A 70,854-nucleotide genomic window follows, 5' to 3' on the forward strand; every position below is an offset into this window, starting at 1 on the left:
TGCCCGGGGATTGCTGGTGCAGGAGAAGAGATTTTGAAGAGAAATGTATGAATATAGCCTTCGCCAGCAATACTTCCCTGGGGCAAAGAAACAGAAGAGCAGCACTTACATGATTGATGGCACATGTGCTGGTAGTGGGTTGCCTTATGACTTATGTGAAAAAAATATGTATTTATTAACAATTGTAATGTTTTGGGGAAAACACTGAAAACTCATACAAAGCATGCCAAACTATAAGGTCTTCATTATCATTGATGAAAATGAGGCTAATAAGAGAGAGAATGTTGATTAAAAGCTGAGGTGGGGGTTTGGGAAAAGCTGAGATTTATCTGTCAAACAGAGATCCAAGTTAGAAGTTTATTTTTCTCTTCCTCTTTCTCTCCAGGTTGATAAAACAACTCTGCCCTATGAAGTTATTCAGGGATCTTGGTTCCTCCTAGGTGCTGGTCTTGTCTTTGTGGTCAGATGGCTCATCACGACTACCATACCACACAAGACCATGCCTGGCTGCACGGGAGGATGGGAAATGTAGGTTTTCTATCTGCAGGATCTTATGCCCAATAAGGTACTGTTACTATTGTATTAGTTAGTTACTGCAGTATAACAAATCACTCCCCTACAACACTTATGCGTGCATGCTAAGTCACTTCAGTCGTGTCTGACTCTTTGCAACCCTGTGGACAGTAGCCCACCAGGCTCCTCTGTCCATGGGATTCTCCAGGCAAGAATACTGGAGTGGGTTGCCATGCCCTCCTCCAGGGGATCTTCCCAACCCAAGAATTGAAGCTGAGTCTCTTTTGTCTCCTGCACTGGCAGACGGGTTCTTTACCACTAGTGCCATCTGTGAAGACCCCTAAACACTTAGTGATTTAAAACAATGAACACTTTTTATCTTATGTTTTCTAAGGTCAGCAGTCAGTCCCTCTGGGTCAGAGTCTCTTCCAAAACTACAAGTAAGGTGTTGGCCAAAGTTGGAGTCATTTCAAAGCAACAGGGGTCAGACACTTTTCCAAGCTTTCTGGCATGCTTGTTGGCAGGTCCCAGGTCCTCACTGGTTATTGGTCAGTGACATCAATTCCTTGCCATTCAGGCCTCCCTGCAGGGTGGCTCAGAGTGTGGCTTCCCTCTGAGCAAGAGAGCAAGTGAGAGAGACTTCACTGGTGGCCTGGTGACTAAAAATCTCCCTGCCAATGCAGGAGACACGGGTTTGATCCCTAGTCTGGAAGGATCACTCGTGCCATGAAACAACTAAGCCTCTGTGCCACAATTACTGAGCTCACACAACTACTGAGGCCTGGAAACCTAGAACCCATGCTCTGCAACAAGAGAAACTGCCACGAGAAGCTTGCACACTGCAACTAGAGAGTAGCCTCTGCTCTCTGCAAGCAGAGAAAGCCTGCATGCGCAGCAGTGAAGACCCAGTGAAGCCCAAAATAAAAATTAATTAATTAAAAAAAAAAAGCGAGCAAGCAAGTGAGAGAGGCAGAGAGGGCAAGCAAGAGAGAAGTCACAGCCACAGATCTCAGAAGTGACATCTCACTACTTTGGCCATTTTCTGTTTGTTCAAGGTGAGCCACTTAAATCCAGTGCACATGCCCAGAGGAGGGGACAGTGCCGAGGATAAACACGCGGAGTTGGGGATCACTGGAGGTCATCTCAGAGGCCTCCTGTGGACCAAAGGGAGGTGGGTTGGGGGACAAAGTAGCTGTGTCTTGCACCATTTCTCTAAGTGAAAATTAGTAACTTACACCAGTGAGGGGCCCTGTAGAAGGAAATGGCAACCCACTCCCAGTATTCTTGCCTGGGAAATCCCACAGACAGAGGAGCCTGGTGGGCTGCAGTCCATGGGGTCACAGAGTCAGACACCACTGAGCAACTAAAACAACAATAACAGCCAGTGAGGTGGGGAGGCTTCTTACCAACAGAGGACAGAGGGTCCAGAAGTGTTCTGGTGTCACTGGGAAGACGTCTGTGGATGGAAAAGATGAATGACTTCATGTTTTATGTTAATCTTCAGTACATTAACACTACCAATTAAAAATATACTCCTCTTCAGCTTCAAAATTTACTTCCAAAAATTATGCTATTTAAAAATGCAGTAAATTTTAATTTTTATTGATTTAAACTTTTTTTTGGAGTATAGTTGATTTACAATATTGTGTTAGTTTCAGGTATATGGCAAAGTGAATCTGTTATACATATACACATACCCACTCTTGTTTAGGATTCTTTTCCCACAAGGTATTTACAGAGTATTGAATAGAGGTCCCTGTGCTCCAGAGTAGGTCCTTATTTAAATCCAATCATTTTAACGGGTACTTTCAGGGAGGTCTTTGATTAATGTTCAATCAAGTCCAGTTACAACAGCTTCACATCCTATTTAGAATTTTAATTAAATTTCCTTAAGTGCTCTGCTTTCACACATTTTAACACATCTCAATTTTCTTTGACCACTCAACAGAAGCTTCTAAAAAGCACACCCTCCCCAGGTTCTTAACTCGTATAATAAATTACAAGCATATCAAGATCTTTTAAATATTCTAGTACCATTTACTCACTTTGAAAAATTCCCTTTCACGTTTCAGTGAAAAATTACAAGTCTGAAATAATGAATTACTCAATTATACACGTTACGTAGGAAGACTGACATTTACAGGACACGTTTGTCCCATTTTTATGCCAAATTCTCTTAAACATTTCAAATATATTAAATACTGAATATCCCAGATGATTCTTAAACATAACATGAAAGTATTAATTCTGTGGGTGCCATTGGCTTTCTCTACATAATTGTAAGCCTTCTTACAACTGGGCATTAAAAAACATTCTTAAGGAAAATTTTATTAGCGTGGTGAGATTGATTCGTAGCCAGAAGTTTGGGGAGGAATAAGAACAAGAGCTCTGACGTATTGGTTATGAAAAAATCCACAGGGTCCTTTTTAAGTAGTTACCAAAACAAAGTGGCTTCACAGGCTACCAAGTTCTGGTTCCCTGGCTTGTGTCCCAGGTCAGGGTGTACCGTTCCCTTGCATGAGTACCAGTTCACAGCCAGTGAAATCAGAGGAAGTCTGCAAGGCTACCTGGGGTTGCTCACAGCTGGATTGGCGTCAGCTGGTCTGTCTACTGCCCAGCTGTCTATTCTGCATTCTTTCCTGAGTCTTGCTGTCCGGCCTGGCCTCAGCCCCTGCAGGGAGCTAAATGCTGTCCAGTGTGTTAATGGTATCACTCAGCATCCTTTTGCCTGGCTCTGCTCCTGGCCAGGCTGAAGTCCGGGTTGTGACGCAGAGATGAACAAGGATGTCTTAAGGTCCCCCAGGGATCGGGGATCAGGAATTTGGAGGCTATCCCTGGGATAGATCAACTCTCAGGTCTATAGAATGGGAATGTGGGGAGGGTGCAACTGGCCTGGAATTAACCAGCCTGGGTGTGGAGGGAGCAGCTGGGCTCAAATTCTATGGTTTTTTTTTCTTCTTTTTTTTCTGGCCATGCCACGTGGCTTGCAGAATCTTAACTCTGGGACGGGGGACTGAGTCTGGGCTGTGGCCAGTGAAAGTGCTGAGTCCTAACCACCGGACTGCCAAGGAATTCTCTGGGCTCAAATTGGAGGGGGATGCAAAGGGCCAACAGGGAGGAAGATCAGAGAACAGGCTCTTGCGGGGGGTGATGGTGGAGAGGGACAGTAGAAGGATGCTGGCCAAGCAACCTCACAGCCCAGCCCTGCTCCTCCCACCCTCCCTGAGTAGGGGTGAGGAGGTGGTTCAGTCAGCCCAGACATGAGCACCTACAGCATGCAGCACCTATGTGCGGAGTGCCTTCCTGGATCCTGCTGTCCCCGAACTAGATGAATCATAACCAAGGTAAGAGGCAATCCTGACCAGGACTAGAGCCAGGTGGTGGCAGAGGTGGGGCTGATTCTGCATATATATTTCTTAAAGTTATTCATCTCAAGTGTGTTTATTTTTTTTATTTTTATTTTTTTCAAGTGTGTTTAAATGGTTGTTGTTCAGTTGCTAAGTCATGTCTGACCCTTTGTGACCCAATGCATTGTAGCACACCAGGCTTCTCTGTCCTTCACTATCCCTCAGAATTTGCTCAGACTCATGTCCATTGAGTTGGTGATGCTATCCAACCATCTGATCCTCTGCCGTCCCCTTCTCCTCCTACCCTCAATCTTTTCCAGCATCAGGATCTTTTCTAATGAGTCGGCTCATCACATCAGGTGGCCAAAGTATTGGAGCTTCAGTTTCAGCATTAGTTCTTCCGGTGAATATTCAGGGTTGGGTTTCCTTTAGAATTGACTGGTTTGATCTCCTTGCTGGCCAAAGAACTCTCAAGAGTCTTCTCCAGCACCACAGTTCGAAAACATCAATTTAAATGGTAATAAACAATTAAATGTATGTATTACTATTATTAAAAATTTTATTGGAATATAATTGCTTTGCAAAATAGTAGTAGTTTTTACTGTACTCTACATGTATTTTGAAGGGAAGAAACAGGATTTTCTGTTGGGCTGGGTGGAGAGACAAGAGAGAGAGGAATCCAGAATGAGGCCAGGGTCTCTGATTTGAGCGTCTGGTTAAACAAAAGGAACTTTTCCTGAGGTTGGCCTGAGCAAAAGGTTTAGAGGGGCCTGATATTAATTCTTTCCAGGCATGTGCTGCGGACCTCAAGGCACAATATCCTTCCAAATGTTGTAACCACAATCTGAGTATGAAATACATTTTCCATAGCAATCAGTACACAGAATTTCTTGCAGCTATTTACCCTTACTATATGCCAAGTCAGACATGATTTGGTGACTGAACAACAACAAATATGTCATGTACTCTGGAAAAATCAATTTTTTATTGTATTCCATTTAAAAACAAAGTGCTAATTATGACTTGTCAATAAGTCATGGCCAGAAATTTGTAAACCACTATTCTGGGTTCTGCCTCTTTGAAACTTGTTTTGGGCTTATTACTGCCCTGGAGAAGTCAGGGAGCTCAGGCTGGGCTGACCACGGGGCAGTCAAAAATGGTTTAGGTGACTAGAGGGGGGAGATGCTGACGACTGGGGAGACCACGGGGAGGTGCGACTCCTGCGGATCCCTCCAGGGATGGCTATGCTGGGTTAGGGAAAAGTTCAAGTCTGCTGACCCAGCTTGGAAAACTGGCACGGACAGGCAATGAGGGCAGCAAGGGTATGCGAGCATGGAGCAGGGGTGAATAGGCTGCTGGGTGGCTGCAGGCAGGCACCTCCTCACCCCTACTCCTGCAGACGATGGCCAGGATCTGAGGCACCATGGAAATGACACTTGGTGGAGAACAGCCCCTCCGATCCAGCTTCTGGGACCCGCTCTGCTTCTTGCTGCCAGTGAGTGCCTGCCCCCTGCCCTCACCAGCCCCAGGGTGGGTCAAGTAATTTAATTATGTCCTCAAGGAGCCTGGCTGTCTCTCCTTCCCCTTCACCATCCTCAGTACATTGGCTTTTATTCTTCAAGGTGGTGGCCTCAGTTGCAGGTGCTATAACTACACACGGCGGCAAGAAGGAATGGGAACGGAAGGCCTCCCCTGCAGAGAACGGGGCCACATGACCACCTTCCTGCAGGAGCCAGCATCCAACAAAGAGAAATATGTCTGCCTCCTGAGACTGGCCCATGGCTGCATCTAAAAAAATATCACGGGGACTTCCCTGGTGGTCCAGTGGGCTGAGATCCTGCCCTTCCAATGCAGGGCGCTCAGGTTCCATCCGTGATTGGGGAACTAGATCCCACAGCACGCAACTAAGAGTTCTCATGCCCCAACTAAAGATCCTGCATACTGCGACTACGATCAAAGATCCTATGTGCCACAAATGAGGCCAAGCACAGCCAAAGAAATAAAAATAAGTATTTTTTAAAATAGCAGTTCTGGGTTTCCCTGGTGGTCCACTGGTTAAAAGAATCTGCCTTGCAACGCAGGGGACACCGGTTCGATCCCTGAGCTAGGAAAATCCCATGTGCAGAAAAATCCCAGTAAGCCAACGAGCTGCATCTAGTGAAACCTGCACACCACAACAAAAGAAGTCACTGCAATGAGAAGCCCGTGCACCGTGGCTAGAGAGTAGACCCTACTTGCCGCGACTAGAGAAAGCCAGAGCACAGCAACGAAGGTCCAGTGCAGCCAAAAATAAATAAATAATAAAAATTATATATATATAGTGTGTGGTTCTGTTAGCGAGGAAAGGGGATGGCTGGCAAGTAACAGGGCTGCCACAGCAGGACTAAGATGACATCTGCATTTTTTAATAGCACCCCAGTCATTGCTGAGCACTGGGGCGCGGCCTCAGAAGCACCCTGTGTGTCCCTTTGATTACGGGAGGTGGTGAGGAAGTCTTGAGAAGGGCAGAAGAGAGGAGGGGGCTTGGCAGTTGATATTCACCAACCTGGGTGGAATATTTTAATATTTAAACAATCCGTTTGACTAACAGAAGTAGGTTGTGTCCGACTGTATGTGACCCCATGAACTGTAGTCCACCAGGCTCCTCCATCCTTGGGATTCCCCAGGCAAGAATAATGAAGAGAATGGGTGGCCAATCTCTTCTCCAGGGGATCTTTCCAACCCAGGGATCGAACCTGGGTCTCCTGCATTGCAGATGGATTCTTTATCCACTGAGCTATGAGGGAAATCCCTGGGGATGCTCGAGAAAGCAGAACAGAGTCTTGCACATAAGGAAACAGGCTCAGAGACAGGAACTAATTCAAGATGGCTGAGAGGCATTATAGTAGCTTCTAAGCACTAAGGGTGTGCCTCTAATTACATATAATAACAACATAATGATACTAATTACAATCATCTGACAGCTGTCCCTCTATGCCAGGCCTTATATTCCAAGCATAACACACATGTTAACACACAGTTTAACATGCAGGTGTATGCTGTTATATGGGTAGATATGGTACATAGTGAAGATATACCAGGTAAATACTGTTATTGGCAATATTATGTAGAGGAGGAAGCTCTTAGAAGTTAAGCAGTTCACCCAGGACAATGGTTCTCTACTGGGGTGACTTTGCCCTCCCAGGAGACATTTGGCAGTACTTGAAGACACTTTCAGGCTTCCCAGGTGGCGCTAGTGGTAAAGAACCTACCTGCCAATGCAGGAGACATGAGAGATGTGGGTTTGATCCTGGGGCGGGAAGATCCCCTGGAAGAGGTCATGGCAACCCACTCCAGTATTGTTGCCTGGAGAATCCCATGGGCAAAGGAGCCTGGCGGGCTATAGTCCATGGGGTTCAAAAGAGTGAGTCGGGCACAACTGAAGTGACAGCCTACATGCATAGCAAAAATAGTTTATGGAGATACTCAAACAGTTTAAATTTCAGTCCTCCTGCTACTGATTAAAACAAGGGAGTGTCGCACACATTTTGATTTGACTGCACTGGTCTTAACTGTGCGTGGGCGTCTCTAGCTTTTGTGGCCCACGGGGTGGCATGTAGGATCTTAGTTTTGCTACCAGGGATTGAATCCATGTCCTCTGCATTGGAAGGTGAATTCTTAACCACTAGACCATGAGGAAGTCCCCCTCCTCCCCTCTGCCCCCTATACCACCCCCACCACACACACTTGTTTTTGCTGTTTTCCTTGATCTAGAAGGGTTCTTTAGTGTACATTACAAGCCTATGTTATTGTCAGACAAGTGTATGCACCTCGGTTCTGTCTTGTCACAACAAAGATTTGGAGTGACGGACATTAAAGCCCTTGGCACGTCACAGCTCTCTGGTCTTGGACAGACTGTGTTATAGCTCTCAGGTCTCGAACAGACTGTGTTATAGCTCTTAACCAATTCAGTGTTACAGCTCCGTGTTACAGCTCTATTTTATTTAGAAAATAGCAGGAGAATCCATCATTGGGGTGTGAGGGCATGCGGACCCAAAGACATGAAGAGAAGAGAGTGGGGGAGTGCGCCAGTGCACGGGGACGGGGGAGAGAGAGGGAGAGAGAGAGAGGGAAGGAGAGAGAGGGAGGGAGAGAGGGAGGGAGAGAGGGAGGGAGAGAGCACTTTGGCTCCTCTTTTTATTTGTTTTTTCCTCCCCCTGGGCCTGCCCTATGTAAATTGGGCTAGCCAGGAGTGCTGTTTGTTCTACCTGAGGTCCTCACTCCGGTCCTCAGACCTTTCTTTGACCTTCCTTTGTTCTATTTTCATGGCCTTTTCCCTTCCTTGTCTTTCAGCCACTGCCATTTTGGACTCCTGTTTCCTATTCTAACTACCTAACAGTATTTTATTGTTTTGTGTCCTTTCATGAGATGGTCAGTCCGTTGAAGCCACAAGAGGAGACAGAGGAGAGGCTCAGGAAAAGCAAGTTTATTGTACTCACAGGTCCTAGAAACTGGAGGTGTGTCACACAGGGCCACTTGGGAAGGACACAGTGTGGTCAAGGGGTAGGAGATAGGACCAGGGAAAGGCTTAGATCATGACCTTTACTGGGGTTTCCTCAGGAATGATGGGCTTCCCTGATGGCTCAGCAGGTAAAGAATCCGCCTGCAATGCAGGAGACACAAGAAACACGTGTTTGATCCCTGGGTTAGGAAGATACCCTGGAGGAGGAAATGGCAACCCATACTGTTTGTTGTAGGAAGGGGGAGACCCCCCCCTTCAGGGCCTCAGGAGCGGGCTCTTAAATAACACTTGGAAAAGAATTGTCTGAGGAGACACATGCTGACAAAGCAGGAGATTTTCTTGGGAAAGGGCACCCGGGTGGAGAGCCGCAGGGGAAGGGAACCCAGGAGAACAGCTCTGCCATGTGGCTCGTAGTCTCAGGTTTTATGGTGATGGGATTAGTTTCCGGGTGGTCTTTGGCCAATCATTCTAATTCGGAGTCTTTCCTGTGGATCGCTCAGCCAAGAAGGATGCTGGCGAGAGGGATTCTGGGAAGTGGACCGACACACGACCACAGCCTGCTGTGGCCCCCCTTGCCCAGCAAAGCGATAGAGCTATTCTCTTCTGTGTCTGTTGAGCTTAGTTGCTCACTCATGTCCGCCTCTTTGCGACCCCATGACTGTAGTCTGCCAGGGTCCTCTGTCCATGGGATTCTCCAGGCAAGAATACTGGAGTGGGTTGCCATGCCCTCCTTCAGGGGATCTTCCTGACCCAGGGATCGAACGCGGGTCTCCTGCATTGCAAGCGGATTCTTTACTCTCTGAGCCACCAGGGAAGCCCTGACAGTTCTGAGGCTAACCACAAAAGGTCAAAAAGTGAGTGGTAGTCTAGTTCCTGGAAATCTCCACCTCTTCCCGCCAAAAATCTCCCACCCATCAGCCTATGAAATTCCGCAGCCCATAAAACCTAACCACACCATATTTGGGGGCCTCTCCCCTTCTAAGATGACCCATGTTCTGTCTGTGGAATGTGTTTCTCTCTAAATAAATCTACTTCTTACCTATTACTTAGTTTCTGACTGAATTCTTTCTGCAATGAGATATCAAGGACCTGAGCTTCTTTAACTCCTGAGACCAGGCATGATCTGTTAAAAGACCATGGATTCAATCTGGGTTTTGGCTGGGTTCAAGTCTCACTTGCATCATATGTAAGCCAGAATGTCTTCCCTAGATGGAAATATGTGAAATTTCTTTCATTGGAACTCAGGGACAGTCTAAGAGACTGAAGGCTGTTTCCTAAAAACAAGAAATGGGGGTCTTGGAGAGGCTTTTGTACCCAGGAGGATCCTACTCCATTTCAATTCCCCCTTTTCTTTGACACCACTCAATCTTGGGGGGAATAGCTGTGGGACAAGAAAAGAAATCAAGTTTTGGATAGAGAGGTCAATCATAGACTTGTTAGGGGAACTTGGTTTTACGGGGACTCAGATCAAACAGAGCAGCTCAGCTGTTTCAAACCATGAGCAACTCCATGGCCTCTAGGCACGGGGTTTCCCCATCCCACCCGCCCCCTCCCCGGCAGATAGAAAGGCCATAGTTTAGGTAGCCAGGATCTTTCTAGCAATGCCGCCCCTGCCACCACTGTGCGTGTGTTTGTGTCCCTAAGACTACCCCCATGGCTGCATATTTGCCAGAAGGACTTGGGGGCCTCAGCATACAGCTGGACTCACTCCTGAGACACACTCCTTTAGAAGGAGAGGCCAAGCTATGTTAACCCTTTTCTGTTATTTCATCAAACAGTTATTTAATAAATGTGACCTCGTGAGTCTAATGGTTGCAGAAAATACACACTTAAAGGTGGTGATAGAGCATCCAGTTGGAAATGTGCTAAATATTTTGGGTGGAAAAATCCTCTTCTGTAACTACGACTTCTCTTTAAGTTTGAGATTGTGCCAAAAAAAAAAAAAAATGAATTTGGACGTCCCTGATGGTCCAGTGGTTAACATTCACTTTCCAACACAGAGGGTGCAGGGTTGATCCCTGGTCAGGGAACTAAGATCCCATATGCCTCTTGGCCAAAAACCCAAAACACAGAATAAAAACAATATTATAACAAATTCAATAAAGACCTAAAAAATGGTCTGTATACACACACACACACACACACACACATACACAAAATTGAGGCAGTGTTGGTGAAGTGGATGAACCTAGAACCTGTTATACGGAGTGAAGTACGTTAGAAAGAGAAAAGCAAGTATTATATAGTGATGCATATATATATATATATATATTAGTATCTAGAAAAATGGTATTAATGAACCTATTTGCAGAGAAGGAATGGAGATGCAGATAGAACGGAATTGTGCACACAGTAGGGGAAGGAAAGAGTGGGGCGAATGGAAAAAATAGCACTGACATATGTACACAACCATGCGTAACATAGATGGCTGGTGAGAAGTTGCTGTCTAACACAGGGGGCCCAGTCTGCTGCTCTGTGATGACCTAGAGGGGTGGGATGGGTGAGGAGAGGGAGGATCAAGAGGGAGGAGATATATGTATAATTATGGCTGATTTGTATTGTTTATGGCAGAAACCAACACAACATTGTAAAGCAATTTTCTTCTAATTATACAAATAAAATAAAATATTGAAATATACATTAAAAATAAAAAGAGGAGGGTGTGACTTGAGGACTGGCCCTAAGTTGAAACTGTTTCTGGGTAATAGAAAGTGACATGGAAGTAACAATACTCTTCTCTCTACATTTGCTTATATACAGAATTCTCCAAACAAAAGTTTAAAACCCTGTCAGCAAAGATGTCTTGTAAAAGTGGTTATATCTGAAAGTGAAGGGAAATTGCATTGGAGGATGCTTCATATTTGTCTGTAACATAGTATTCCTACACATGCATACAGAAAATGTGAAATTCAGATATGCAAAATGAGTAAATACAGAAGTAACTTCTATCCACTGTTTACCATTACCTGTAATGCTTTGGTTCATATTCTTATTATGAATAGATACATCCAGAAGTGAAGTGAAGTGAAGTTGCTCAGTCGTATCCGACTCTTTTCAACCCCTTGGACTGTAGCCTGTCAGGCTCCTCTGTCCATGGAATTTTCCAGGCAAGAGTACTTGAGTCGGTTGCCATTTCCTTCTTCAGGATATCCAGAAGGTAATCCATAATACAAATACAAGGAAATATATATATATATATTTAAATAAGCATGTGTATAAGTCTAACTGAGGCTTCCCAGATGGCACTAGTGGTAAAGAACCCGCCTGCCAATGCAGGAGACCTAAGAGATGCTAGTTCAGTGTCTGGTTTGGGAAGATCCCCTGGAGGAGGGCATGGTAACCCACTCCAGTATTCTTGCCTGGAGAATCTCATGAAGAGAGGAGCCTGGTGGGCTACAGTTCATGGGGTCACACAGAATCAGACATGACTGAAATGACTTAGCATGCACATACACATATATTAAATTTGGCATATATGTATACACACCTACAAATATGCATACAGGTATAATACAACACATAGGTGTATATATGTGAAAGTTAAGTAATATGTTTGTTTTTCAGCCAATGGTCTCCATCTTTCCCTTCCTGTAAATGCCTGTCTCATATTCCTTCTATCCAAAGTCCTCCGGTTGACCCAAAAATATCCTCGAGTTGAATCTGAACCAGTATCTACTCCAGGACCACACACTGCATGTGGTCATGACTCTTGGGTCTGTTTCAACCTGTCAACTCCTTTGGATGAAACTGACAAAACACCCTCCCCTCAGGGTGTGTCCCATCTTCTACTGCAGGTGGGGGGAGACTTCAGGGTGGACACGTCAAAGGCAGCAGCAGCTTCATCTGCTTTCCATCTGGAGACCTGGAGCTCCTTAGGGATCCTGCAGAAGGGAGAGGACAGCCATGACCCCTGGACTGGGGTGGGGACAGCTGGATCCTGCCATTGCATGGTTCTCTCTCACCCTTGTGACCGGAATGTCACAAATGTGGTGTTACTGTAACACTGTGCCCATGTCCACGGCCTGCCTAAGGCTTCTAACCCTGGTTGATAACCTTTGATTTGAAATGATGATATTTGAAATCATGATAACCCCATGATTTCCTTAGGACTTGGGAAATAGGGTTCTGACTCCTCCATTCTCTCCACTGGAGAACACCTTCACTAGATGTTTCCTTCTGTACAGTTTTTCCTCAACTGAAACAGCTCCTTACTCTGAATCCAGTAGTCACCAAGGCTGTAACATCGTATTGCTATTAAAAACTGCTGAGACACTTTGGCAAGATTATATTACATTTATTACCTATGATTGGCAGATATGTTCCTGATTTATTATCTCCATATTTGAAAAGAATTTCAAAATGTAACAAAATAATTTTATACACTGTAGGATACAGGGTAGGGTTGGGCTCAGGGGACCACATCATTGGTCACAGGGTGGGCAGAACCCTCTGTCTCCAAACAGTTTTTGAGGCAGTTTGACTTCCTGCTCTGAGTCCTGGTCCCAGTCTTGAAACCCCATGAGGTTAAGTTTACCACCAAGGGGGGCTGGGATTTTCTTAGCCATAGGGATGAGCTTCTAGTTCAGACATGAGGAGAGGGCCTTCTGCACAAGACCAATGAAGCCTCTGCAGCAGAACCAGAAGGAAACTGGGGCAGAGGGCACAGGGGCTGAACCAGAGGGCCTGGCGTGGGGGGAGGGTGAGGAGCCCTCTCACCATTTCTCTGTCTTCACCTGTGCGTCTCCACTTACTAGAACAGTGCCTGCCTTAGAGCAGCAGCAACCAGTAGATCTGATGTAAGAACGTTCTTCCTGTAGCTTCCAGAACCTGAAGACAGGGCCCATTAGAAACTTCAACTGGATTCATGAGATTCCCAGAGGCCAGGAGCTACAAGTCCTTAATACTGAGATGGTTCAGTCAATGGTCCCAGAGCCTGAATGAAAGGCATGGTCGGGTAGTGCCTGACGGACCCGCACGGTCACGCTGGGGTGTAATGGATAGTCTCTGTGCTGCTCACGTGAGAACTCAGAGTCGCGGACCCAGTGTTCAAAAGACACAAAGCGAACACCTTTCTTGAGGTTGGAGAACACATGGCTGACCTGTAGCCAGAAAAAGAGATTGAGTCCCACTGTGCCATGGTCTTCCCCTCAAAAGCTGAGTTGGGGGCCTTCTGGCAGGTGGCTGCAACAATGTCTCCACTTCCACATGTCCTTCTAGAATCATGCCACTCCTCACCCAGGGGTGGGGTCTAATTCCCACCCCCATGAATCTGGGGGGGTTTCATTGTAACCAAGAGTGTGGCGGGAGTGATGCTGAGTGACTTTGACCAAGTGACTTCCATGGCGGGGTCACAAAGGCGATGCAGCTTCTTCTGGTTTCTCCAGAAGCTGCATGGTGGAGCTTGAGCCACCAGGAAGCAGCTGCCTGCCTCGAAGCCGCCCTGCTGTGAGGAAGCCCCAACTAGACCATGCAGGGGGATTCCATGGCCAGGCTCTGAGACTAAACCAAGAGCTGCTTAGCCAGCCACCAGCTGCCGTGTACACACTCACAGCCCACCCTGCCCTTCAGCTCCAGCCTGTGTCTGAAGGGAACGACATGAGACCAGAGCCAGAAACTCCCAGAAAAATCGTCCTCATAGAAACTATGAGAGGAGATGAGATGACTATGATGAGTTGCTATTGATATTAAGCAACTAAATTCTGGGGCAATTTGTTAATACAGCCATAGGTCATCATAGTTTCCACTGTCCTTTCCCAGAGCCCTCTCAGAGACTCACCTCAAAGAAGAAACCGTTGCGCAACCGATCGCTGGGAAAAGGCAAAGGAGAGAAGTGATGCAGGACGGCCTGGTTGGCATCTAAAAGTTGGACAATTAGCCGATATAAACAGTCAGCGTCTCGGTCATCGAACCACCTGTGGCAGAAGGGAGACTGTGAAGCCTGAATTGGTCACCCCATCTCTTTGGGGGTCTGCCTGCCTTCACCTGAAAGGCTTTGCCCTGCATACAAGCACCAATGTTGTCATGGGAACTAGCACCGTCGGTGTCATGGGGGAGCTTGACCCCATGGCATATCTAACTGAATCCATCTGCACTAAACATACTCCCCAGCTGGTCTGCACATTCATTTCAGAAGGAATGACCTAGAATCCCAGGCTTAAAGGTGCATGTGTGTGCTAAGTTGCTCAGTTGTGTCCGACTCTTTTGTGACCCTGTAGACGGTAGCCCTCCAGGCTCCTCTGCCCATGGGATTCTGAACCACAAGAACACAGGAGTGGGTTGTCATGCCCTCCTCCAGGGGATCATCCCGACCCAGGGATCAAACCCGTGTCTCATCTCCTGCATTGGCAGACAGGTTCTTTACCACCAGCACCACCTGGGAAGCCTGAGGGTACCTCCTTCCATTGTCTTATTTCTCATCCTATAATATATTTCAGTGGTGGCCAGGATGTCATTTCCAATGTATACAATGGTGATGTTCTAAGGTACAATTTTTTTTATCAGTCATGTAACAGGATCCAGGGGCTCCTAAATAAATTGGTGATGGGCTATCCAGCAACATTCAAAGAAACAGCCTCCAAATAGATAGCTACGTTTTGATGTGAGAAATTAAAATGTAAAGAATTAAGTCATGGGCTGTACAAACACACAAACTATCTTTCACTGAGACTTCATATCACTCCACTTCTTAAAACAGATGTCCATCTTACTTCCCACAGTATTTTGTCCTAATTTTGTATTAATATATTTTTGTGTTCTTCTGACTTACCTTTTATACTGTTCTGCGTCAGTCACACACACACACACAAATGGCCTGTCAATATGAAATGGTTGGGGCTGACCACATCCTCCATTATAGTCACATAATGGAGGCTAGCCACTCCAGAAGATCAACAATATGACTTAGGATGAAGTATGGGATAAGAACTGACCTGGAGGTTAACACATGATGAAGCCCTAGTGAAAACTTGGGTGAGGGCTTCCCTGGTGGCTGTGTGTAAGGAACCAGCCTGCCAATGCAGGAGAGAGGGGATTGCTCCCTGATCCAGGAAGAGCCCACATGCCACAGAGGAGCTAAGCCTGGGCACCACTGCTGAGCCTCTGCCCTAGACCCCGTGCTCTGCACCAAGAGAAAGCCACCACAATGGGCAGCCTGTGCGCTGCAACTAGAGAGTAGCCCCTGCTGGCCACAGCTAGATAAACCTCTTACAGTGTTAAGGACCCAGCACACCCTATAAATAAGTAGATAATACAATCAAATAAAGACTCAGGGACTTCCCTGGTGGTCCATTGGCTAAGACTCTGGATTCTTAAGGCAGGGGCGGGGGGTGGGGGGTGGGGGGGGTGGGCGGGGTGGAGGAGTGGGGGGGTGGGGGGGCGGGCTTGATCCCTGGTCAGGGAACTAGATCCTACATGCCAGCCCCTCATGCTGGAATTAAGACCCAGCACAGTAAAGCAAGTAAATATTTTTAAAATCCCCACTCTTCTGTATAGCTTTTTCTCCACTGAAACAACCGGCTTTGCGGCTGATGTATAACCCTGTCTTATGAAGACAGGGAGATGGAGGCACACTGTGAGTTGCCCAAGGCCACAAAGCCAGGAAGCTGGGATTTGAGAGTGAGAGGTCTGGTTCCAGAATCTGACCTCTTAGACAACTCTTCTATCTTGTCCCCTCCTGAACCAAGGAGCCTCTGATTCACAGACAAGACTTAGTTGGACCCAAGTCCTCTGCTAGGATCCAACCAGGCATCTTCCAATCCAGGTCCCTTTGGGGGCTGAGAGAGGGTTCAGGGAGAGGATGTTGCTGAGTACTAAAGCTCTGATGGTGATGAAGTCATTTCCTTTCCTGCTTATCTATGAAGTTGTTAGGAGACCTACATGAAGTCACCCAAACTAAGGCCAATGCTCAGCTAAAGGGCTGTTTCTGTCATCACACTCACCAGTCGGAGATACAGATCTCAATGTTTCCACTATCTAGGAGTTCCCGCCACAGACCCTCCTTCTCCAGGTCCAACACCTGCTTCTGTTGACACCACCTAGGAAAGAGGGAGCAAGGTCAGTGAGAACCAAACAAGTACTCAACAACCGCCCTGACTCTTAGGAACTACGGACATCACCTGTAGGTAGACAGGAACCATCTCTGTCTATAGGCCATCAGCCGGCCCGCCCTCGCGTTTTCCTCTGCACCCCGGGCAGCCCCTGCGCTCAGCACAATCCGGCTCAAGAATCCTTCCATAAAAAAAAAAAAAAAGTTTGGTGACCAAGTTCCCAGCCAGCCTACTTGCCCAGGTACAGGCCTCTCGTCTTTCCTGTACCTGCCCCTTTCGCGTCCTCCCACGAGCTCCCACAAGGACCCTTTTCTGGGCTCCCCACCTAGGCCACGAGAGTTCTGAGGGTTCCGGAGGAGGTTGCGTCCTATGGGTCTGCGCTCGCAGAAGCGGCCCAGGATGCAGGGCCCGGGGTCGTCAGCAGAGGGCAGGCAGGTGCGGATGACGGGCCACAGGTCGGGGTGTTTCCAGGGCAGGATGCTCCGCCACAGGTACCAGGCGTCCACCAGGTCTCGCCAGCGCCGGCACACCGGGCGGCAGTTCCCGAGCAGCGTGCTTGGGGGCAGGTAGCTCAGCACCTCCTGGAGCAGCTCGTTTGGCAGTCGGTTCAGGCCCAGCACCTCCTCGGGGTCCGTGTCTGGAGTGGCGACACTGGTGGGCAGGCCCCCGGAGGCCCACAGGTCGTCCTCGCCAGGCCAGGCTGCCGCTGCTGGAGACCCAGTGCCAAGACGTCAGAGTATCCATGACCTCCAGCCTCCACCAGTTCCGCCCCTGCCAGCCACACGCCAAGGCTGTCACTCCCCCAAACCCCATCAGCTGCCTCCCTATCTTCATCACCCCCAACCCTGTCCTCAAGTCCCCAGACTCCCAAGCTGTCCTTGCCAGGCTCCCATCCCCTCCACCCTCCACCATGCACCCCACAGCCACCCCGCAACCAGTCCCCTCTGTGGCCTGCAGCCCCTGAGCCCTACCCTGCATCTCACTCATTGCCCCTTGCAGGTAACCAAGCTTCTGATGCCCCCAGCTCTACATCTGCCCTTTTAATACTCTGGCCCCTCCCTTCTTCCTACCCAGCACCACCCTCCACCACTCACTGCCACTCCCTTTCTGATTCTACATTCTTTTCCCGCCCTTCCCTTCTCACGGTCCTGTCCATCCTCCCTCTGCCTCAATTTACAAGCCTGCCCCTCCCTTTCCTCCCTGGGTGATCTCCAGAAAATCCCTCCATTGGGCTGCATCGGGACCTCAGGGTAGCTACTCAACTGAAGAAAAGCCTTGGAGGAGGGAGGAATTGGCTGAAGTATTCAGTCTTGTCATTGTCGTCCCCACCAGTGACCCCTTGGAGTGTCCCTAACCAGGTTGCAAGACCCTTGGTGCTGGGCTTCCCCAGTGGTCCGGTGGTTATGAATACACCTACCAATGCAGGGGACACCGGTTTGATCCCTGGTCTAGAAAGATCCCACGTGCCGAAGCACGACTAAGCCTGAGCGCCACTACTACTGAGCCCACGTGTAGTAACTACTGAGGTCTGCGTGTGCCCTAGAGCCCACACACCCTAACAAGAGAGACCACTGCAATGAGGAAGCTGAAAACTGCAAACTGAAAATAGAGGAAGCCCATACGTAGCAACGAAGAACCAGCACCACCAAAAATAAATAAATACATTGTTGTCATTCAGTTGCGTCCAACTCTTTGTGACCCCATGAGCTGCCAGGCTTCCCTGTCCTTCACTATCTCCCTGAATTTGAATCCTTGCTTTTAATCTGTATATCAACTCTATCCAGTGTATGTTGGCAATTTGATCTCTGGTTCCTCTGCCTTTTCTAAATTCAGTTTGTACATCTGGAAGTTCTTGGTTCATGTACTGCTGAAGCTTAGTTTGAAGGACTTGAGCATAATCTTGCTGGCATGTGAAATGAGTGCAACTGTATGGTAATTTGAGCATTCTTTGGCATTGCCTTTCTTTGGGATTGGAATGAAAACTGACCTCTTCCAGTCCTGTGGCCACAGCTGAGTTTTCCAAATTTGCTGACATAATGAGTGCAGCACTTAAACAGCATCATCTTTTAGGATTTGAAATAGCTCAGCTGGAATTCCATCACCTCCACTAGCTTTGTTCATAGTAATGCTTTCTAAGGTCCACTTTACTTCACACTTCAGGATGTCTGGCTCTAGGTGAGGGACCACATCATCATGGTTATCTGGGCCATCAAGAGCTTTTTTGTATCATTCTTCTGTGTATTCTTGCCATCTCTTCTTAATCTCTTCTGCTTCTGCTAGGTCTTTGCTATTAAAAAGAAAAAAAAGACCTTTGGTGCTGAGCAATTGCTGTTATTTGGGTCAGACATTTGAGTCGGAGGCTCCCTATTCATTAGGTCGCATAAAATTCTTATCACCTTCAAGAATCCAACATCACTAACTCAGAGATCTCATTGCACAGGAGAAAACAGGTTCCAGCAGGAAGCAAATGCATTTCTGACTCCCTAAATAAGTGCTGTTGTTGTTGTAAGCCGTATCCGACTCTTCTGTGACCTCATGGACTACAGCCTGCCAGGTTCCTCTGTCCACGGGATTTCCCAGGCAAAAATACTGAAGTGGGCCGCCATTCCCTTCTCCAGGGGAATCTTCTCGACCCAGGAATGGAGCCTGTATCTCCTGGCTGGCACGTGGATTCTTTACCACTGAGCCACGGGGGAAGCCCCAGTCAACCTTCATGGAGTCTTTCATTCCCAATCAGGGTAATAATAGATATGGCTATGTCCCCACTTCACAGCTCAGAAAACTGAGGCCAAGTGACTTGCCCAAGGTCACACAGCTAGTAGGTGGCAGAGCTGGGATTTGAACCTAACCAGACTTAGCAGCAGCAGGCTGCCTCAGAGGACTTCCCTGGTAGCTCAGCTGGTAAAGAATCCGTCTGCAATGCGGGAGACTTTGGTTCAATTCCTGGGTCAGGAAGATCTGCTGGAGAAGGGATAGGCTACCCACTCCAGTATTCTTGGGTTTCCATAGTGGCTCAGCTGGTAAAAGAATCCACCCGAAAAAAAAAAAAAAAAAAAAGAATCCACCCGCAATGCAGGACATCTGGGTTCAATCCCTGGGTTGGGAAGATCCCCTGGAGAAGGGAAGGCTCCAGTATTCTAGCCTGGAGAATTCCATGGACTGTATAGTCCATGGAGTCACAAGGAGTCAGGCATGACTGAGCGACTTTCACTCAGGCTGGCTCAAGAATCCTTGGTTTTAATCTGTATGCTGACTCTATCCAATAAAAATAAAAGGGAAGTTACACATATAATTTTCAATATCAGCAAGTAAAACTAGACTTGGATTCTTGCCCACATGGAACTTACCTTCTAGGGGAAGAGACATGGTGAATAGGAGGCATGACAAGCAAATTAGAAACTTTTGGGAAATCAGTAAAAAATAAAATCCCTTGGGATTTCCCTAGCAGTCCAGGGGTTAAGACTCTGAGCTTCCACTATAGCGGAGGTGAGATTGATCCCCTGGTCAGGGAACTAAGCTAGTGGATATTATGGAATTCCAGTTGAGCTGTTTCAAATCCTGAAAGATGACACTGTGGAAGTGCTGTACTCAATATGCCAGCAAATTTGGAAAACTCAGCAGTGGCCACAGGACTGGAAAAGTTCAGTTTTCATTCCAGTCCCTAAGAAAGGCAATCCCAAAGAATGCTCAAACTACCGCACAATTGCACCCATTTCACACGCTAGTAAAGCAATGTTCAAAATTCTCCAAGCCAGGCTTCAGCAATACATGAACCACGAACTTCCAGATGGTCAAGCTGGTTTTGGAAAAGGCAGAGGAACCAGAGATCAAATTGCCAATATCCACTGGATCATCAAAAAAACAAGAGAGTTCCAGAAAAACATCTATTTCTGCTTTATTGACTACGCCAAAGCCTTTGACTGTGTGGATCACAGTAAACTGTGGAAAATTCTGAAAGAGATGGGAATACCAGACCACCTGACCTGCCTCTTGAGAAACCTGTATGCAGGTCAGGAAGCAACAGTTAGAACTGGACATGGAACAACAGACTGGTTCCAAATAGGAAAAGGAGTACGTCAAGGCTGTATATTGTCACCCTGCTTATTTAACTTATATGCAGAGTACCTCATGAGAAACACTGGGCTGGAAGAAGCACAAGCTGGAATCAAGATTGCCGGGAGAAATATCAATAACCTCAGATGTGCAGATGACACCACCCTTATGGCAGAAAGTGAAGAGGGAAAGTGAAAGAGGAGAGTGAAAAAGTTGGCTTAAAGCTTAACATTCAGAAAACTAAGATCATGGCATCTGGTCCCATCACTTCACGGCAAATAGATGGGGAGACAGTGGAAACAGTGTCAGTTATTTTTCTGGGCTCCAAAATCACTGCAGATGGTGACTGCAGCCATGAAATTAAAAGACGCTTACTCCTTGGAAGGAAAGTTATGACCAACCTAGATAGCATATTAAAAAGCAGAGACATCTGGAGAAGGAAATGGCAACACACTCCAGTATTCCTGCCTGGGAAATCCCATGGACAGAGGAGCCTGGGGCTACAGTCCAAAAGTTAGCCAAGAGTCTGACACAACTAAGTGACTAAACAACAACAAAAAATGAAAAGTAAGTGAAATTTTATATTCTTTAGTGTGCATATTTTAAGTCATTTATTAGTTCCTCTTCTACTAGTAAAATTACAGAAGTAATGCGTTTGCACTGAAACCAATGCCAAAAAAAAAAAACACAAAAAACCTTAGTATCTCTGCTTCTCTCCATTCCTCACTCCCTCCTTCTGTGTCCATTTCCTTTTGAGTAATGTCTGCACCTCGTGTATCTCCCCCGTATATTTCTTCATGCTTAAGCATTAACACAAATTATTTTAGTATATTTTTTGCCCAAAAAGCAGATGATACCTTATACATTTCTCTGTAATTTTCTTTTTTACATACAACTGTACATTTTGGATTTTCTTTTGAGTCAGTAAATGATGACTGAACTTAGTTGTTTTAGTGGTTGGAGTATATTCCACACTCTGCTTGTACTGATACCTATTCAATTGCAGTATTTCCCCAGTTGTGATATTTCAGATTGTCTCTTTTCCATTTAAAATTAGTGCTGCAATAAACAGTCATATATTAAAAAAAAATAAAATAAAATAAAAAGCAGAGACATTACTTTGTCAACAAAGGCCCGTCTGGTCAAGGCTATGGTTTTTCCAGTAGTCATGTATGGATGTGAGAGTTGGACTGTGAAGAAAGCTGAGCACTGAAAAGTTGATGCTTTTGAACTGTGGTGTTGGAGAAGACTCTTGAGAGTCCCTTGGACTGCAAGGAGATCCAACCAGTCCATCCTAAAGGAGATCAGTCCTGGGTGTTCATTGGAAGGACTGACGCTGAAGCTGAAACTCCATTACTTTGGCCACCTCATGTGAAGAGTTGACTTATTGGAAAAGACCCTGATGCTGGGAGGGATTGAGGGCAGGAGGAGAAGGGGACGACAGAGGATGAGATGGCTGGATGGCATCACCGACTCGATGGACTTGAGTTTGAGTAAACTCCGGGAGTTTGTGATGGACAGGGAGGCCTGGCGTGCTGCGATTCATGGGGTCAAAAGAGTCGGATATAACTGAGCGATTGAACTGAACTGAACAGGGAACTAAGATCCCTGCATGCCAAGGATTGTGGCCAAGAAAAAAAAAAAAATCCCCCTGCCACCCTTCCCCTCCAATCCTCTCCACAAATGTAGAAGAGAATAAAACATTTTTTAAAAATGAAATAAGCATGAAATTAGACTGTGATTCACATAGGCCATCATGAACATAGACTTAACATGGAAATGATCTTGTGTGTTGGAAGGTGATCAGTACTTTGGGAAATCGAGCAGGAAAGGGGAAAGGAGGTGATCAGCAGTCTGGGTGGGAGACGCTGAATTCTGAGACATGGATTGACTCTTATACAGGACAAATTTCTTTTCAATGTGTACATTTTCAATGCGATTTTTACTGTCGAGGTTTTCTAACATGTCCCAAATTGGAAGAATGGAAGGAGCACCCTGCTCTAACAGTTCACTCCAGGCCAATCTGTTTTCATCTGTACACCCTCTCACTTGCTCCCCTGGGGCAATTTGAAGCAAATCTTAGAAACCACTTCAGTCCCGGGGGTCGCAAAGAGTTGGACATGGCCGAGCAACTCACTCTTTCATACTTTAGAAACCACACCCTTCTGTCCATAGCAATACATTATTTTTTTGATGTAATGTAATCTGTTTGCTAATGAGATTATGAAAATTGGTTGGATCCAATCAGGGGTTTAAAGAGTGGTGTAAAAAAATAGGTAAAAGTCTTCAAGTAAAGCTCAAAGGGAAAATACTGACAAGCAAGTCTGTGTCTCCATTCTTCAATTTCCTCCTGAGAGACAATCACTGTTAATTTTTGGAATCATATCCCATGGAGTATGCTGATTAAGAAGAAAAACAAATAAAATTGAGTTCCAAAAGGGTTTTCCACCTAGAAGATAATGATTTGAGAGTAATGGCTTCCAGGAGGGGAAGGTGTATAAGGCACCCCAGGGACCTTTTGAGAAAGTTAGGGCTCCGCTTTTGGTGTCACAGTAATGGGAGTGCTTTTCGGAAGCCGGGCCCGGGACAGTGCCTCCTAGGGGAGAGTCGTCCTGGATTCCTCCTTCTGGTCAATGCTGCGCGTGCATTCCTGTAGGAGGAAAGCTCCCAGATGGGCAGTCACTCATTCCAACTCCATCTGGCTTCATGTACATTTGGAACAGAGCCAGTGCTCGTGAACACTTATCTTAACTCTTAAGTGGCCAGGAGGGAGCTCTTTTGACATTTAGAGAAAGTCAGCTTGATAACAAACAGCTTTTCAAAATTCTGACCCTGAGAGAGTAAACGATTTCCTAGGAGAAACCTTAAAGTTATAACTCTTGGTATGTCCTTGAAAGGTAAAACAGCCCACATCATCTGAGACTACAGCCTTAGCTCAATTAGCAGAGTTTAAAACAGAAAGGGAGAGAAAAAAGTGGGGGAGGGACAGAGGCTTTCTGAAACGTAAGCAGGGAAGGTATGACATCTCTGTCTGTGTCTATCTAGATGTCTGAATATCTGTGTGAAAAGTGAAAGTATTAGTCACTCAGTCGTATCTGACTCTTTGCGACCTCCTGGATTTAGCCCACCAGGCTCCTCTGTCCATGGAATTCTCCAGGGAAGAAAGGTTGCCATGCCTTTCTCCAGGGGATCTTCCTAACCCGGGGATCGAACCCAGGTCTCCTGTATTGTCAGGCAGATTTTTTACCGTCTGAGCCACCAGGGATGCCCAATGTCTGTGTGTACATTAAAAATACATGTCCTTATCTCTGGATAGTGCTATCAAAATATTACAACATTAATATTGTTAACAATATTCATTTTTCCCATCTAAAAGTATGGGATATCTTTCCATTTCTTTAAATCACCTTCAATTTCCTTTATCAATATTTTATAGTTCTCAGCATATAAGTTTTTCACCTCCTTTGTCAAATTTATTTCTAAGGTATTTATCTTTTGAAGGAACGTTTTGTTTGTTTAAATATTTATGTATTTGGCTGTGTTGAGTCTTAGTTGTGGCATGCAGAATCTCTGCTGCGGCTTTCTAGTTGTGGCTCACAGGCTCCAGAGTGCAAGAGCTCAGTACTTGTGGTGTGTGGGTTGCTCTGAGGCATGTGGGATCTTAGCTCCCTGACCAGGGATCAGACCCTCGTCCCCTGCATTGCAAGGTGAATTCTTAACCCCTGGATCACAAGGGATGTGTGTGTTGAAATTTTAAAAGGGCTTTTTTTTTTTTTTCCACTTTCAGATATTTCATTGTCAGGGTAAAGAAATGCAACAGATTTCTTTATGTTAATCTTGTATTCTGCTACCTCACTGAAGTCATTTGTCAGTTCCAGTATTTTTGTGTAAAGTCTTTAATGCTTTCTCTGTATAGTACCATGTTATCTGCATTTATGGCAACTTCACCTCTTCTCTTCCAATTTGGATAACTTTTATTTCCTTTCTTGTCTCATCCTGGTTGCTAGGACTCCCAATATAATGTAGTATAGAAGTGGTGGGAGTGGGCCTCTATGTCTTGTTTCAGGTTAGTGGGAAGGCTTTCAGTTTTTCACTGTTGTGCATTATGTTGACTGTAGATTTGTCATAAATAGCTATAATTATGTTGAGATGTGATCCCTCTATATTCACTTTGACAAGAGTTTTTATTGTGGGTGGATGTTGAATTTTATCAAATGCTTTTTCTGCATCTATTGAGATGATCATGTGGTTTTTGTCCTTTGTTGATGTGGTGTATCACATTGATTGACTTGCATATGTTGAATCATCGTTGTGATGCTGGGATGAATTCAGCTTGACAATGGTGTATGCTCTTTGTTGGATTTGGTTTACTAGTATTTTGTTGAGAATTTTTGCATCTATATTCAAAGATATTGGTCTGTAGTTTTCCTCTTTGGAGTGGTTTTGTCTGGTTTTGGTATCAGGGCGATGGTGGTTCATAGAATGACTTTGGGAGTGTTCTCTCCCCTTCAGTTTTTTGGAAGAGTGTGAGAGCAATCAGTAAAAGTTCTCCTTATGTTTGGTAGAATTCCCCAGTGAAGCCATCAGTCCTGGACTTTTGTTTGCAGGGAGTTTTAAAATTGCAAAATCTATTTCACTTCTAGTGATAGGTTTATTCAAATTATCTATTTCTTCCTGATGCAGTTTTGTTGTATGGGTTGTATGTTTCTAGAAACTTGTCTATTTCTTCTAGGTGGTCTAATCTGTTGGCATATAATTGTTCATAGTATTCCCTTAATTTTTAAAAAATTTCTGTAATATCTGTTGCTATTTCTCCTCTTTCTTTTAAAATGTATTCACTCTATTTATTTTTTGGCTGTGCTGAGTCCTATTTGCTGTGACTTGGCTTTGTCTAGTTGGGGAGAGCAGGAGCTACTCTTTGCAGTGCGTGGGCTTCTCAAAGCGGTGGCTTCTCTTGTTGCGGAGCGCGGGCTCTAGGAGAGGAGGCTTTAGTAGTTGCAACACATGGACTTAGTAATTGTGGTTCTTGGGCTTGGTTGCTCTGTGGCATGTGGGATCTTCCTGGACCAGGGATTGAATCTATGTTCTCTGCATTAGCAGATGGATTCTTAACCACTGGATCACCAGGGAAGTCCAGCATGTGGGATCTTAGTACCTGGACCAGGAATCGAACTGGTGCCCCTGAAATGGAAGCACAGAATTCTAACCGCTGGACCATGAGGGAATTCCCTTTTTTTCCCCCCATTTCTTCTTGTTGAATTCTTATATTATTTACTTGTGTCCTCTCTCTTTTCTCCTTGGAGAGCAGGCCAGAGCTTTGTCTATTTTGTTTACCCTTTCAAAAAACTAGCTCTTGATTTTATTTTTTTTTATTCTTTGAGAAAGAATATTTTATTTTATTTATTTTATTTTATTTATTTCCTCTCTGAGCTTTATTATTTCTTTCCATCTGCTGACTTTAGGCTTTCTTTATTCTTCTTTTTTCTTAGTTCTTTAGGTGGTGGGTTAGGTTGTTTATGTCAGAGCTTGTTGGTTGTTTGTTTTTTGGGAAAGCCTGTGTCACTATGAATGCTCCTCTTAGAACTGCTTTTGCTGCATCCCATAGATTTTGCATGGTTATGTTTTCAATGTCATTTGTCTCAAGATATTTTTTAATTTTCCCTTTGATTTCATCATTGACCCATTGTTTTTTTTTACTAGCATGTTTTTTAGCTTCCATGGAATAATTATTTTTCCTGTAGTTGATTTCTAGTTTCATGTTGTTGTGGCCTAAAAAGGTGTATGTTTGTGTATATATATATACACATACATATATATACACACACACATACATATATATATATGTATATATAACACAGTTTTTGTAACTGTTACAAAACTTTTGTAACTTTCTGTAAACACACATACCTACATACATGGGTGTGTGCTAAGTCACTTCAGTTGTGTCTGACTCTGAGTAGTCAATGGACTGTAGCCCAGATGGCGCCTCTGTCCATGGGATTCTCCAGGCAAGAATACTGGAATAAGTTGCCATGCCATCCTGCAGGTGATATTCCAGACCCAGTCTTACAACTCATGCATCGGCAGGTGGGTTCTTTCCCACTAGCGCCACCTGGGAAGCCCATACATACTTACACATATGCATATATGTACAATAAAAATAGAAGTGCATATATATGTCCAAATTAAATTATATGGTTGCCTTTACTTTTTCTTATTCATTGATTTTTGTCTGTACTGGGTCTTTGTTGCTATGTGCAGGTTTTCTCTAGTTGTGGCACATGGGCTTCTCATTATGGTGGCTTCTCTCGCGGAGCACAGGTTCTGGAGCCTGTGCTCAGTAGTCGTGGCCCACAGGCTTAGTTGCTCCTCTGCATGTGGAATCTTCCTGGACCAGGGATCGAACCCATGTCCCCTGCATTGGTAGGCAGACTCTTAACCACTGGACCAGTGATTGCTTTTTCTTTAGGGCAGATGTCTCCACCATTAACTTTCTGTAAATGCCTGACTCATTCCTCATATCCAAATTCCTCCAGTTGACCCCAAAATATCCTCCAGAGCTAAACTGTCCAAACTACAACCCACGCCAGAGCAATAGAGCTCATTAGGTCAGGAGGAAGGACCACACAGGTTCCTTCAGGACCCACATTACATGTGGTCACAACTCTTAGGTCTGTTTCGACCTGTCAACTCCCCTTTGGATGAAACTGACAAAACACCCTCCCCTCAGGGTGTGTCCCATATTCTACTGCAGGTTGGGGGGAGACTTCAGGGTGGACACGTCAAAGGCAGTAGCAGCTTCATCTGCTTTCCGTCTGGAGACCTGGAGCTCCTTAGGGATCTTGCAGCAGGGAGCGGGCAACCATGACCCCTGGACTGGGGTGGGGACAGCCGGATCCTGCTGTTGCACAGTTTTCTCTCACCCTCATGACCAGAATGTCACAAATGTGGTGTCACTGTGACATTGTGCCCACATCCACCGCCTGCCCGAGGCTTTTAACCCTGATTGATAACTTTTGATCCCATGATTTCCTTAGGACTTGGGACACAGGGTTCTGACTCTTCCATTCTCTCCACTGGAGAACACCTTCTCTTGATGTTTTCTTCTGCACAGTTTTTCCTCAACTGAAACAACTCCTTACTCTGAACCAAGTAGTCACCAAGGCAGTAACAATGTATTTCTATTAAAAAAGAGGTGAGACACTTTTGGCAAAATCGTATTATATGTATTACCTATGACTGGAAAGATGTTCCTTAATTATTCTCTCCATATTTGAAAAGAATTTCAAAATTACAAAGTAATTTTACATACAATACAATCAATACAATACAAATACTGAGATGGCTCAGCCAATGGTCCCAGCTCCTGGAAGGAAGGTCAGGTGGTCTTCAAGGACAGCCCTTGATTAGGGTAGACAGACCCGCACGATGACACTAGAGTTCATCAGAGAGACTCCATACTGCTCATTTCTGAACGCCAAGTCCCAGATGTGGCGTTCAAAAGATACAAAGCGGACGCCCTTCTTGATGCTGGAGAACACGTGGCTGGACTGTAGACAGAAACAGAGGTTATTTCTCAGTGTGGCTTCAAAAGCTGAGTTGAGAGCTTCTGGCAGGTGGTATTTTCCCTAGATGGCTGCAACAATGTCTCTACTTCCACATGTCCTTCTAGAATCCTGCCACTCCTCACCCAGGGGTGGAGTCTAATTTCTATCCCCTTGAATCTGGGGGGTTTGCTTGTAACCAAGAGTGTGGTGGGAGTGATGCTGAGTGACTTTCACGAAGTGACTACCATGATGGGATCACAAAGGCGATGCAGCTTCTGCTGGTTTCTGCAGAAGGTTCATGGTGGAGCCTGAGCCACCAGGAAGCAGCTGCCTGCTCCGAAGCCGCCATGCTGTGAGGAAGCCCCAACGAGAGCAAACAGGGAGGTCCTGTGGCCAGGCTTTGATTCTAAACCAAGAGCTGCTTGACCAGCCACCAGCTGCTGTGTACACACTCACAGCCCACCCTGCCCTTTAGCTCCAGCCAGTGTGTGAAGGCAACTACCTGAGAGACTGGAGCCAGAAACTCCCAGCAGAGCCCTCCTCATAGAACCCATGAAACATGATAAAATGAGTGCTGTTGTTATTAAGTCACTATATTTGAGGGCAGTTTGTTATACAGCCATAGATCATCATAAGCCCCACTGTCCTTTCCCACACCCCTGCAGAGACTCACCCGAGAAGAGACACTGTTTCTACCACGCCGGATGGGAAAAGGCAGCGGAGAGAAATGGTCCAGGATGGCCTGGTTGGCATCTAGAAGATGGACAGTTAGCTGATATATACAGTCAATTCCTTGTCGGTCGTTCCGCCTGTGGGAGAAGGGAAAACCTGAAGGTTAAACTTGCCTTCCCATCTCGCTGGGGGTCTACCTGCTTCATCTCAATGGCCTTCTCATGCATGCAAGTGCAAAATAGTTCTGTGGTCCCCAGGACTTCTACCATCAGTGTCACGTTGGAGCTTGGCCCCTCTGCATCCCCAATGAATCAGTCTACACTAAAGAAGCTCCCCAGCCAGTCTGCATGCACATTCATTTCAGAAGTAATGAACTAGAACCATGCTCTTCAAGGTACTTCCTCACATATTATTTCTCATTCTGTGTTCCACTGGTGGCGAAAGATGTGACTTCCAATGTGTACAATGGTGATGTTTTTAAGATACAATTTTCTTTTCAATCATTTAAAAAGATCCAGGGAAATCTACTGGAGAAGAGCATGGCAATTCACTCCAGTATTCTTGTCTGGAGAATCCCATGGACAGAGGAGTCTGGTGGGCTATAGTCCATGGGGTCACAACTGAAGTGACTGAGAACAGCACAGCCTAGAGAAATCTACATAAATCAGTGATGGGATATCCAACAAGATTCAAAGACAGAACATCCAATGTCCTTCAGTGGTAAATAGATAAATTATGGTATATTCCCGTAATGGAATATTCTAAACCAGTGAAAGTAAAGTAACAGCAGCTCCATACAATTATGGATGAATTTACAAACATGTTATTGATTAAAAGAAGATATACACTATATACTGTACAACTCCATATATATTAAATGTCCAAATGAACAAAACTGATCTATGGCAACAGAATTCAGGATGGTACTACCCATGGGTTGAAAGTGATGGGGAACAGAGCATGAGGGATGATGAGGGTGGGGTTTGCTAGCAATGTTCTGTTCTTGATTGAAATGAATGTGTTCACTTTGTAATAATTCACTGCATTGCACAACCAAGATACGTGCTTTTTTGGTGATAGAAATTAAAAATTTAAAAATAAGAGTAGTAAAAAAAAAATAATAAGAGTAGTAACTGGTGTAAATACACAGTTATGTCTTTTTACAGAGACTTGCCATCACCCTACTTCTTAGATGTAGAAGTCCATTCTACTTCTCCCAGAGAAATTTGTCCTAATTTCATATTCATGTATTTTTATGTTCTTCTCATTTGCCATTCATACTGTTCTGTGCCAGCCCCACACAGGTACATACAAAGAATATAATTAGAAATTTAAAAAATTTCAAGCCAAGATCAGTGCTCAGCTGAAGGGCCATTTTTGTCATGACACTCACCAGTCAGAGACACAGATCTCAATGTTTCCACTATCCAGGAGTTCGCGCCACAGACCCTCCTTCTCCAGGTCCAACACCTGCTTCTTGCGATACCTCCTAGGAAAGAGGGGGAAAGGTCAGTGAGAACCAGGCAAGTACCCAACAACCGCCCTGGCCCTTGGGGAAGAGGGACGTTCACCTGTAGGAAGACAGGAAGCTGGTTTGCATATAGGCCCTCGGCATGACCTCCAAGTTTTCCTTCTCCTCCGCCCAGTCATCTTCACGGCTCAGCACAGTCCATTTCTGGAAGCCTCCTGTTAAATGAAAACAGTTAGTGCCCAAGTTCCTTGACAACCCACCCGCCCAGGGATAAGTCTCCCCGGGGGTTTCCCTTGGGGGAACTCCCGCTCTTCTCTTGGGATCCATTTCCACCCGGGTCACGGAGTCCAAGCGCCCCATGCGTCTGGCCCCTCCCACCTTCTCCCTGGAGTAAGACCTCTTTCCTGGGCTCCCCACCTAGGCCACGAGGGTTCCGGAGGAGGTTGCGTCCTATGGGTCTGCGCTCGCAGAAGCGGCCCAGGATGCAGGGCCCGGGGTCGTCAGCAGGGGGCAAGCAGGTGCGGATGACGGGCCACAGGTCGGGGTGTTTCCAGGGCAGGATGCTCCGCCACAGGTACCAGGCGTCCACCAGGTCTCGCCAGCGCCGGCACACCGGGCGGCACTGCCGGAGCAGAGTGCGTGGGGGCAGGTAGCTCAGCACCTCCCGGAGCATCTCGGTGGGCAGTTGGTTCGGGCCCGGCGCCTCCTTGGGCTCGGGCTTCAGAGCGCAAACACCGACTGCCCAGTTTCTGGAAGCTGAGGTACACATGGTCTCCTCTCCAGGCGTGGTTGCCGCTGCGGGAGAGTCAGTGTCCAAACATCAGGGACCTGCAGCTTCGACGGCCAGCCTCCGCCAGCTGCACTCCAAAGTGCCATTTCCAAACCCTGTCAGCTGCCTCTCCATCCTCACCATCCCCACCAGCCCCATCCTCAAGTCCCCAAACTCTCAACCCATGCTTTGCCAGCCGACTACTGCAGACCCTCTCCTCCACAGGCAGCACAGCACAGCGCAGCCGACCCCCACCCAGCCCACCCCTGTGGCCTCGCAGACCCCAGAGTCATACCCTGCATCTCAGCCAGTGCTCCTGGTGGGCTAGCCTGTCACCTTGCGTTCTGGACCTCCATCGCCAAGTCTGCCCTTTTTATAGGCCCGCCCCTCCCTAAGACTGGCACCGCCCACCCGGCCCCGCCCCCTGCCCCACCTTCCCACCGACCATCCAATCTCTACCCCTCCGCTCCCTTCTCACTGTCAGGCCCCCTCCTCCCTCGGCCTTGAACCAATTTACTAGCCGACCCCTCTGGCCCCGCCCCTCATATTCTCCAGAACCCCTTCATCAGGTTGACTAGGGGAGTTAATATGGAGCCAAATGTGACATGGACAATGTTGTCGGACATTTATTAATACAAATGTTCTAGAAATTATATGAAGTTCCCCAAATTTTAAGTATTCCATGATGCAGTCATGCTTCTAGCTATTATTAATGTCTTAAAATTTGTATGTCTCAGAAATAGCCAAATTTCTTTGACGACTGCATTGTTATCAGATCTTTAACCATGCGTAAGTCTTTTGCCCTCGTAGACAGTTATTGTCTTACTCCAATGCTTTTACAAAAATGCTTGTCGATGACTTGCTTTTATGCTACAAAACTACATTAGACTTGGTAGCAAAGGGACTTTGACTTTGTGTGATGGTTATTTCAGAAACGACTCTCTTATGGAAGGCTACTGAAGACGTAGTAATGGGGTCTCCTTTAACTATGTCTCACAGTCAATCAAGTCTCTTCTATACTTTCAAAACACGCCACACAGTTCTGCAAGCCAACAGACTTCTTATGAAGTATTGTTGCTTTAATACTGTGGTTTTTGTGGGTTTGTTTTGTTTTGTATTTTTTGGCCACAGTGGTATAGCTTACAGGATCTTAGTTCTCTGACCAGGGATCAGACCTAGATGCCCCCCAGTGAAAGCACCCAATCCTAACCACTGGGTGGCCAGGGAATTCCCAACACTATTCTGGCTTGATCTACTCTAGTCTTGCAACTTCCAGCATCACAAGAAAAAAAAATGATTGCATTTTGTTAACAGATTGGATTAACTTCTTGCTCCCAGGAAGGACCTGTTAACACAAGAAACCCCTATTGATAATACTGATATAATTAGTTTTATGGATGGGTCCTACGTAAAGGATGAGCCGGGACATTATTGAGCTGGATATGCAATGACACCCACAGTGAACATAATTTGAAAGCTCTTATTTACCAGAAACAAAGGTAGCACAACATGCCAAATTAATTGCCTTAATTTTTTAGCTTGTCTTAAAGACCAGGTAACAAATATTTATACTGACAGTCATTATGTTTTTGGAGTGGTACACAACTTTTGAATGCCATAAAAACATTGAGTACTTTTAAAAAATTATTTGTTTGATTGTGTCCAATCTAGGTTTTGGCAATTGGGATTTTCAATCTTCATTGCCCGGTATGTGGGATCTAGTTCCCTGACCAGGGATCGAACCCAACCGCCTGCATTGGGCATGTGGAGTCTAGTCACTGGATCACCAGAGATATCCCAACAATAAAGTTTTTAACAGCTTCAGGGCAACCTAAAAAAAAAAAAAAAAGAAAACTTATTGACAAGTTATTAATTGCTATATAGCTACTATACAACTGCCAAAGCAGTTATCAATTATTAAGACACCAGGGCATTCCAAATCTGACACTCTGGAAGCTAAAAGGAATCACTTGCTGATGCTGCAGCCAAACAGGCAGCTTTAAATATTTATTCTGTCCAGCTGTGAAAATGTCCACTTTTCTCCATTAACCCTGCTAATCCAATAAAAGGTTTCTTTCCTACGGGTTCAAGAAATCGCTATTAATGAAGAGAAACAGATACAGCAACAAAAAGGAGGAATTTTGACCCCAGCACACAAATATGGTTTAGCTCTAATAAAACCAAACCAAACCAAACATTAGTGTCTATTGAAACCCAATTGCTGATACTTCATCACGAACATTGGACATCTGAGAAAGAAGTTTTACGGGGAAAACAATATTTTGAAAATTTTCACCCAAGATGGCTCAAAGGAAACACATTACATTATTGAGATACTTTTAAAAAATTGGGAACTACTTTTACAAAGAGCTCCCAGGAGATGGGAAGGATCATGGATTACAGTCCAGAAATTTTGCTTATTGGAAAGGACATTAAAAAATGATTTTTTGCAGCCACCATAGAAAGAAACTTATCAGATATTACTACCTAATCCATACACTGACAAACTGAGAGACATTAATTCATGGATTCACATCTCTCATTCTCCACTTGAATGGACTCTGATGGCTATTTCTAGCACTTGATTTAAACTAAGACAAGCATCACCAAGCTCAGAAGAGAAGAAAATGACAAGAGTAGCAGATAGCTGACTGAAGAGTCTGGGCCACACCTGAAAGACACATTGTACCAGTTCAAAGGTACTGTTGCCAGATATCTGTCTTGCAATCAAAATTAAAAGTTATTAAACTCTTTCATAACACTATCACTAGTGGGGGCAATAACTACTGGGGGCAGTTTAACCAGTCACTGGATTTTATCATCAAATTCATCGGATGAATGAAGGGCTAATAGAAGCCCCTTGGAATTCTCATCACTGACTTTTCAGATGTTCCTATAAGCTATTAAAGTATTCCCATTAGCATATAGCCCCATATTTGTTTACTACATTCAATTAATTTATATGATTCTGAAGTTTCTATGATGAAAAGCTGATGCTGCAAAGCCAAATGGCTCTTGATTTTTAAAACTACTTTGCAGGGAGAGACTTGTGTGATAATTCAGACAATGTATTTTCACTTCAGATGAGTCCTCTGATATAACCATCTAATGACTCACATACAAAGTAAAAAATCCTTCGAAGGACACACTTTTTAGTCTAAATGAAATCTTTGGTAAATGGTTCAGTTCTGGTTGGCTTAAATATCTGCTTCTGACTTTGTTATCGCTGGTGGCTCTGTTGATTTTTTTCTATATCATTTATACAGTAATAAAGTCTTGTATATTGCAGTATATATTCAAAACTCCAGCTAAAATAAGGATGTCTATGTGACCTGAAACTATTGATTTTATCTACTGTTCTCTATAAAGGCCATGCATAAGGCACATACAGGGTGAAATTGGCATAAGTCCTATTGGACAACCTAGAATTGACTATCAGTCCTTGTGAAATATTCTCTAGCATAACCCCCTAAAAGGAAAGGAAAAACTGAGCTCTTAAGACTGGCATCAAAGAACATGATGAATTCAGGGCAGGTAAGCAACCACCCTGGCATTGGGGGCCAGATATTTGATCACTTATTGAAATAATAATATTCAAAAGGGGGAAACGATGATGTAAAATTTATATTTGAAACAGGAGGAGAAAAAATTAAACATAAGGGACTTCTCTGGTGGTCCACTGGTTAAGAATGTGCCTTGCAATCCAGGGGACCTGGATTTGATCCCTGGTTAGGGAACTAAGATCCCACATGCTGTGGAGCAACTATGCCTGCATCACAACTCTAGAACCCACAAGCTCTGGAGCCTGCACACCACAGCTTGAGAGGTGCAAAGAAAGATCCTGCATGGCCCAGCAAGGATCCCACAAGCTGCAACTAAGATGTGGCACAACTCTGGAGGCACAAGAGACCGTGTCTGATTTCTTAGTCATTAGCTGGTTACAGATGGGCTTAGATTACACTTCTCTGTGCGTACCTTATAATTTCAATACAAACTTGAAACATAAAACAAGAAGTGAGCTTGATAACTGTTGAATCTGGGTGATGGGGATATGAGGTTTTATTATGCTATTTTCTTTCCTTTTGTGTGTGTGTGTGAAAGCTCAAAGTTAAAAAAAATAATAATTCCATAAATGATCCAGAAATTCCACTTCTGGATAAATACCTAAAAGAATTGAAAGCAGAATCTTGAAGAGATATTTGTACACCCATGTTTATTGAAATATTCACAACAGCCATAGGTGGAAGTAACCCACGTGTCCCTTGACAGATGCCTGGATAAGCAGAATGTGGTGTTTTTGAGGCTGAATGTTATTCAACCTTAAAAAAGAAGTTCTGATATATTCTACAATATGAACTTTGTGGACATTAGAGAAATAAGCCAGACACAAAAAGACAAAAACTGTATGATGCCATTTATACAAGGTTCCTAGAGTAGGGAAATTCATAGAGAACAAGTGGAATGGTGTTTGCTGGGGGGTGAGGGGGAAAGAATGGAGAATTGCTGATTAACGGGTAAAAAGTTTCAGTTTTACAAGATGAAAAGTGTTCTGGAAATTGGCCCCACCACAATGTGAATATACTTAATATTTCGCACATGCTAAGTTGCTTCAGTTGTGTCCAACTCTGTGCGACCCTGTGGGAAGCCCATACTTAATATTACTGAATGTAAAAAAGGTAAAGATGGAACTTTTGATAATTAAGAATTATTTTGTTAAACAAATTTTAGGGACTTCCCTGGTGGTCCAGTGGTTGAGAATCCTCCTGCCAATGCAGGGGAGACACAGGCTCTATCCGTTGTCTAGGAAGATCCCACATGCCTCGGAGCAACAAAGCCCATGTTCCACAACTACTGAAGCCCAAGCCTCCAGAGCTCGTGATCTGCAACAAGAGAAGTCACCACCATGAGAAGACTGAGCACTGAGGAGTCTCTGCTTGCTACAAGTAGAGAAAACCCGTGAGCGGCAATGGAGATCCAGCACAACCAAAGATAAATATATAAAGTTAAAAATTTTAAATTCCATTTACAAAAGCCTAAGGTAGCTCAGAACAAATATAACAAAAGATATGCAGCATTCTATAAAAAATTTATGAAACACCATGGAAGGGCACTAAAAAAAGAGTTAAATACTGACACACAAAAAGGGCAAGATTTCTAGGTAATAATATGGACTAATTCAAAAGCAGGTCCTCAGGGTAAACGTGAAGTTGTGGGTTGGTGAGTACAATATTTCCACATGTGGAATATTTCTGTTCCACAAAAACAGAACAATGCTGTATGATAAATGTGGGACAAACATAGGTAGAAAAAGGAGAAAGTAACCCAAAGTGTGTGCCTTCCCAGGATAGTGGTTGGAAGTGGGAAGTGGGACTGGAGGGATGGGGCAGATATGGAGTATCTGGTTTGTCACAGCTGGAATTTGAAACCTGGCAGTCTTGGCTTCCCTGGCAGCTCAGATGGTAAAGAATCCACTTGCAATGCAGGAGACCTGGGTTTGATCCCTAGGTTGGGAAGATCCCCTGGAGGAGGGCATGGCAACCCACTTCAGTATTCTTGCTTGGAGAATCCCCATGGACAGAGGAGCCTGGCGGGCTACAGTCCCTGGGGTCGCAAAGAGTCGGACATGACTGAGTGACCAAGCACAGTCTTGTCTTCAGAAGTGATGCTAATGATTCCTCTAGGCTTCTCTCTAGTCTTGTCTTCAGAAGTGATGCTAATGATTCCTCTAGGCTCTGTGCCAAGTTCATAGATGGCTGGTACAGAAGGGTCAGGGGCTTAGACACCTGCCTCCACCCCCACCCCAGTCACTGCTGGATCAGATGTTCTGCCCATAACTGTCACCATTCAGCAGCACATGCAGAAGAATCCAGACCCTTGAATAGACCCAGGAGATCCTAGGAGGCCAGGGAGCTACAAGCCACTGATGACTGAGATGGCCCAGCCAATGGTCCCAGCTCCTGGAAGGTACGGGCAGGTAGGGTAGTCTTTAAGGTCATCCCTGGACTAGGGCAGACGAACCCGCGTGATCACACTGGAGTGAAATCATGGAGTCCCAATCACTGGACCACCAGGGAAGTCCCCCTTCAATCAAGGCACACGTTGAAGTTGGAAAACACATGGCTGACCTATAGAAAGGAAGAAGTAATTCTTCTTGATCCTTCAGAAGCTGAGTTGCAGGCCTTCTGGCAGGTGATATTTTCCACAGATGGCTGCCATAATGTCTCCAGTTCTACATCCTTCTAGAATCATACCACTCCTCACCCAGGGGTGGGGTCTAATTCCCACCCCCATGAATCCAGGCGGGTTCTTTGTAACCAAGAGTGCGGTGGGAGTGATGCTGAGTGACTTTCACCAAGTGACTTCCATGGCAGGGTCACAAAGGCGATGCAGCTTCTGCTGGTTTCTCCAGAAGCCGCATGGTGGAGCCCTGAGCCACCAGGAAGCAGCTGCCTGCCCCGAAGCCGCCATGTTGTGAGGAAGCCCCAACTAGAGCAAAGAGGGAGATCCCACGGCCAGGCTCTGAGACTAAACCAAGAGCTGCTTGGCCAGCCACAAGCTGCTGTGTACACACTCACAGCCCACTCTGCCCTTTAGCTCCAGCCCATGTCTGAAGGGAACTACACGACAGACCAGAGCCGGAAACTCTCAGCAGAGCCCTCCTCATAGAAGCCATGAGAGGAGACGAAATGACTGCTGTTGATACTGAGACACTAAATTTGCGGGCAATTTGTTATGCAACATTAGTTCATCAGAAACTCCACCATCCTTTCCCCTCACCCCTGTCAGAGATTCACCCCCTAGGAGACACTGTCCACTGCTGAAAGGAACAGGCATAAAAGAGAAATGACCCAGGATGGACTGGTTGGCATTTAGAAGTTGGACAATGAGATGATACAAACTGTCAGAGTCACATTGGCTGGTTCACCTATGGGAGAAGGGAGACCTTGAAGGCTGGACTTGCTGCTTCATCTTTTTGGATGTCTGCCTGCTTCACGTGTATGGCCTTTGCATGTATGCAAATCCAAAATGTGATTCCAATGACAAGCACCATCAGGGTCCTTTGGCAGCTTGGACCCTGCCTATATCCAACAAATCCCAATGAATTGCACTAAATAAGCTCCCCAGGGACTTTCCTGGCAGTCCAGACCCCATGCTTCCAATTCAACAGGAATGGGTTTGATCCCTGAAGGGGGAACTAAGATCCCACAATGAGCCCATTAAAAAAAAAAAAAAAAAGCCCCCAGCTGGTCTGCATGCACATTCATTTCGGAAGTAATTAACTGGATTCGTGGGCTTCAAGGTACCCCCACCCACTGTTGTTGTTTAGTTACTAAGTCCTGTCTTGACTCTTCTTTTATTTTTTTGCAACCCCATGGACTGTAGCCCGCCAGGCTCTTCTATCCATGGGATGTCTCAGGCAAGAATACTGGAGTGGGTTGCCATTCCCTTTTCCAGGGGATCTTCCTGACCCAGGGATCGAACCTGAGTCTCTGACGTCGGCAGGTGGATTCTCTACCACTGAACCACCTGGGAAGCACCTCCTCCCATAGGCAGGTCCCAATGTATGGTCTTTGCTCCCTGCTTCTGGGATGTAATCTCTGGACACTTGGGATGTTATGTCTGACAGGAGTAACCTTGTTTGCCTGGGGACCTTAGACCATAACAGCCTGCCAATGTGATTGTCATGTGCTGGTCATGTCCACATGGATAGTCTATAATGGAGGCTAGTCATTTCATGAAGACCAGCAATGTGACTTAGGTGCTTCAGGCAGTGTTAGTTGACCTGGAGGCTAAGATTAAACACATGATAAACCCCCTATAAACTCAGGTGAGCTTCCCTGGTTGGCATCACTCCCTGCATACTGTCACCCACAGAGGCCAGGACAGTGATGCATCCTGACTCCACAGGGAGGAGAGGGCAATGGAAGTCTGGGGTTGGATACTTCTTCTGGATGCTGCCCTGTGATTGGCTAATTTTATCTGTATTTTTTTCCCTCTAATAAACTAATGTTATAGAGTTTTCATTCAAGTCTATGTCTTTCTAGTCAATTACTGAGGCTGAGGGTGGCTTTGAGAATCCCCCTACCTGGTAGTTGAAAGGTTCTCTTGATGTTGTGACCTCTAACCTTGTAGTTGGCTCTAAACTTCAAGGATCTTGACACCTGGCTCTCTCATCCTAGACACTCCTATCTAATTGGTATAGAGTGTGACCCAGGCATTGGGAGTTTTCAGGGTTTCTGGGTGATTTTTGGCGAAACTGAGGAGTCACTGATTATTACAATCCACTGGTACACCATTGCTCAACGCCTTACAAATATGCTATAATAGTTTGATAAAGAATTAAAAACAGAAGTTGACTGTAAATACATCTTCTAATGAGATGGATTTGCAGAAGGGGCAGTTTATGGTGCCTTGATTGAAAATAAGTTTGGGGGACTTGCCTGGTGGTCTACTGGTTAGGGCTCCATGATTCCACTGGAGGGGGCACAAATTCTGTCCCTGCTCAGGGAACTAAGATGTTTATATTTTGGTGCAGCATGGCCAAAAAAATTTAAAAATAAAAAAATAAAATAAGCACAGGATTTCCCTGGTGGCCCAGTGGCTAAGACTCTGCACTACCAATGTAGGGGGCTAGGGTTCAATCCCTGATCGGGGAACTAGATCCCACGTGCCATACCTGAGGGGTCACATGCTGCAAGGTCAAAGATCCCGCATGCTGGAAACTAAGACTCAGTGCAGACAAATAAATAAATTTTTAAAAAGCTCCCGAGTTTCTGAAATCCCCAACCTTCATCATCAGGCTGTGCACAGAATGTACCATTTAAAAAAAAAAAAAAGAAAGAAAGAAATTTGGTAAGGCCAAAATTTCAGCTGGTCACTCTGCCTATCTCTGAAGTAGTCTTTACATCTGGGGACCATATAACACAGTAAGGGACTTTCTTTTTCTGTAAAACTGGAGGACTATGAGATGGCAATTGGGAAGAATAACTATATGATTCTCCCACCATACATGTGACCTGTAGCTGAGTTATTTTAAAACAGGGAACAGAGGTGTAGAGGTTTGGAATTTGCCTCCCTTAAAATTGTCTGAGTCAGGTATCCCACGGAAGGTGCTCATGGACCATCATGGTTTCAAAACCATCATACAGAGCGCAAGCTCTGGAGTCAGACAAGCATGAACCTAATGCCAGGTTCTGCTATGCCACTAGGGGAAGTCATCTCCCCTTTCTGAACTACTCAATTTGAGATTTCAAAACACACATTAACCCACAGGATCAAGGATCCTGAAGGGTGCTGAAACAGGTCACAGTTCAAAGCACTGGCTCTGTGGCTGACGTGGAACCCTGCCTTACACCCTGTGACTTGCCCAAGGCCACAAAACCAGGAAGCCACTGTTTGAGGGTGGGAGGTCTGGCTCCAGAATCTGACCTCTTAGCTAACTCTATCTTGCCTCCTCCTAAACCAAGTCCTCTGTATAGGATCCAAGCGGGCATCTTCCCGTCCAGGTCCATTTTGGGGGCTAGGAGAGCATTCAGGGAGTGGACACGGCTAAGTAGTAAAGCTCTGATGGTGGTGAAGTCATTTCCCTTCCTGCTTTATCTAAGGGGTTGCTGGGAGGCCTACATGCTTTGTCACCCATGCCAAGGTCAGCCTTGTTTTTAAAGCTGTTTTTGTCACACTCCCCAGTCAGAGACATAAATCTCAATCTTCCCACTATCCAGGAGTTCCGGCCATAGACCCTCCTCCTCCAGGTCCAACACTTGCTTCATTTTATGACTCCAACTAAGAAAGCAGAACATAAATCAATGAGAACCCATAACAAGAACTCACCACTGTCCTGGCCCTTGGGGAATAAGGATATTTCACTGGTAGGTGCCTTGGAAGCTCATCTGTGAAGGGACCCTAGGCATGACCCTCTGTTGCCAGGGGGTCCCAACTTTGCTGAACCATGGATTTCTGGAGGTCTTGTGTAAAATAAAAAAGGTGTGTGATGGTGGGGAGGAGGGATAGTTAGGGAGTTTGGGGTGGGCATGTATATACAGCTATTTTAAAATGGATAACCAACAAGGACTGTTTGTATGGAACTCTGCTCAATATGCGGCAGCCTGGATGGGAGGGCGTTTGCACGGATATGTATGGCTTAGTCCCTTCCTTGTTCCCCTGCAACTATCACAATATTATTAATCGGCTATACCCCAATACAAAATAAAAAAGTTTTTTAAAAAAGAGATTTGTGATCAAGTTCCCGACCAGCCCTCCAGCCCACGGAGAAGTCCCATAGGTTTCCCATAAGGCTACACCTTTCAAGACCTCCCATCCGCATCCTTGAGGACCCCTTTACTGGGCTCCCCACCTTCGACCCTGGGGTTCCAGAGGAGCTTGCGCCCTATGGGTCTGCGCTCGCTGAAGCGGCCCCGGATGCAAGGCCCGGGGTCGTCAGCAGGGGGCAGGCAGGTGCGGATGACGGGCCACAGGTCGGGGTGTTTCCAGGGCAGGATGCTCCGCCACAGGTACCAGGCGTCCACCAGGTCTCACCAGCGCCGCCGTGCCGGAGCAGCGTGCTTGGGGGCAGGTAGCTCAGCACCTCCCGGAGCAGCTCGATGGGCAGTTGGTCCACACCCACTGCCTCCCCGGGTTTGGGATCTGGAGGCGGGACCCAGGCGGGCAGGCCCACCTGGAGGCCGAGCTGTCCATTTTCATTTTTACCAGGCTAGGCTACCACTGCGGGAAAACCAGGGTCATACTTCAGGGTTTCGGGGATCTGAAACCTCCGCCAGCCCTACCCCTGCCAGCCGTTCCCCGAGACTGTCAGCCCCTAAATCCCGTCAGCTGTCTCTCCATCCTCGCCACCCCCAGCCCCGTCCTCAAGACCCCAGACCCTGCATCGGTCCTCTCCAGCAGACCCCTGCTGTCCCTCTCCTCCGCCTGCAGCACAGCCCCCCCGCAGCCAACCCCTTGGGACTCTGCAGCCCCCTGAGTCCTACCTTGCATCTCAGCCATTGTTCTTCAAGCTTTCACCTAGCTTCAGGCGCCCCCCCCCCCTTTTATTCCCTGGCCCCTCTCTTCTTAATACCCCGCACCACCCGGCGACACCCCCACTCTCTTCTCTACTTCACATTCTCTGCCCACCCTTCCCTTCTCACTGGCCTGCCCCTCCTCCCTCTGCCTCAACTTACTAGCCCTTCCCTCCCATCTCCACCTCCAGTGATCTCCAGAAACTCTATTTTGGGCTGTGTTGGGACCTTGGAGGTAGCTACTCAACTGAGCCAAAACCTCAGAAGAGGGAGGGGTTGGTGGAAGTATTCAGAGTCTTGTCACCTGCCATCCTCATCAGTGACCTCTTGGAGTGTCCCTAACCAGGCTCTGAGTTCAGTTGGTGCTGAACACTTGCTGTTATTCATTCAGCCATCTGGGTGGAAGGCCTCATATCCTTTAGCTCCTGTAACAATTCTCATCACCTTGAAGGATCCAGCATCACTATTCCAGAGATCATTGCACAGGAGAAAACAGGTTGCAACAGGAGACAAATGCTCTTTTTTCTTTTTAATTTTTAACATTTATTTATGTATTAGGTGCTGGGTCTACTTTTCACTTTCATGCACTGGAGAAGGAAATGGCAACCCACTCCAGTATTCTTGCCTGGAGAATCCCGGGGATGGGAGCCTGGTGGGCTGTCGTCTATAGGGTTGCACAGAGTCAGACACGACTGATGTGACTTAGCAGCAGCAGCAGCAGCAGTGCTGGGTCTTAGTTGCAGCACTCCAAGTCTTCTGTCTTTGCTGAGGAATCTTTGGTCGTGGCATGTGGGATTTAGTTCCTTGACCAAGGATCAAACCCAAGCCCCCTGCATCGGGAATGTGGAATCCTGGCCACTGGACCATCAGGGAAGTCTCCCAAGTGCACCTCTATTTGACTCCCTAAAAGAGTTCTGTAACCCGTAATAACCCCAGCCCACCTTCATGGAGCCTTTTACTACCAGTCAGAAGAGCATCACTGACTCAATGGACATGAGTCTGAGCAAATTCCAGGAGACAGTGAAGGACAGGGAAGCCCGTCTTGCTGCAGTTCATGGAGCCGCCAAGAGTTGGACACGAGTTAGCTACTGAACAACAGGAGCAACCCACTAAGATAGGGGCTATGTCTCCACTTCACAGGTTGAAAACTGAGGCCAAGTGACCTGACCAAGGTCACATAGCTAGTAGGTGACAGAGCTGGGATTTGAACCTAGCCTGGTGGGCTCTAGAATTCTTGCTTTTAACCTCTGTACCAACTCTATCCAAGAAAAATGAAATGCAAGCTACACATTTAATTTTAAATATCAGCAAGTAAAACCATCAGGATTTTTGTCCACGTGGAACTTACCTTCTAAGGGAGAGCAATATGGTGAGCAGGAGACCAAATAAGCAAATTAAATATTTTTGGGAAATCTCCTGTCAGCTCCCCAACATCTTCACAATTGTAGAAAAACTGTTTCATTATGGAGTAATCGTTAAATCAGACTGTGATTCACATGGGCCATGATGAGCAGTAGATGTGACATGTGAATGACATCTGTGTTGGAAGGTGATCAATGCCGTGGGAAATAGAGTAGGGAAAAGGAAAGGGGGCTGCAGCAGTCTGCGCAGGGAGACCTTGAATTTTAAGAGGTGGACCAACTGTAATACAGGGCACATTTCTTTTCAATGTGTACATTTTTCAATGCAGTTTTTCCTACTAAAGTTTTTCCCAAAGTGGAAGAGCGGAAGGAACACCGGCTCTAACAGTTTACTCCTAACTAATCCCATTTCATCTCTACTCCCACCCATTTGCTCCCCCAGGCAATTTGAAGCAAATCTTAGAAATCACACCCTTCTGCCCATAGCAGTACATTATTTTTTGATGTAATGTTTAAACTGTGGGACTGTGTTTGATAATGAGATTATGAAAATCGATTAGGACCCGATCATGAGTTTGGGCTTCCCAGGTGGCGCTAGTGGTAAAGAACCCGCCTACCAATGCAGGAGAGTTGTGGGTTCATCCCTGGGCCGGGGAAGATCCCCTGGAGGAGGGCATGGCAACCCACTCCAGTATTCTTGCCTGGAGAATCCCATGGACAGAGGAGCCTGGCGGGCTACTATCCAGAGGGTCGCAACGCGTTGGACACGGCTGAAGCGACTTAGCACGCATGCACACGAGTTCAAAAAGCGGTTTAAAAAACAGTCTAAAAGCTTCAAGTAACATAAGAGGGCAGAAACTGATAAGTCTGTTTCCATTCTTCAGTTTCTTCTTCAGACGCCATCTCTGTTAATTCCTGGAATTACACTCCATGATGTACTCCAGTTAAAAAGAAAAAAATAATTGGATTCCAGGAGCCTGCTGCCTGGAAGGTAATGATTAGAGCATAATAGCTCCCAGGAGAGGAGGGTGTACAAAGCACCCCAAGGACCTTTGGGGGAAATTATGGGTGCATTTTGGTATCACAATACAGGACAGTACCCCTTAAGGGAGAACCGTCCTGGATTCTTCCTCCTTTTAGTCAATGTCCTGGGTGTTTTCTTGCAGGAAGAAAGCCTGTTAAGCTGAGCCTAGAACCTAATTCCAGTTTGTCTGTAAATGTAGAGAGTGTAAATAGACCCTGAAAGGTCCAGGAGTTCAACTACTGGGTCAATTGGAAGAATGTTCTTGGCATTGTTGGCATATATAACTTGACATATATATAACTTGGCATAGTTATTATGCTCCAATTCAGAAAAGGGCAAAGTCTCTTCGTCTAGGCAGTGCCAGCTGTGGGTGTCATGAAGGCTTGCCTGCCCTGCGGGCTCAGTGGCTTCAGTCATGTCCAACTCTCTGGAACCCTGTGGACTGTAGCTCTCCAGGCTCCTCTGTCCATGGGATTCTTGCCAGATTCTCCAGGCGAGAACACTGGAGTAGTTTGCCATTTCTTCCTGCAGGGGATCTTCCTCACCCAGGGATTGAACCCATGTCTTTTACATCTCCTGCGTTGGCAGGCAGGTTCTTTACCACTAGCGCCACTTGGCAAGTGCAGGTTATGGAGCCCACTCCAGTATTCTTGCCTGGAGAATCCCCATGGACAGAGGAGCCTGGTGGGCTACAGTCCATGGGGTTGCAAAGAGTCGGACTAGACTGAGCAACTGAGCACACCCACACAAGAAGTCTGTACACCCTGGGGATTTTTCACAAACCCTGGGGAGGTTTTAAAATCTGACTCTGAATGAGGTCTGCATTTGTAACAAATTCCCAAGGGGTGCTGATGGCTGTCCTCCGTGGACTGCACTTTGAGTAGCTGAATCTTACTGGAATCAAGTTCAGGTATCATTTGCATATTGAAATATGTATTCTTTTACTCATGAATTTCTCTCGTTTTATTTCAGCTTTCCACTATATATACTTTGGGACATTTTATTAACATTTAAAGAATTCTCATTGGAGGTAGGTTTCATTATCTAGGTATTTCATTTCTTTTTGAAAAAAAATTAATTAATTATTTCTATTGCTTTGGGTCTTCATTATTGTACTCTGGCTTTCTCCAGTGTGGCAAGCTGGGGCTACTCTTCACTATGATGCTTGCGCTTCTCATTGCCGTGGCTTCTCTTGTCGAGGAGCACAGACTCTAGGCACGCAGGCTTCAGTAATTGCAGCACGTGGGCTCAGTAGTGGTCCACGGGCTTAGTTACTCAGCGGCACGTGGAATCTTCTCAGGCCAGGGATTGAACCCATGACCCCTACACTGGCAGGTGGATTCTTATCCACTGTGCCACCAGGGAAGTCCCTAAGTATTTCATCTCAAGGTGGTCAAGGCTGCATGAGAAACTATTTGCCATAAATGCAGGGAGGTTGTGCTGGGCTCTGACCCAGTGAAGCCACAAGGATGGGCAGGGAAGTGTTGAGTGGGGACGGAGGTGCATCTCTGGAGGTGTGCTTGGGAAGTGGGAGGTGGGGATGTGCCAGTCTGGTTTGCAGAAGTAGAAAATTCCTGAACCTTGGAAGAGCACCAGCAGGCGTGCTACATGAATATAATGAAAGCGTTAAAACCTCCGTCATCCCTGGCCCTGGTTCTCCTATCCTGTTGACAGGAATAGAGTGGTGAGCTGGGGTTAGGATTCCGAGCTCTCAGTGCGGTGGGCCCAGATCCCTGGTTGGGGAACTAAGATCCCGCAAGCCTCACTGTGCAACCAAAAAAAAAAAAAAAAGATCAAAGCACCAACCTATCTGGAGAGGACACGCGCACCTTGGGGGTTTTAAAAGAAAGAGCTGGGTTGATCCCAGGGAAGAAACTGGACTGGGAATGGGCCCTTTGCGTGGATAAAGGGTTCCAGGGATCCTAGGAGGAAGGGAGTAAGTGGTTAACAAAATCTCCTCTCTCCTGAGAGTGGGAGGGATTAGAAAAGAGCCCCACTCCCTAGAGGTGGGATTGAGTGAGGCAGCCCTGAGTGTTGGGTTCAAGCCCTTTCCCCAAGGTGGTTCAGCCCTGACGTGTCCATGTCTCCTGGAGTAGTGGTCTGGGGGATGTGGGTTTGGAGATGGGATTTCTGGTAAAGGCTTCTCAGCTCCCCATCCAACCCAGAATTGGGAGCGGGAGTGGTTAAGAGGAGAAAAGGGCTACAAAATCCATATAACTTCTGTCTCAAGAAGTAATTCTTTCCACTGAAGCCACGCTTGGAAATGAAGTAATCAAAGTCTTAAGAAAAGTTCAGGCTGGAGGCAATTTTCTAGGCTTTACAATCAAATAAGAGGCTTTAAAGATCAAAGCACTGGGAATTCCCTGGTGGTCCGGGGGTTAGGATTCTGAGCTCTCAGTGCGGGGGACCTGGATCTCTGGTTGGGGAACTAAGATCCCACAAGCCTCACTGGCAGCCAAAAAAAAAAAAAAAAATCAAAGCACCAACCTATCTGGAGAGGACACGTGCACCTTGGGGTTTTTGAAAGAAAGAGCTGGTGGGGCAAGGAGTGGGACAATAGGGTCTGGAGGGAGAGCTCTGGTATGGAAGGTCTGCAGAGGGGGAGGAGAAGGGGGAGGAGGGCTCCAGCCTGAGGGGAGATGGGCCTGGGGGGTGTGGAGGGGCTCCCTGCTTCCAGAAGAATCCACTACTTGCTTCTCATCAAACTGTCTAGCTGGAATATCCAAAATCGCAGACTATGTGAACATTCCTAATAAGGGTTCAGCCAAAGTTGCCTGCATCTCTGGTATACCCTACCCGGTCGTATTACTCCATGCTGTCAACTGCTCATTTAGAAAATATCAGTAATGGGTGATCTCATGTATTTTAAAAGACATTAATAATTCCTTATGTGGGGGACTTCCCTGCTGGTGCAGTGCAATACGGGGGATGTGGGTTTGATCCCTGGTCTGGGAACTAAGACCCCACATGTCTGGGAACAACTAAGCCCAAGTGCCTCAGCTACTGAGCCTGAGGGCTCTCGAGCCTACAGGACACAACTAGAGAGTCTGTGTGCAGACAAAATTAAATACATAAATAAATCTTAAAAAAAACTGTATCATGAAGAAATAGTTTGTTTTTTTTTTAAACAAACCTATGTCCAGAAGTGAAATAGACTCTGTAATTTAAAAACTCCCTACAGGGGCTTCCCTGGAAGTCCAGTGGTTAAGATTCTGCCTGTCAATGCCAGAGACTCGGGTTCAATCCCTGGTACGGGAAGATCCCACAGGCCATGGAGTAACCAAGCCCATGCACCACAACTATGGAGTCCACAAGCATAAATAAATAAATCTTAAAAAAAGAAAAACTCCTTACAAACAAAAACCCAGCACCACTGGGAAATTCTAGCAGACATTCAAAGTAGAACTTTGATCCCTCTCAAACTCTTCCAAAAGACTGAAGTGGAGGGACCACTCCCAAAGTCAGTCTCACAACTGTCCCTTGCTTGACCTACACAATAATAATAATAATAATAATAGTAATAACAATAATGAAGTGATCAAATGGAAAACTCATTTAACCTCTTACTGGATCTTAAGCGGTGGGTACTATGGCTCCTCCCATTTACAAAAGAGTAAACTGAGGCTCAGGCTTCCTTACTGGCTCAGTGGTAAAGAATCCACCTGTCAGTGCAGGAGACGTAGGTTCGATCCCTGGGTCAGGAAGATCTCCTGGAAGAAGAAATGGCATCCCAAGCCAGTATTCTTGCCTGGGAAATCCCATGGACAGAGGAGCCTGGCGGGCTACAGTCCATGGGGTTGTAGAGTCGGACACGGACTGAAGCCACTTAGCACGCATGCACGTTTAGAAGAGGTACATCCACGTGCAAACACTGCAGCGCTGCAGCAAAGGGTCCCAGGTCCCAGGTCTGTCTCAGACTCACTCCCGAAATGTACACACTCCTGAGGGCAGAAAGGATGCACAGCCGGATGCTCAGGGGAAACCACTCAGGCAGAGACTGGGGGAATCCATGTGCCTCTTTTCTCTGTCCTCCCCCTTCCCTTGGGGGGGGGGTGGGTGGTCATGCAGAGTGAACTCTTTCCACAGCAACAAAAATGCAGTCACACATGAGCGATGTCCTGGGAAGCTCATGAGAGACCCAGCACCCTGGGGTGTCACTGGGACCTGGACATGGAAGACCCTCTTTCTGGGATGTAACAGAATTATGGACTACCCAAATGAAAGCAGAGGTCAAGCAGAAACCATCTTGGTTGCACAGTAAGTATAATGAGCCGTCTTATCAGTTAAGAAACATTGGGAACACTTCCAAAATTCAAGTTTCCAGCTGCCAGCCAGCGCTCACCTTGCAAACATGTATTTCCAAGAAGAGAGAAAAGCTTTGTTAAGCCTTTCTGTTATTTATTCAACATGAGCTTCATTATTCCAATGGTTTTATTGTAGTTATGTAGAAGTATGTCCGTATTTGCAGAAAATACACACAAAAAGATTTTGTAGTGATGTTGGTGGTGCATCAAGTTGGAAATTTACTAAATGTTTCATAGGGAAAAAATGTTTATGTGCCATAACTACAATACCTCTTTAAGTTTGAGATTTTGTCAAAATAAAAATATATTTTAAATACATTTATATAATAAGAGGAGAGAACTGATAGTGGTGTGGATTGAAGACTGGCCATAAGCTGATACACGTTTCTGGCTAATAGATATATGGAAGTTATAATGCTCTTCTCTACAATTTAGAATTCTCTATTGTCTTCTAGGACTTCCCTGGTGGTACAGTGGATAAGAATCTGCCTACCAATGCATGGGTTCGATCCCTGGTCTGGGAAGATTTCACACGACGCAGAGCTACTGAAGCCTGCTCACCTAGAGCCTGTGGTCCCCAACAAGAGAAGCCACCTCAGTGAGAAGCCCACGCACCACAATGGTAGACTCAGATCGCTCCAACTAGAGAAAGCCTGAATGCAACAAGGAAGACCCAGTGCAACCAACTCACTTAGGAAAAAAAAAAAAAAAAGATGTCTTCTAAATGTGGTTATATCTGGGGAATGCCCTTGCGGTCCAGTGGTTAAGATTCTGCACTTTCACTTCTGAGGGCATGGATTCAATACCTGGTCAAGGAACTAAGATCCAGGCAAGCAGCGCAGCTCAGGCAAATTTAAAAAACAATAAATAAGTAAATAAGCATAGGTATTTCTGGAAAGGAAGAGAAACTGCATTTGGGGGATGCTTTATATTTGTCTATAACGTTATATTTCTAGACACACATGTGGAAAGTGAGAAATTCAGATAAGCAAAATCAGTGAGTACAAAACTTACCTCTATTCACTGTTCACCACTGCAGTAAACCCTGTAACACTTTAGTTCATATTCTTATTCTATATACACATATCCAGAAGATAATCTAGAATACAAACACAAGGCTATGTAAATATACATTAATTTATCTCAGCACATAAGGATATGTCCATATATGCACATATGTTCTACATAACATATAAGAGTATATATGCTCTACTATACCACGTCACTGCAGTTGTGTCCGACTCTAACACTGGCCTGGGTTGCCATGCCCTCCTCTAGGGGCTCTTCCCAACCCAGGGATGGAACCTGGGTCTCCTGCACTGGTAGGTGGATTCTTTACCACTAGTGCCACTAAGGAAGCCTGAGTCTCGGTTTAATCTTTAAAGATCCCTCAAGCCATCTTTCTTTTTATTCATCCAACCAGTCAGCCATCTCTTTACTCACTTCTTTATTCAGCTATTCTTCTCTCCAACAATTCACACACTTGTCCATTCACTTATATGTCAGCAAATTTGGAAAACTCAGCAGTGGCCACAGGACTGGAAAAGTTCAGTTTTCATTCCAATCCAAAAGAAAGGCAATGCCAAAGAATGCTCCAGCTTCTGTACAATTGTACTCATGCTAGTAAAGTAATGCTCAAAATTCTCCAAGCCAGGCTTCAGCAATACATGAACCATGAACTTCCAGATGTTCAAGCTGGTTTTAGAAAAAGCAGAGGAACAAAAGATCAAATTGCCAACATCCACTGGATCATCGAAAAAGCAAGAGAGTTCCAGAAAAACATCTATTTCTGCTTTATTGACTATGCCAAAGCCTTTGACTGTGTGGATCACAATAAACTGTGGAAAATTCTGAAAGAGATGGGAATACCAGACCACCTTATCTGCCTCTTGAGAAGCCTGTATGCAGGTCAGGAAGCAATAGTTAGAACTGGACATGGAACAACAGACTGGTTCCAAATAGGAAAAGGAGTTCGTCAAGGAGGTATATTATCACCCTGCTTATTTAACGTATATGCAGAGTACATCATGAGAAACGTTGGGCTGGAGGAAGCACAAACTGGAATCAAGATTGCCAGGAGAAATATCAATAACCTCAGATGTGCAGATGACACCACCCTTATGGCAGAAAATGAAGAAGAGCTAAAGAGCCTCTTGATGAAAGTGAAAGAGGAGAGTGAAAAAGTTGGCTTAAAGCTCAACATTCAGAAAACTAAGATCATGGCATCTGGTCCCATCACTTCATGGCAAATAGATGGGGAAACAGTGAAAACAGTGGCTGACTTAATTTTTCTGGGCTCCAAAATCACTGCAGATGGTGATTGCAGCCATGAAATTAAAAGACGCTTACTCCTTGGAAAGAAAGTTATGACCAACCTAGACAGCATATTACAAAGCAGAGACATTAGTTTGTCAACAGAGGTCCGTCTAGTCAAGGCTATGGTTTTTCCAATAGTCATGTATGGATGTGAGAGTTGAACTATAAAGAAAGCTGAGTGCCGAAGAATTGATGCTTTGGAACTGTGGTGTTGGAGAAGATACTTGAGAGTCCCTTGGACTGCAAGGAGATCCAACAAGTCCATTGTAAAGGAGATCAGTCCTGGGTGTTCATTGGAAGGACTGATGGTGAAGCTGAAACTCCAATACTTTGGCCACCTGATGCGAAGAGCTGACTCATTTGAAAAGGCCCTGATGCCTGGAAAGATTGAAGGTGGGAGGAGAAGGGGATAACAGAGGCTGAGCTGGTTGGATGGCATCACCGACTCAATGGACATGAGTTTGGGTAAACTCTGGGGGTTGGTGATAGACAGGGAGGCCTGGCGTGCTGCGATTCATGGGGTCGCAAAGAGTTGGACACGACTGAGTGACTGAACTGAACTAAACAGTGGTAATGATTTAAGGTATAATTTTCTTAGTGTTTTAAAAGCATCCAGGAGAATCTAAATAAACAGATGAAGAGATACCCAGCAACATTCAAAGAAAACAACGTCTAATGTCCATCAGTGGTAAATGGATACATTATGGTATATTCAATGAGATATTATACAGTCATGAATGTAAACTAATTGTAGTTATAGACAATTATGGATGAATTTACAAATATTGAAAGAAGAATTACATTATTGAAAGAAGCCAGATCCACACTATGTATGACACCATATATACATTAATGCATTAATATATTTATTAATATATATGTATATATATAGTATCACAATGGATAAAACTGATCTATGGTAACAGAATTCAAGATGGTGCTACCTTTGGGTTGGAAGTGTTGGGAATGGGGCTTGAGGGGTGCTGAGGGTGGTATTTGCTGGCAACTTTCTGTTCTTTTTTTTTTAACATTCTGTTCTTGGCTTAAGTGAATGTGTTGAATCTGTGAATCTGTTGAATCTGTTGAATCCAGCCAGGCATTTTCCAATCCAGTTTCCTTTTGGGGTTAAGGGAGGGTTCAGAGAGTGAACTCTGCTAAGTACTAAGGCTATGAGAGTGGTAAAGTCATTAGTATTCCTTCATCTTAAGAGGTTGTTGTTTAGTCACTGAAGTTGTGTCCAATTCTTTTTCGACCCTATGGTCTGTAGCCCCCCAGGGTCTTCTGTCCACGGGATTTCCCAGGCAAGAATACCGGATTGGGGTGTCATTTCCTTCTCCACATGGGCTTCCCAGGTGGCTCAGATGGTAAAGAATCTGATGGCAATGCAGGAGACCCAGGTTCGTTCCCTGGGGCAGGAAGATCCTCTGGAGAAAGGCATGGCAACCCACTCCCATATTCTTGCCTGGAGAACTGCATGGACAGGCTACAGTCCATGGTGTCACACAGAGTCGGACACAGCTGAGCAACTGACACTTTACTTTTCCTTCTCCAGGGGATCTTCCTGACTCAGGGATCCAACCCAGGTCTCCTGCATTGCAGGCAGATTCTTTACCACGGAGCCACCTCGGAAGCCCAAGGGGTTGTTAGAAGGCCTAAATGACATCACTCATGTCAAGGTCAGCACTTAGCTAAAGGCTGTTTTTATAATCATGCTCACCGGGCAGAGCCAGAAATCTCAGTCTTTCCACTCTCCAGGAGTTCTGGCCACAGGCCCTCTTCCTCTAGGTCCAATACTTCCTTCTTTAGAAACCATCTAAGAAAGAAGGTGAAAAGTCAAGAGCAGGCAAGTTCTCGCCACTGCCCTAGTCCTTGGGGAATAGGGAGGGACATTTACTTGTTACCAGGACTGTGGCAGAATGGAGAAAAGACTTCAGGAATGCCTCTATAGCTTCCCTCCATCATGCAGTGCATCACTAAGCTATGTTTTTTGGAAAGTGAAAGTGAAGTCGCTCAGTCCTGTCCGACTCTTTGCGACCCCGTGGAAGGTAGCCTACCAGGCTCTGCCGTCCATGGGATTTTCCAGGCAAGAATACTGGAGTGGGCTGCCCGAAGCCACTTGTTAAGTAAAAAAGACTTGTGCCCAGGTTTGTCGTCCACCTATGACTTCAGTTAAAGTCCCATGGGGCTCCCTTATGGTCCCCTGCCGTGCCCCCACCGAATACAAGGCTGCCGCATCCACCCTCCCACTCCCACGAGGACCCCTTTCCTGGGCTCCCCACCTAGGCCATGAGGGTTCCGGAGAAGGTTGCATCCTATAGGTCTGCGCTCGCAGAAGTGGCCCAGGATGCAGGGCCCGGGGTCGTCAGCAGGGGGCAGGCAGGTGCGGGTGACGGGCCACAGGTCCCAGCCGTCCACCAGGTCTGCCAGCGCCGGCACATCGGGCGGCAGTGCTGGAGCAGCGTGCTTGGGGACAGGTAGCTCAGCATCTCCTGGAGCAGCTCGTTTGGCAGTCGGTTCAGGTCCAGCACCTCCTCGGGTTCTGGGTCCAGAGTGGCGACACTGGCGGGCAGGCCCCCGGAGGCCCACATGTCGTCCTCGCCAGGCCAGGCTGCCGCTGCTGGAGATCCAGTGCCAAGATGTCAGAGTATCCATGACCTCCAGCCTCCACCACTTCCGCCCCTGCCAGCCACACCCCGAGACTGTCACACCCCACCTAAACCCCGTCAGCTGCCTCCCAGCCCTATCCTCAAGTCTCCAGACTCCCAAGTCGTCCTGCCAGACTCCCATCCCCTCCACTCTCCCCTACTTGCACCACAGTCCCAGGCAGCCAGACCCCTCCGGCCTCGCAGGGCCCCGGCTGCGTCCTACCCTGCATCTTGGGATGCTGCTCCTCCCCAGTAGGCCATCACTTGCCCTGATTGCCTCCTCCACCTTTTTCATACTCCTGCCCTCCCTCCTTAAAACCCAGAACCACCCACCAGCCCTCATTTGCTCTTTCTGACTCTGAGGTCTCCCCGCCTCTCCCTTCTCACTGTCCCGCCCCCTCCTCCCTGATGCTTCGACCCCAGTTGACGAGCCAGCTCCTCCCATCCACGCCTCGGGTATTCTCCAGACACCCTCTCCTTCCGGCTGTGTTCAGATTGTGAATTAATCATCAAACAGAATCCGCAGAAGAGGAAGGGGGTAGGGTCACCAAGATCCAGAGTCTGTCTCTCTTCGTTCCCACCACTGGTCCCTTGGAGAGTCCCTAACCAGGCTCTGAGTAAGGACCTTGGTGTTGAACACCTGCGGTTACTTAGTCAGGTATCCAGGCAGGAGGGCTTATATTCTTTAGTTCCAGGAAGAATTCCCATCACATTTAAGGATCCAGCATCATCACTAACTTGGAGATCCTTGCACAGGAGAAAACAGGTTCCAGAAGGAGCCAAATGCATTTCTGTTTGACTCCCTAAATGAGTGCTGCAACCAGTCATAATCCAGCCAAACTTCATGGAAACTTTTACTACTGGTCAGATTAGCAACCTCTGAAGCAGATATGACTATATCCCCATTTCACAGCTGAGAACACTGAGACCAAGGGACCTGCCCAAGGTCACACAGCTAGTAGGTGAGAGAGCTGGGATCTGAACCTAGCCAGGTTCATGGTCATGGTCACTGTTGTGGTGGTCTGCTGCCTGACTCGTCCACTACAGCTTTCTGAATCCCAACCACTACATCTGAGAAGCATGTTCAGCAAATCAGTGAGATGCACCCAAAACTGCAACGCCTGCAGCCAGCATTGGTCAACATGTCTGTTTGTCACTCAGTCATGTCCGACTCTTTGGGACCCCTTGGAGAGTTCCCCTCTGCCCATGGAATTCTCTAGGCAAGAATACTAGATTGGGTTGCCATTGGTCAACAGGAGGAATCCAATTGTTCTCCACGACAATGCCCAACCCCATGTCGCACAACCAACGCTTCAGAAGCTGAAAGAATTGGGCTAGGAAGTTTTGCCTCATCCTGCATATTCACCTGAACTCTTGCCAACCAACTATCACTTCTTCAAGCATCTCAACAACCTTTTGTAGGGAAAATGTTTCCACAACCAGCAGGAGGCAGAGAATGCTTTCCAAGAGTTCCTCGAATCCTGAGGCATGGAGTTTTAAGCTACAGGAATAAGCAAATTTATTTCTCGTTGGCAAAACTGTGTTGATTGTCATGGTCAAGATGTGTTTGAGCTTAGTTATAATGACTGAAAATTAATGGTCAGAAACTGCCATTACATTTGCACCAACCTAATAGTTAACTACAGAGGATGACAGAGGATGAGATGGTTGGATGGCAGCACCGACTCAGTGGACATGAGTCTGAGCAGGCTCCGGGAGATGGTGAAGGACGAGGAAGCCTGGCATGCAGTCCATGGGGTCGCTAAGCACCACTGAACTGCTGAAAAGCAAATAGTTAACAAAATCTCCTCTCTCATATGGGTGGGAGGGATTAGAAAAGAGCACAGCTCCCTAAGTGTAAGATTGAGTGGGGCAGCCCTGGGTGTGGATAAGCCAGCTCCTTCCCTAAGGCTATTCAGCCCTGATATGCTCTTATCACCTGGAGTGAGGGGTTAGATATGGTTGAGGAGGCAGGATTTTAGATAAAATCCTCTCAGCTTCCCACCTAACCCAGCCTCTAGGGGTCAAGAGGAGAAAACAGCCACAAATTTCACAAACCATCTTTGCCCTAAAGAAGTAATTCCTTCTACTGAAGCCAGCCTGGAAGTGAAATAATCAAAACATTAGGAAAAATTCTGCCCAGAGCTAATTTTCTAATCTCTACAACAGAATAATAATCAAAACATTGGCTTGTTTGGAGGGGGATTTGAAAAGAGAATTCTGGGCAGGGCAAGGAGTGGGACAGGCTAGGTGACTGAAAGGAGAGCCCTGATATGGAAGGTCTGCAAAGGGGCAGAGGGGGAGGAGGAGGATTGCTCCAGCCTTAGGAGGACATGGGCCGGGGGCATGAGGAGGGGCTGCCTTCTTCCAGAAGAATCCATCCTGTCTAATGTCCTTGGAACTGTCCAGCCAGAACCTCCCTAATCGCAGACCATGGGAACATTCCTAACAAAGTTTCAGCCAGAGCTGCCTGCATCTACCTGGTAGCATTACTGCTTGCAGGCAACTGCCCATTTAGAAAATATAAGTAATAGGTAATCCCATATATTTCAAAAGACATTTATTTATTTTTTTTTTTTTGCGGGGGGGGGGTGGGGGGGGGGTGGGCATGCCATGAGGCATGTGGGATCTCAGTTCCCTGACCAGAGGCCAGAGATCAAATCCATGCTCCTTGCAGTGGAAGCGCAGATTCTTAACCGTTGGACCTCCAGGAAGTCCCCAAAAGTGGTTTCTTGTATTTTGGTTTTTTTTTGTTGTTGTTGTTTGTTTTTGGACATGCCACGCAACTTGGATCTCAGTTCCCCAACCAGGGATTGAACCCAGACCCACGGCAGTGAAAGCACTGGGTCCTAACCACGGAATTCCCCGAAAGACGTTAATAATTCCTTAAGTGTGCTAGAGTATTGCAGTTTCTTCTTTAAAAAAAACTTTTTTTTAAAATTTATTTCGCTGCACTGGGTCTTAGTTGTGGCATGTTAGATCTAGTTCCGTGACCAGCGCTTGAACCCCGGCCCCCTGTATTGGAAGCATGGAGTCTTCCTCAATGCACTGCCAGGGAAGTGCCAATATTTCAGTTCTTCTTTAAAGGAGAGAGATCTTATCTTTTAGAGATCTATACTGAAATGTTTCTGGAGGAAACAGTATGATGTTTGGGAGGCATTAAGTCCCGTGGGAGGATGGATGGGAGTATAGATCCAAAAAAGACTGACCATGTGAAGAAAAGGGAACCCTCCCCTCACTGTTGGTGGGAATTAAATTGCACCAATATAAATTGGTGCAGCCAATATGGAAAACACTATGGAGTTTCCTCAAAAACTAAAAATAGAGTTGCCATATGGTCCTACAATACCATTTCTGGACATATAATCCAAAACATACATGCACCACAATGTTCACTGAAGCACTGTCTACAATAGCCAAGACATGGAACCAACCTAAATGTCCATTGGCAGATGAAAGGATAAAGATATGGTGCATAGATAAATACAAGGGAATACTACTCAGCTACAAAAATTGATATCATGCTATTTGCAGCAACAAGGATGGACCTAGAGATTATCATACTAAGTGAAGTGAGTCAGAAAGAAAAAGATAAATACTATATGATATCACTTCTATTTGGAATCTAAAACATGACACAAAAGTACTTATCTATGAAGTAGAAACAGACTCAAAGACATTGAGAGCAGATTTGTGGTTGCCAAGGAGGCGGTGTGGGGGGAGGGATGGATTGCAGCTTTGGGATTAGGAGATACAAAGTATTGTGTCTAGAATGGATAAACAATAAAAACCTACTGTATAGCACAGGGAACTGTACTGAATATCCTGTGATGAGCCATAAGGGGAAAGATTATGAAAATGAATGTACCATATATATGTAAAACTGAATCCATCACTTTGCTGTACAGAAGAAATTGACACAATATTGTAAATCAATTCTACTTCAATAAAATAAGTGTTACAAAAGATTGACCACGCTCAGGCCAAGGGGCACCCCCCACAACTGCTGCTACCTGCACCCCCATCCCCACGGCGAGCCACTGCTGACCAACACTTCTGCAGGAGACCCTCCAACACGAGCAGATGAAGAAACCACATCCAAAAGACAAGAAGTCAATTTCCCCATGGCAAACAGTTTAGGTCTCACTTCTTTCTTCAATGAACACTTCTGGTTACGACTGGTTAGAAGATTCACCATGGAACCAGGTCATGGCCTTAACCTATTGTGTAGGGGTGGCCTCCTCCGTGGAGGCCTCCTCCCATTTGCAAGATAGGAAATAAATATATAGAATGATTAAAATAAAAATTTTTTATTTATTTAAATTTTTATTGAAAAAGAAAATAAAATTTGACCACAAATTGCAATAGACACATGAAGAGGTGCTCTAGTTCCTTAATCAACAGGGAAATGCAAATGAACACCACCCCACATCTATCAGAACTGGCTAAGCAAAAAATAAAATCCCAAGAATAAACCAGTAACAAAGAAAAACAATAAGAACAAAAAACCAATAACAGAATAAATCAGTGTTAGTGGGATTGTGGAGTGGTGAAATAAAATGTACATTTTGAGGCAGGACAAGAGAAAATTAAACACAAAATTCTCCCTATGTATCTGTCTAATGTACAGTGTACAACTTCATTACACCAGAACTCCTAAAAAGCAGCAGCGTTCACTCTACTGTAAAGATCATTTCCTTTCTCTTTCTTCTGATGTTAGCAGTGTGACTTTCTGAAGAGCCGCGTTCTTTCCCAGCTCACTTAGGGCCCTGCTTGTTCTGTACATTATTGCTTGCTTTGTACATTCTTACCTGGACTATGTATCTTTGGTGAACATTACATAAAATATTATATGTCATTTTGTGGTACGATCCTTTGTTTAGAAAATGTATCAATACATGACTATACCTTCACCTTCTAACAGATGGTACAGTTCTCAGAGGTTTCTGAGTATCCGCTTCCTAGGCTGTAATCCTGTTTGACTTTAATAAAATTCCCCTTTCCTCTTCCTGAGAGGTGAGGAATTTCCACCGACATTTTTCTTGGTAGAGTCAGCAGGATCTCAGAGACATCCAACAGAGACCTTCTGGAGGTTCCCCTGACACTTTGAGCCCCACTAGCTTCTTGGCATTCCTTGGTGTTTCGGCAAGTTCTGACATCCGGACATCACTGCTTACATGATGTTCTGAATTTGACTCCAGCTCTTTTTCTTGGGACTTGGAGTCCTGAAGGCGTGTGTGCGTCCTCAGTTGCTCAGTTGTGTCTGACTCTTTGCAACCTCATGCCAGGCACCTCTGTGCATGGTATTTCCCAGGCAAGAATACTGGGGTGGGCTGCCATTTCCTTCTTCAGGGATTCTTCCTGACCCAGGGATCGAAACCACATCTCCTGCATTGGTAGGCAGACTTTACCACTGAGCCACCAGGAAGCATATATATGTGTATATTATCTTCTGGAGATACATATCCAGAATACCAATGTAGGATATATTCCATTTTTAATTTGGTATATATATATATATATATATATATATATATACACACCAACACTTACATATATTCATAATGTACAATATATACATGTATACATATGTGAAAGCTGTTCAGTCGTGTTCGACTTTTTGCAGCCCCATGGACTGTAGCCTGCCAGGTTCCTCTGTCCATGGAATTCTCCAGGCACGAATACTTGAGTGGGTTGCCATTCCCTCCTCCAGGGGATCTTCCCAACCCAGGGATCCAACCCAGGCCTCCCACATTAGCATTGCAGGCGGATTCTTTACCATCTGACCCATCAGGGAAGCCCATATGAATGTGTGTGTATATATATATGTACATATGTATACACACACACACACACACATATATATGTCCCATCTTCTACTGCAGGTGGGGGAACACTTCAGGGTGGACACATCAAAGGCAGCAGCAGCTTCATCTGCTTTCCATCCGGACACCTGGAGCTTCTTAGGGATCCTGCAGCTGGGAGGGGGCAGCCATGACCCCTGGACTGGGGTGGGGACAGCCGGATCCTGCCATTGCAAGGTTCTCTCACGCTTGTGACCAGAAAGTCACAAATGTGGTGTCACTGTGACACTGGGCCCATTTCCACACCTGCCTAAGGCTTTTAACCCTGGTTGATAATCTTTGACCTCATGATTTCCTTTCTAACTCTTCCATTCTCTTGACTGGAGAATACACTTTCTATTGGTATTTTCCTCTGGACAGTTTTCCCTCAAAGGAAACAACTGTTTACTCTTTACCAAGTCAGTGAAAAAGCTGACTTAAAGCTTAACCTTCAAAAAACTAAGATCATGGCATTCGGTCCCATCACTTCATGGCAAATAGATGGGGAAACAATGGAAGCAGTGACAAACTTTTCTTGGGCTGCAAAAATCACTGCAGATATGAAATTAAAAGATTAAATCAAAAGCTTGGAAGGAAAGCTATGACAAACCTAGATTGCGTATTAAAAAGCAGAGACATTACTTTGCCGACAAAAGTCTGTCTAGTCAAAGCTATAGTTTTTCCAGTAGTCATGTATGGATGTGAGAGTTGGGCCATAAAGAAGGCTAAGCACTGAAGATTTAATGCTTTCAAATTGTGGTGTTGAAGATTCTTTTGAGAGTCACTTGGACTGCAAGGAGATCAAACCAGTCAATCCTAAAGGAAACCCAACCCTGAACTGGAAGGACTGATGCTGAAGCTGAAGCTCCAATACTTTGGCCACCTGATGGGAAGAGCTGACTCATCGGAAAAGACTCTGATGCTGGGAAAGATTGAAGGCAGGAGGAGAAGGGGATGACAGAGAACAAGATGGTTGGATGGCATCACCAACTCAATGGACATGAGTTTGAACATTTTCTGGGGGATGGTGAAGGACAGGAAAACCTGGCGTGCTGCAGTCCATGGGGTTGCGAAGATTCAGACACAACTGAGTGACTGAACAACAAAGTAGTCAAGTAACATATTTCTATTGAAAAAAGCTGAGCTGCTTTAGGCAAATATTGTATTTATTAACTATGATTGGAAGATACATTCCTGATTTATTATCTCCAAATTCAAAAAGAATTTCAAAATAACAAAATAATTCTATCCACCGTAGAATCCAGAATAGGGCTGGGCTCTGGGGACCAAATTCATTGTGCACAGGGTGGGCAGAACCCTCTGCCTCTAAACAATTTTTTGAGTTAGTTTAACTTTCAGCTCTGAGTCCTGGTCAAAGTCTTGAAATCACGGAAGGTTAGAGACTGGAATTACTCAGCCAGAGGGATGGGTTTCTGGTTCAGGCATGAGGAGAGGGATTCTTGGAAGTGATCAATGAAGCCTCTGCAGCAGAAACAGAAGACAAGGGCAGAGGCCGAACCAAAGGGCCTGGCACTGGGGGGGAGGGTGAGGAGCCTTGTTTTCACCCGTGTGTCTCCACTCCATAGAACAGGGGCTGCATTCAGTCAGTAACCCTGATGTAAGAACGTTCTTCTCGTAGTTTCTCATAGAATTTAAAGACAAGGCCCAGTAGGTCCCTTGATTGGACCCAGGATAGATCCCAGGATGCCAGGAGCTACAAGCTCTTGATTATTGAGGTGGTCTGGCCAATGGTCGAAGCTCCTGGAAGGCATGGTCAGGTTGTCTCACAAGGACAGCCTAGGGACGGATCCGTACGATGACACTGGACTGGGGCCTGGAGACTCCACACTGCTCAGGCCACGAGTCATAGCCCTCGACACTGTGGTCAAACAACACAAAGCGGACGCCCTTCTTGATGTTGGTGAACGCATGCATGATCTGTAGGCAGAAAAAGAAGTCCCATTGTGCCATGGCCTTCCCCTCAAATACTGAGTTGGGCCTTCTGGCCTGTGGTATTTTCCATAGATGGCTGCAACAATGTCTCTACTTCCACAGTCCTTCTAGAATCATGCCACTCCTCACCCAGGGGTGGGGTCTAATTCCTGCCCCCTTGAATCTGGGAGGGTTTCATTGTAACCAAGAGTGTGGTACCCTGAACCACCAGGAAACAACAGCAGGTTTCCTCGAAGCCGCCATGTTGTGAGGAAGCCCAAACTTCTCCCAGCAGGGAGATCCCACGGCCAAGCTCTGAGATTAAATCAAGAGCTGCTTGGCCAGCTGTAGACACACTCACAGCCCACCCTGCCCTTCAGCTCCAGCCAATGTCTGAAATGAGCTACATGAGAGAACAAAGTCGGCAACTCGTAGCAGAGACCTAGTCATAGAAAGCATAGGAGGTGATAAGATAAGCCTTGTTAATATTAAACCAGTAAACTTGGGCCAATTTGTTAGGCAACAGTAGTTCATTACAGACCCCACCATTCTTTCCCCTCACCCCTGTCAGAGACTCACCCGAAAGGAGAAGCTGCCTGTCCGCGGACGGACGGGAAAACGTTTATGGAAGAAATAATGCAAGGTGGCATAGTTGGCATCTAGAAGCTTGACGACTAGCTGATACATCCGGTCACTGCCTTGTTGTTCTGTCCAGCTGCCGGAGGAGAAGATCTTTAAGACTGACTTGCCACCCCATTTCTGAGGGTCTGCCCGCTTTACCTCAATGGCCTTCCTATGTGGAAATCCAAAATGGTGGTCCCCCCAACAAGTACAATCATTACCTGCCGGTGCTTGTTACATGGGAGCTTGGAACCTCTGCACACCCAAGGAATGCATTTGGACTAAATGAGCTCCCTGGCTGGTCTGTATGCTATGACCGAGAGCTGTGCTGTTCAGGGTACCCCCTCCTATATTATTTTTTCTTCCCCATATTGCTTCTCATTCTGTTTCACTAGTGGAAAAGGATGTCATTTCCAATGTGTTTTTCTTAGTCATTTAAAAGGATCCAGGGGAAATCTAAATAAATTGGTGATGGAATACCCAGGAACATTCAAAGAAACATCCAATGTCCGTCAATGCTAAATGGACAAATTATGGTATATTCATATAATGCAATATTACACAGTCATAAGAAACTGCAGCTACCTATAATTATGGATGAATTTACAAACATGTTCATTGAAAGAGGCCAAATACAAACTATATTCTGCATGACTCCATATATATTAAGTACCAAAATGGCAAAACTGATCTATGTTAGTAGAATTCAGGATGGTGCTATCTTTAGATTGGAAGTGATGGGGAATGGGGCGTGAGGGATTCTAAGGGTAGGTTTGCCAGCAACATTCTGTTTTTCATGTCACTTAAGAGTAAGGGACTATATAAATACACAAACAGGTAATTTCCTTTACAGAGACTTAGCATCACTTCACTTTTCAGATGTACATTCTACTTCTTCCACAGAAGTATCCTGCTGCTGCTGCTAAGTCGCTTCAGTCATGTCCGACTCTGTGTGACCCCATAGACGGCAGCCAACCAGGCTCTGTCATCCCTGCGATTCTCCAGGCAAGAACACTAGAGTGGGTTGCCATTTCCTTCTCCAATGCATGAAAGTGAAAAGTGAAAGTCGCTCAGTCATGTCCGACTCTTAGTGGCCCCATGGACTGCAGCCTACCAGGCTCCTCTGTCCATGGGACTTTCTAGGCAAGAATACTGGAGCAGGTTGCCATTGCCTTCTCCCACAAAGTATCCTAACATAGTACTAATATATGTTCTTTTGACTTACCTTTCAAACTGTTCTGTGCCAACCACATACCGTTATAAATACCTATTCAAAATTTTTCCTGTGACCATGAAACGCTAAGTGTTTGTCCACCTGGGAACTTTGGGTCATAATGGACAGACTACAATGCAATTTGGTGGAGGCTGTCCACGTTCGCATAGTGTAAACTGGGGGTGAGCCACTCCAGTAAGACCAACATGACTTAGGATGACCTGGAGGCTGAGGTGAAACACATAATAAGGCCCCAAAAGAACTTAGTTCAGGGGTTTTCCTTTTCTATAAAACTGGAGCATTGGGAGTCAGTGGTTAAGAATCCACCCTTCAATGCAAGGGACTCAGATTGGATCCCTGGTTGGGGAACTAAGATCCCACATGCCTTGGAGCAAGTGCCACAACTAGAGAGCTGCAACTAAGATCCGGCACAGATGAATTAAGGAAAACAAAACAAAACAAAACTGGAGCATTGTGGGATAGGAACTGAGAAGCATAAACAGTGATGCTCCCACCATAGGTGTGATCTGTAGCTGAGTCATTTTACAACAGAGAACATAAAAGTGTACAGGATTTGGGATGCACCTTGCTTAAAATCATCCAGGTCAGGTATCCCTTGGAAGTTCTTTCATGGATCCCAATTTCAAGACCATCATACAGAGCACAAGCTCTAAGAGGCAAACAAGTTTGAGCCTGATGCCAGATTTGAACGTGAGAGGTTCTGGCTCCAGAATCTGACCTCTTAGCCAACTCTGTCTTGCCTCCATCTAAACCCAGGAGCATCTCATTCACAGATGAGATTTAGTTGGGCCCAGGCCCTCTATATTGAATCCAGTCAGGCATCTTCCAATCCAAGTCCCTTTAGGGGGGAATTAGCAGAGGGTTCAGGGAGTGGACTTTTGCTCTATGAAGGTGGCCCAGTCATTTCCCTTCCTACTTTATCCTAAGGGGTTGTTGTTTAGCTACTAAGTCATGTCCCACTCTTTGCAACCCCACAGACTGCGGCCCACCAGGCTCCTCTGTCTATGGGATTTCCCAGGCAAAAATACTGGAGTGGGTTGCCATCCCCTTCTCCAGGGGATCTTTCCCATCCAGGGATTGAACCCACATCTTCTGCATTGGCAGGCAGATTCCTCACACCACTGAGTGAGGTGGGAAGCCCCAAGGTGTTGCTAGGAGACCTAAATGACATCATCCATGCCAAAGTCAGCACTGAACAAAGGGCTGTTTTTAGCCTCACACTCACCGGCGACAGACAGAAATCCAAATCTTTCCACTATCCAGGAGTTCCCGCCACAGGCCCTCCTCCTCCAGATCCAAAATTTCTCCCTTGTACCAACACCTATGAAAGAGCAAGATAAATGAGGCCCAGCAATAATTCACCACCGCCCTGACCCTGGGCACTAGGGACATTCACCTGTAGGCAGGACTGTAGCTAGTCTCCCCAGAAGTCTTCAGCCTGACCCCCAAGTCTTCCTCTTCCTCCGAGTCATCGCTACCGCTCAGCATCATACAATTCCAGAGGTCTTCTGTTACATGAAAAAGGTTTGTGACCAAGATTCTTGCCTGCCCTCCAACCCACGTTGTTAAGTCCCAGGGGTTTCCAGGGTGGTCTTGCCCCTCCGCTCCTCCCAACAGGCTCCATGTTTGCCCCAGCCACCAAGTTTTAGCTGCGGAAAAACTCCCTCCCACCCACCCGCACGAGGATCAACCCCTTTCCTGGAGTCCTCACCTTTCTCCGGGGGGTTCACGGTGAGCTTGCGCCCTATGGGTCTGAGCTCGCAGAAGCGGCCCAGGATGCAGGGCCCGGGGTCGCCAGCAGGGGGCAGGCAGGTGAGGATGACGGGCCACAGGTCGGGGTGTTTCCAGGGCAGGATGCTCAGCCACAGGTCCCTGCCGTCCACCACCTCTCGCCAGCGCCGGCACACCAGGCGGCACTGCCGGAGCAGCGTGCTTGGGGGCAGGTAGCTCAGCACCTCCCGGAGCATCTCGGTGGGCAGATGGTTCGGGCCCGGAACCTCCTTTGGTTCGTGGTGCGGAGCTGGGACGCGGGGGAGCAGGCCCCAGGAGGTTGAGGCGCCCATGGTCTCCTCGCCAGGCCCCGCGGCTGCTGCTGTTGGAGAGCCAGCGTAAGACATCAGTGACCTGGAGCCTCCGCAGGCGACGCCCCTGCTTCCCGCACCCAAAAGCTGTCGCCCCCACACCTCAGCAGCCGCCCCTTCAAGTCCCCAAACTCCCAGCCCGTCCGTGCCAGCCGACCACCGCAGCTGCTCTCCGCCCCGCGCATCCCAGCACCCGCCGCCAAACCCGCTCTGCGCCCCGAGTCTTACCCTGCATCTCAGCCAGTGTTCCTCACCAGTGGGCCTTCACCTTGCCTCACCTGTTCCCACCACCACCTCAGCCCTTTTTATTCGTCCGCCCCTCCCTTCTTCATACCCAGCAACCAGACCACCCACCCTCCACTCCCCTACCCCCTACCCCACCCCCGCCCTGGCCTCCTTCTCCCAATGACTAGCCATATCTGCCTGCCCCTCCCTTCTCCCTGTCTTCCTCCCAGGCCTACTTGCCAGGCCCTCTTGCCCTGCCTCCTGGCCTATTCTCCAAACTTCCCCTGCTTCGAACTCTAGTTACACCTGCAGGGTAATTATGGGACCAAATCACTGAAGCACTAGTGGAGGGAGGAGCAGGAGATGCCAGGATCCAGAGGCTGTCTGTCATGCCCACCATTGGTCCTTTGGAGCATCCCTCACCAGGCTGTAAGACCCTTGGTACTGAACATCTGCTGTTATTCAGTCAGGCATCTGGGTGGGAGGCCTCATATCCCTTAGCTAATGGAACAGTTCCCATCACCTCTAAGGATCCAGCATCACTATCTTGGAGATCCTTGCACAGGAGAAAACAGGCTCCAGCTGGAACCAAATGCATTTCTATTTGACACCTAAATGAGTGCTGTAACCAGTAGTAATCCAGCCGAACTTCATGGAGCCTCTTACTACCAGTCGGGTTAGCAACCCCCTGAGGTAGGTATGGCTATGTCCCCACTTCACAGCTGTGAAAACTGAGGTCAAGTGACCTGCACAAGGTCACACAGCTAGTAGGTGACAGAGCTGGGTTTTGAACTTAGCCTGGATGGCTCAGAAAGTAAAGAATATACCTGCATTGCAGGAGACTTGGGTTTGATCCCTGGGTTGGGAAGATCCCCTGGAGAAGGGAACAGCTACCCACTCCCATATTCTTGCCTGGAGAATTCCATGGACAGAGGAACCTGGCGGGCTGCAATCCATGGGGTCCTAAAGAATTGGACATGACTGAATGACTAACGCTTTCATTTTTGGGTGGCTCTAGGATTCTTGCTTTCAACCTCTGTACCAACTCTATGCAATGAAAATAAAATATGAGCTACACATGTAATTTTAAATATCAGCAAGTGAAACCATCATAGATTTTTGCCCACATAGAACTTACCTTCTGAGAGAGACAGAGATGGTGAACAGGAGACAAAATAAGCAAATTAGATGCTTTTGGGCAATCTCCTGTCTACCCCTCAACATCATCTTCACAACTGGAGGAAAATGGTTTTATTATGGAATAAGCATGAAATGAAACTATGATTCCCATGGGCCATGATAAGCAGTAGACATGACATGTGAATGACATGTCATGTGTTGGAAGGTGATCAGTGCTACGGGACATAAATCAAGGAAGGAAATAGGGGGCCATAGCAGTCTGGGTGTGGAGACCTTGAATTCTGAGAGATGGGGTGACTATTATACAGGACAAACTTATTTCCAATATGTACACTGTCAATAAAATTTTTCCTATTGAGGTTTTCCATCACTTCCCAAAGTGGAAGAGTGGAAGGAGCAAGCAGCTCCAACAGTTAACTCCTGACCATTCCGGTTTCATCTCTACTCCCACCCACTTGCTACCCCAGACAACTTGAAGCAAATCTTTGAAACCACACCCTTCTATCCAGTGAAATACATTACTTTTTAATGTAATGTTTAAACTGTGGGAACCTGTTTGATAAAGAGTTTAAGAAAATTGATTATCACCCAATCATGAGCTCAAAAGGTGGTTTTTAAAAAAAGTTTAAAGTCCCTGGTGCTCCAGTGGTTAAGAATTTGCCTTGCAATGCAAGGGACATGGGTTTGATCTCTGGTCCAGGAAGATTCCACGTGCTGTGGAGCAACAAAACCTGTATGCCACCACTACAGAGCCCAAGGGCTACTGAAGCTGGTGGGCCTAGAGCCCACGCTCTGCAACAAGAGAAGCGACTGTAGTGAGAAGCCTGAGAACCTCAATGAAGAGTACCCTCTGTTCGCCACAACTAGAAAAAGAAGGAAAGAGAAGTCACTCAGTTGAGTCCAACTCTTTGTGACCCCATGGACTGTAGCTGAACAGGCTCCTCCATCCATGGGATTTTCCAGACAAGAATACTGGAGTGGGTTGCCATTTCCTTCTCCAGCCACAACTAGAGATAAATCTAAAAAAAAAAAGTTTTAAAACTTCAAGTAGGATAACAGGGCAGAAACTGACCAGCCAGATTCTATTCTTCAATTTCTTCCTCAGACACAATCTCTGTTAATTCCTAGAATTACACTCCATGCTCTACTCCAGTTAAAAAGAAAAAATATGATTGGATTGCAAGGGCATACTGCCTGAAATGATTGGAGCATAACGGCTCTCAGGGGTCGAGGGTAAACAAAGATCACAGGAACATTTTGGGAAAGTTATGGGTGTATTTGGGCTTCCCAGGTGGCTCAATGCTAAAGAATCTGCCTGAGATGCAGGAGACATAGGAGATACGGGCTCCATCCCTGGGTAGGGAAGATCCCCTGAAGGAGGAAATGGTGACCCACTCCAATATTCTTGCCTGGAAGTTCCATGGACAGAGGAGGCTGGCAGGCTCCAGTCCAGGGGATTGCAAAGAACCAGACGGGACTGAGCGACTGAGCACAGGCGTGGGTGCATTCTGGCGTCTCAGCAGTGGGGGTGCCCGCGGGTAGCCATGCACAGGGCAGCACTCCCCAGGGGAGAGCCGTCCTGGATTCCTCCTCTTGGTCAATGTCCTGCTGATTTTCACACAGGAAGAAAGCCTGTTAATATGAGCCTATAACCCAATTCAGTTTACATGTAAATGTAAAGTGTGTTAACAGATGCTGAATGGCCGTCTTGAAAAAGTAAATTGGAGCTGGAGGAATCAGGCTCCCTGATGTCAGACTATAGTACAAAGCTATAGTAATCGAAACGGTATGGTGGGACTTCCCTGGTGGTTCAGTGTTTGAGAATCCACCTTCTAATTCAGGGGACACAGGTTCAATCCCTGGTCAGGCCACTAAGCCCTTGAGCTACAACTACTGAGCCAACATGTCACAACTAGAGAGAAGCCTGTGTGCTGAAATAAAAGATCCCACATACACAACTAAGGCTTGACACAGCCAAATAAATAAATGCTAAAAAAGAGAAAAAAAGACAGTATGGTACTGGCACAAAAGCAAACAAACAAAAAAATAGGATGGAATAGGATAGAAAATCCAGAGATAAACCCATGCTCCTATGGTCACCTAAACTATGACAAAGGAGGCAAGAATATACAATGGGGACTTCCCTTGTGGTCCAGTGGTTAAGAAGCCAATTGCCAGTGCAGGGGACATGGGTTCCATCCTTGGTCCAGGAAGATCCCACATGCCATGGGGTAACTAAGCCTGTGGGCCGCAACTGATCCCACATGCCTAGAGCTCATGGTCTGCAACAGGAGAAGTCACTGCAATGAGAAGCCTGCACCCTACAACTAGAGAGTAGCCCCTGCTCACTGCGGCTAGAGAAAGCCTCAGGCAGCAAGGAAGACTTAGTGCAGCCAAAAATAAAATACACTAAAAAAAAAAAAGAATATGCTATGGAGAAAAGACTGTCTCTTCGATAAGTGGTGCTGGGAAAACTGGACAGCTACATATAAAAGAATGAAATTAGAATACTTCTTAACACCATACACAAAAAATAAACAACATAGATTAAAGATATAAGTGTAAGGCCTAAACTCTTAAAGGAAAACATAGGCAGAGCACTCTGACATAAATTGCAGCAGGATATTTTTTGACCCACCTTCTAGAGTAATTGGGGCTTTCCTGGTAGCTCAGACAATGAAGAGTCTGCCCATAATGCAGGAGACCTGGGTTTGATCCCTGGGTTGGGAAGATTGCTTGAAGAAGGAAATGGCAAAGCACTTTAGTATTCTTGCCTGAAAAAACCCAAGGACAGAGGAGCCTGGCAGGCTACAGTCCTTGGGGTCGCAAAGAGTTGGACACAAGTGAGTGACTTCACTTTCCTAGAGTAATGAAAATAAAAACAAAAATAAACAAATAGGGCTTAATTATTCTTAAAAGCTTTTGCATAGCAAAGGAAACCATAAACAAGAGCAAAAGACAGCCCTCAAAATGGGATAAAATATTTGCAAATGAAGTAACTGACAAGGGGTTAATCTCCAAAATATACAAATAGCTCCTGCAGCTTAATTAAAAAAAAAAAAAAACGCAATCAAAAAATGGGTGTGAGACCAAATAGACATTTCTCCAAAGAAGACATACAGATGGCCAAAATATACGCAGATCTTTTGGTCAGCCGTGTGCCCATGTGCATAGCGTGTAGGTGGAGCAGGCACTGGTAGGGCAAAGTGTGCACAGAGAGGAAGAGAACAGCCATCCTGAGTGACCTGACCACACAGTCTTACTGGGAGCAAGCCCAAGTCTCATTTGCATTTGTATCATTTGCATACTGTATAGCGCAGGGAACTCCACTCTGCTCTTTGGTGACCTAAGTGGGAAGAAAATCCCCCAAAAGGGATACCTGTATATGTGTAGCTGATTCACTTTCCTGTACAGCAGAAACGAACCCAGCTATATTTAAGCCAACTATATTATTGTTGTAGTGAAGTGAAAGCGAAAGTTGCTCAGTCGTGTCCGACTCTTTGCAACCCGATGGATTGTATAGTCCATGGAATTCTCCAGTCCAGAAGATTGGAGTGGGTAGCCTTTCCCTTCTCCAGGGGATCTTCCCAACCCAGGGATCGAACCCAGGTCTCCTGCAATGCAGGTGGATTCTTTACCATTGTAAAGCGACTATAATAAAAAAGTAACGATAATTAAAAAAAAAATAGACACTGAGAAATCCAGGAATGCAATTACTGTGTCAGTTGGAAGAGTGTCCTTGACTTTGTTGGTACTTTGCTATTTATTATGCTCCTATTCAGAAAACCACAAAATCTCCTGGTAGGCAGTACCAGCTCTGGGTCTTATGGAGCCTTAGGCATCCACAGAGAAGTCTGATCACCCTGGGGATTTTTCACATGCCCTGGGAAGGTTTTAAAATCCAAGCTCTGAATCAGATCTGCATCTGTAACAAATCCCCAAAGGATGCTGCTGACTGCCCTCCACACTTTGAGTAACTAAATCTTGTTGAGCCACTCCTCACAGGTCTACAAGGTCTGTGCTTGCCCAGCCTCAAGACCAAAGAGCCCCGAGTCAGCAACAGAGACCTAAGTAGTTTAATGGATGGGGAAGCTTACACATCGGAAGCAAGGTCCTGGAGCGACACCCCACTGTGTGCAGAGGTTGGTGGGCAGAACACGGGGGCAGGATGTGGTGGCTGTCTTTACTCCCAGGG

At 46.1% G+C, this 70,854-nt stretch overlaps 3 protein-coding genes and 1 long non-coding RNA gene across 7 annotated transcripts; 1 reads left to right on the forward strand and 3 right to left on the reverse strand.

Moving 5' to 3' along the window:
- Positions 1-3,182: 3,182 nt before the first annotated feature.
- Positions 3,183-5,777, forward strand: LOC122689257. Of its 4 annotated transcripts, XR_006339776.1 has the most exons (5): positions 3,183-3,368; positions 3,744-3,857; positions 4,181-4,263; positions 5,260-5,355; positions 5,483-5,777. It is a non-coding gene; the product is annotated as an uncharacterized LOC122689257 (long non-coding RNA). The 4 variants fall into 4 exon arrangements; XR_006339773.1 differs by lacking the exon at positions 3,183-3,368 and having other exon boundaries at positions 3,457-3,857; XR_006339781.1 differs by lacking the exons at positions 3,183-3,368; positions 4,181-4,263 and having other exon boundaries at positions 3,457-3,857.
- Positions 5,778-13,274: 7,497 nt separating this feature from the next.
- LOC122692759 (F-box only protein 27-like) lies at positions 13,275-17,393 on the reverse strand. Its single transcript, XM_043900591.1, has 5 exons — positions 17,378-17,393; positions 16,674-17,115; positions 16,299-16,394; positions 14,138-14,273; positions 13,275-13,460 (listed from the first exon to the last, which is right to left on the reverse strand). The coding sequence occupies exons 1-5, from the start codon at positions 17,391-17,393 to the stop codon at positions 13,275-13,277; spliced, it is 876 nt and encodes a 291-aa protein (XP_043756526.1).
- Positions 17,394-27,204: 9,811 nt separating this feature from the next.
- LOC122692760 (F-box only protein 27-like) lies at positions 27,205-31,293 on the reverse strand. Its single transcript, XM_043900592.1, has 7 exons — positions 31,214-31,293; positions 30,567-30,944; positions 30,250-30,364; positions 30,072-30,167; positions 28,680-28,815; positions 27,881-28,009; positions 27,205-27,300 (listed from the first exon to the last, which is right to left on the reverse strand). Exons 1-7 carry the CDS (start codon positions 31,218-31,220, stop codon positions 27,205-27,207), a joined length of 957 nt encoding a protein of 318 aa, XP_043756527.1. The 5' UTR covers positions 31,221-31,293.
- Positions 31,294-60,970: 29,677 nt separating this feature from the next.
- On the reverse strand, positions 60,971-65,201 carry LOC122689137 (F-box only protein 27-like). Its single transcript, XM_043895313.1, has 5 exons — positions 64,925-65,201; positions 64,610-64,721; positions 64,439-64,534; positions 61,938-62,073; positions 60,971-61,364 (listed from the first exon to the last, which is right to left on the reverse strand). The coding sequence occupies exons 1-5, from the start codon at positions 65,178-65,180 to the stop codon at positions 61,224-61,226; spliced, it is 741 nt and encodes a 246-aa protein (XP_043751248.1). The 5' UTR covers positions 65,181-65,201; the 3' UTR covers positions 60,971-61,223.
- Positions 65,202-70,854: the final 5,653 nt, after the last annotated feature.

Source organism: Cervus elaphus, chromosome 4, assembly GCF_910594005.1.
Source record: "Cervus elaphus chromosome 4, mCerEla1.1, whole genome shotgun sequence".
Lineage (NCBI taxonomy): Eukaryota > Metazoa > Chordata > Mammalia > Artiodactyla > Cervidae > Cervus > Cervus elaphus.

Bases quoted from the DNA above. Each gene is read 5' to 3' on its own strand.
- LOC122692759 (XM_043900591.1), bottom strand. The intron at 16,395-16,673 runs GTACAGGAAAGA...CCTCTTTCCTAG, and splicing joins GGAGGACGCGAAAGGGGCAG to GTGGTGTCAACAGAAGCAGG. The intron at 14,274-16,298 runs GTGAGTGTGATG...CTTCTGCCACAG, and splicing joins GAGATCTGTATCTCCGACTG to GTGGTTCGATGACCGAGACG.
- LOC122692760 (XM_043900592.1), bottom strand. The intron at 28,010-28,679 runs GTGAGTCTCTGC...TTCTGTCTACAG, and splicing joins GAAACAGTGTCTCTTCTCGG to TCCAGCCACGTGTTCTCCAG. The intron at 27,301-27,880 runs GTCTGTCTACCC...CCCTGCTGCAAG, and splicing joins ACTCTAGTGTCATCGTGCGG to ATCCCTAAGGAGCTCCAGGT.
- LOC122689137 (XM_043895313.1), bottom strand. From the start codon at position 65,180: ATGCTCCGGGAGGTGCTGAGCTACCTGCCCCCAAGCACGCTGCTCCGG. The intron at 64,722-64,924 runs GTGAGGACTCCA...TTCATGTAACAG, and splicing joins CGTGAACCCCCCGGAGAAAG to AAGACCTCTGGAATTGTATG. The intron at 62,074-64,438 runs GTGAGTGTGAGG...CTCCTCCGGCAG, and splicing joins TGGATTTCTGTCTGTCGCCG to CTGGACAGAACAACAAGGCA.